At 43.4% G+C, this 65741-nt stretch overlaps 1 protein-coding gene across 7 annotated transcripts; it reads left to right on the top strand.

Annotated features, from left to right (window-relative positions):
• Positions 1-8665: 8665 nt before the first annotated feature.
• On the top strand, positions 8666-51951 carry LOC111957882 (transducin-like enhancer protein 1). 7 transcript variants are annotated; one of them, XM_070437076.1, is made up of 21 exons: positions 8666-8761; positions 9494-9749; positions 10112-10212; positions 10736-10799; positions 11186-11230; positions 28112-28174; positions 28331-28435; positions 30017-30203; positions 30457-30473; positions 37072-37188; positions 37278-37331; positions 38163-38315; positions 38540-38678; positions 38999-39204; positions 39417-39493; positions 39639-39888; positions 41586-41833; positions 42567-42714; positions 45311-45461; positions 46405-46481; positions 46645-51951. In XM_070437076.1, the coding sequence occupies exons 2-21, from the start codon at positions 9726-9728 to the stop codon at positions 46750-46752; spliced, it is 2334 nt and encodes a 777-aa protein (XP_070293177.1). In that variant the 5' UTR covers positions 8666-8761; positions 9494-9725; the 3' UTR covers positions 46753-51951. The 7 variants fall into 7 exon arrangements, with proteins under 7 accessions (XP_070293177.1, XP_023834716.1, XP_070293178.1 ...); XM_023978948.3 differs by lacking the exon at positions 8666-8761 and having other exon boundaries at positions 8783-9749; positions 46645-46761; positions 51405-51951; XM_070437077.1 differs by lacking the exon at positions 8666-8761 and having other exon boundaries at positions 8783-9749; positions 46645-46761; positions 48200-51951.
• Positions 51952-65741: the final 13790 nt, after the last annotated feature.

Raw genomic sequence — 65741 nt, 5'->3', positions numbered from 1 at the left:
GCTCTAAGACTTGGAAGTAGGCGTTCCCTTGCTCTGGCATGAGGTAACGCTGCTTTTCGAGGGTGGGCTTGTGGCGGATGTGTTCGTCGTTGTGCGTGAGTCCAGTAGGAGCTAAGGCACGAAAGGACGGTGAAGCTATAATCATTCTAGCATCCAACTTTTTCGGCCTCCGTTAAACTATCAGATAGCATTGCATTTCCTCTCTAATCTAATACTGTAAGAACTTATTTCTTATGATTCAAAAAGGCGTGTTATGTATCCATAGCTATACCCTATGTGTGGATGCAGTGGTCACAATATAGTGGCTATTAATACCGAGGAGAAAAGAGCAAAGTTCCAAAGCATCTCCGGTGACTAATTATTTTATAACCGATCATAACAAAAGATTTTGCTATAATAACTACAACCTAAAACTTCTTACCTGGGAATATTGGAACAACTCGAAGTTTTAAAAGAGGATATCCCTAGCTAGCTGATTCATTATGTTCGATGGTTACTGAAAGAAGAACTTAAACGTTAGGTGCTTTCTTACAATGGGCACATATTCGGCACTTTTACTTTCTTTCCTGACACTAGCTCGTATCTTTAGTTGTTTGGCGAGCATCCAGAATCACGTTTTGAACCATGACACTTCATGGATTTATGTAAGGTGTGTATAACCTATTGCTAATTATTGATTATCACTGCATTCTGTTTATATTAATAATTTAAGGCTTAAATGAGTTTTGATGTATGTATATTAGTTGAAAATAATGTGTTCATTCAGGTATTGTTGTCGAGTATTGTTCATAGGAGCCTGTTATAATATAGCTCACCCAATGGAGTTGTATGCATAGAAATTTATATAATTAACCCCGGTGTTGATTTATTATTTTATAAAAATTAAATCGGCTCCCCGATTAATCGGTATCGGCTTTTTTTGGTCCACCAAAATCGTATATCGGCGTTGAAAATCATAATCGGGTAATATCGACCTTCTAATACAGACTATCGGAAATATTACACAATACATGTATGTTTTGTTCGGTAAAGTTCATATTTATATCCAAAAATCTGAGTTTAGGTGGGACGCTACTGTCTCACTTGGCAAAAAAACAGAGAAAATGCAGAGCGCCAAATTCTAATTAATTACTATGAAAATTACTCTAAAAATCAAACTTTCATTAAATCACACATGAAAGTTACCAAATTAAAGCTACACTGGTTGTGAATCCAGCCAACATGTCAGAATTCAAATAGGCTTTTCGGCGAAAGCAAACAATGCTATTATCTGAGGATAGCACAATAGTAAACAAAGACAGAGAAGCATATTTCAACCCTGCAGGCGCGACACAAAACACAGAAATAAAGATATAATTCATGCCTTACCGTTGACGAGCTTCTGTTGATGGCACTCCAATATGTCCCATAAACATCACAAATGGTCCTTTTGTTCGATTAATTCCGTCGATATATATCCAAAATGTCCATTTATTTGGCGCGTTTGATCCAGAAAAACACCGGTTCCAAATTGTGAAACGTGACTACAAAATATCTCAAAGGTTACCTGTAAACTTTGCCAAAAAATGTCAAACTACTTTTGTAATACAACATTAGGTATTTTTTAACGTTAATAATCGATAAAATTGAAGACGGGATGATCTGTGTTCAATACAGGATTAAAACCAACTATAGCCAGCTTTCTGGTAACGCACTTCTATCTAACAGGACACTTAATGTGACTCTCGTTCAAGATGGCCGTACTTCTTCATTACACAAAGGAATAACCTCAACCAATTTCTCAAGACTGTTGACATCCAGTGGAAGCGGTAGGAACTGCAAGCAGGTCCCTTAGAAATCTGGTTTCCCAATGAAAACTCATTGAAAAGAGAGTGACCTCAAAAAAAAAATTCTGAAAGGTTTGTCCTCAGGGTTTCGCCTGATAAATAAGTTCTGTTATACTCACAGACATGATTCAAACAGTTTTAGAAACGTCAGAGTATACAAATATACTAACAATATGCATATCTTATCTTCTGGGGATGAGTAGCTGGCAGTTGAATTTGGGTATGCTTTTCATCCAAACGTGAAAATGCTGCCCCCTATCCTAGAGAAGTTTTAAGGTGACATGAATAGAGTGAGAAAAACAGAGGGATTTAGACCAGCTTAAAGAGAGAGAGAGAGAGCGAGAGGGAGAGAGAGCAAGAGAGAGAGAAAGAAAGAAAGAGGGAGGGTAGGTCAGTAAAGCATGCACAAGCAATTGAAAAGCGAGGTTTGGATACAGGAGGCTGAGAGGTTGTAAGGCATATGTTTTTCCTGATGCTGCTTCTTACTTTATCCCATTTCTCAGTGTGTGTTTTAGTTTAGTTTAATTGTACTAGAGGTTACTCATAGGGCTGAGAGTCTCAGTGTCTAAGCCTGCCTACTGGATTAGCAAGTCAGCTGAGGAGATTTCACACACATAAACACACACCATCCGCACTCACCACGTTCAAATTATACACACACAAATGCAGACATGCAAAGTCTACAAACATATGAACCTCCCACAAACAAACAAGAATATACAAATAATATGCTGTATGCGCACACACACACACATGCATGCACACACAGACACACAGGGCAATTAGTGTGAGTATAGGCCCATATAGGGGCACATGACCACAGCAAGTTGCCATTATTAGCCTGAGTTAGGGTATTTCCCAAAGTGTGTTTTCATTAGTGTTAAACAAATGCTGTTTATCCAACTATGCAGCCATCTTTGTTCCCCTTGAGCTTTACAGTAACCCATGTCACTCAGATCGCTGGTTCATTATAACTGAGCTCTCTGTAAAAAACACAAAGTGAATGCCTTTTACAGAGAAACGTTTCAATGTACAGAGACGCATCAAAAGTTGATTGAGCTAAATAATTTTTTTTCTTTTACAGACATAAAATAATCTTATGCTGTTGAATGAATTGACAAGTACAGCCCAGAAAAAATACTGCTTTCTTTGTTATGTCGTCAGAAAGAGAATGTTTCAAAGAGAATGGGGAGATCAAGCAGAATGCCCTAACATACATTAGCACTGTCATGGTGTTTGCTTGAAAGAAAATGTACTTCTCGTGTGTGTGTGTGTGTGTGTTTGTGTGTGTGCACACTTAACCCCCAACCCTCTGTAGGGAAAACATGACCAGTGCAGTTCAAACATAGCCAAACCACAACAAGTCAAAATTTAAAAAAAGTACAATACAAACACACACTGGTGCTGGTGTAACGGATGTGAAATGGCTAGCTAGTTAGCGGGTACGCGCTACTAGCGTTTCAATCAGTTACGCCACTTGCTCTGAAAACCTAAAGTAGTGTTGCCCCTTGCTCTGCAAGGGCCGCGGTTTTGTGGAGCGATGGGTAACGACGCTTCGTGGGTGTCAGTTGTTGATGTGTGCAGAGGGTCCCTGGTTCGCGCCCGTGTCGGGCGAGGGGACGGTCTAAAGTTAAACTGTTACATTGATGCTGTTGACCCGGATCACTGGTTGCTGCGGAAAAAGGAGGGTTGAAAGGGGGTGAGTGTAACGGATGTGAAATGGCTAGCTAGTTAGCAGGTACGCGCTACTAGCGTTTCAATCAGTTACGTCACTTGCTCTGAAACCTAGAAGTAGTGTTGCCCCTTGCCTGCAAGGGCCGCGGCCTTTGTGGAGCGATGGGTAACGATGCTTCGTGGGCGACCGTTGTTGATGTGTGCAGAGGGTCCCTGGTTCGCGCCCGGGTCGGGCGAGGGACGCCATAAAGTTATACTGTTACATTGGTACTCTGTCCTAACTGCACATAAGTACTTTCATGTTTCATTGATGAAATGAAGCATCTATCTTTATGCGTTTGATAAACGTCATGCCCTCCACCGGTTAGAGAGCTGTGAGCAGGACAGGGTTGCAGTATGGCCTGTGTGTTGTTGGTGTGTTAAGCATTTCTAATCAGAGGGCAAAGCCCATCTCTTCACAGAGAGTTTATGAGCCACTCAGGCGTTGGACACCTGATTTGCATTATGAGTTCCACAGCTACACGTGTAAGGAAACACAGACAGAGCAACCACCACCCCCTCCTTCTCATCACATACACAAGCATGCATGCACGCAACCATGTCACGCACACGCGCGCGCGCACAACACACACACACACACACACACACACACACACACACACACACACACACACACACACACACACACACACACACACACACACACAGTGTTATATTCACAAATACCCTACTGAAAGTATCTAATCTGTGCGGGACACCCATCAGAACGGCTGTCGCCCATCTGGGCCCAATATCCCGGTCGGAACCAAAGCAGCTCCACATGTTGCCTTTGAAGTGGCTCTGAGCCCAGCTGAGGCTAATAAACCAGGGGGTTTATTTTGGTTCAGAGGTCGGCCTGGAGGGGGGAGGGAGTGGGGAGGTGGGGGTGCACAGCGTGTCATTTACATATTCTCTGGTATTCGCCCCCCACATGTTTTCCTTCTTTTTTTTTCAGCCCTCCTGTGAAATCTCATAGCGTTTCTTGGGATGGGGCTGCTGTGGCTGCTATGCCACTGTGTGATCATGGGGTCCGTCTGCTAGTGTCTCTGGTGGATTCACTCACCCCTCTGTGCTGTTCCTAAGTCAGTGCTAGACAAACACACAGACAGAGTTTATTTCTGTCAAATTATGCCCTTGGATATTAAGACAAGACAGACAGGAATTTTGCCCCCTTTTTCTTTTCAGTTTCAACGCAATCAAACACAATGCATTCAGGGGCTATAAGAGAAATTAGTGCAATATAATGTGGTACCATCTATCAAAAATAAATATCTTACTTAGTCTTCACAATTGAATAACACCATCGTGTGGAACGTCCACCGCTATGCCTGAATTACTGCACCATGAAGCCGAGTGAAACAAATGACTGGCTTCATAGAACAGCTCAACTGAAAACCTCAAGAAAATGTCCATTGCTGACACACCTCAGGACCATGAATCCTGCGTAGCAGCCCTCTCCTCTTCTATTGTGGTGAGTGACTAGAGTGGGATCACTCCATTTAGCCTCCCACATGAAGTTGCTTGTTCAGCCATTATCTTTGAGAGTTTCTCATCACTACAGCAGGACTGACACGGTCACTGCTGAAATAGCCACTTCTCCTGGCTGTCTCTCTTGTTCTTTATAAAAGCACAGTAATTTGTTTAGCCACCAAATCAGAAATGAATGAACATTTGCAAACCAAATAGAGGCTTGTATGCTGGTTATATCTGTCCTTCAAAGCAGGTGATAATGGTGTGCGTCTCCACTCTAAACAAATGTAGGTGGGGGGAACAGAGAAATAGGCCAAAGAGTGGTTTGCGAGGAAAATGAAGTGACAATGATCATGTCATGATCATGTCATGTCAATATCTACCCTGTCTGTCAAAATACAAAAAGACAAAACGTTGTTGAAAATGTCAGGCAGCGTTCTACCTTTGGGGTTTGCCTGGAATACACCTTCTTGTTTACTCTAAACTGGATAGCACAGATGGAATCAACATATAGGATTGGATTGTAGGGTTAGTAAGTCATGCACTTACATCACTTACTAATTTCGACAAGCATAAGTACTTAGATGTCTCTACGGATAAGGTGTACGTATCTAGACGTATATGTGTGGCAGAAAGCGCCATCTAGTATACTTAACAGCTTGTTAAAGTCTACCCAGAACTCCCAATCCCCTTATCTACTCACTCAATACTATAGTTTCCAAATCTTGCCACAGGACAAACATCAATGAGAAAACCATCACATATTCTAAGGTTGAATACATATTGTGAGGCTTATCCCACCTGTTTTATGACAAGTCCCGCATTGGGTAAAGACACGCAAGATTCAATCATAATGTCTATCTATTATCTATACATGTCTATTATGGTTGGGAGAGGCTATACGGACACGCCTGCTGCCCAAATTGATGACGTTTGAGAGTCGAGTGGATACGAACTAATTCGCAGTTCAGGCAGTGGCTACACTATCTAGCTACTTCCCTCTCCTTACTGCGGCAAGTGGGAGCGAAGGACACTGTGCCCGGTGTTGTTGTGTTGTAGACTTGCAGCGCAAACTCTCCCCATTGAGCAGTGTAGACTGTTTCCCTGTGGCATCAGATAGTTAGTATCAATATTACAAGTTATTAGTCATGTAGGCTGCTATCCTACTCCAAATAAAAAGAGGGATGGAACAAATTGGAGATGGTGACCAAATCCAAATGGTGACCAATATTACACATCAAAATAGACATCACTTTACTTGACAGGTTTTAATTAGCGCCATGCTGCTGTTGTTGCCATCTAGCCAGCATAAACTAGCAAGCTGCGATGGGCTTATCAGGACAACCGACTGAACCAAATCCAGTTGTCGCCACACTCAACTGTTGTCATGTGTTGTATTGTTGTGTTAGGTTTCTCTTTATGTAGTGTTGTGGTGTCTTTCTTGTCGTGATGTGTGTTTTGTCCTACTTTTTTATTTATCCCAGCCCCGTCCCCACAGGATGCCTTTACCTCTTGGTAGGCTGTCATTGTAAATAAGAATTTGTTCTTAATTGACTTGCCTGGTTAAATAAAGATTAAATAAATAAAACTTTTAATTCTGCTTCTTCTTCTTTGGTATTATGGCGGTCCACAAACAAATGTTATAGGTGCATGCCGCCACCTACTGTATTGGTTGTGTATCAGCCTACTATTCTGTAGTATGAATTCATTACACTTTGTGAGAAAAAAAATTTGCCCTACCAACTAACCCTACACCCATTAAAACCTCACCCCTATTCCTTTACATTGTCCCGATCTAATCCTACAGAAGGCCAGCAGACTGGGAGGACAAGACATTATCGTTCAAAACACCTTGTAACTCTTCTGCAGTAAAATCTCGTACACCCAAGTACTTACCTGCTGCTGCCACCGCAACATCTAACATCTGTGATTTATGTTCCTTTCCTGATGTACAGTTGACAACCATTATTCCTATCACTCTCTATTGGCCTCGGCCAACTCACAGGGATCCTCTTAGGATCTCTCACCCTGGACCCATCTTCCTCTACTACTCTCTTCACTGCCTCAGCATACACCTTCTGCACTACTTTGGTACTATTCTGATCCTGGCAACCTCAAACTGCCTTTCTCTCACCGGCCTCCTCTGATCTCCATCACCATGGGTATCCCTACAGTTTACACATACACATTCTTCCACCGATACTTACTACACATTCCTTTGTCTCATGTCCTCCTGCACACTTCTCACATCTAGGAATCTCCCTCCTACACACTACTGCCACATGACCATCAGCTTGACACCTAAGACACTGTAATGGTTTTGGGACAAATCTCTCACGGGATAACTGACACATTCTAACTTGACTTTATCTGGTAAAGTCTCTGCATCAAACCTCAGTAGTACCAGACAGTGTCTTCTCTGTTTCACCACTCTCTCCACTGGGTCTGCGTTGCACCAAACGGCGGGCGTCACAGACACCGGGAATCTTCAACTTCAGTTGACTCTCCTGAACATTTAACGCCACTCCAGTACTGACTCTTTTCAACGGCGCCCTGAGAGGAACGCTAGTCACAGTTCTTGTCCCCAGTTGCGCGGGGCAACGCACAAGCTCCCCTCTGGATGACAGACACCCAACAAAATCTACACAATTCCACTTCGAGTCACTTTCACCGACCCAACATTCCCCGACCTCTTCTCCACCCAACCTGACACCACACATGGATCAGCCAGAAGGCAAGGATCCATTCTTCAAAAATCTTACTCCAACTGGGCTCAAACTCGGCGGTCTTCACCGCACCTGCCAGAGCAGTTAATTCATCCTCACTCTCGTCGTGTTCAATTTCCTTCTGCAGCACTCTATATTTACTCTTAATATGTTCCCCTTTCTTCCCTTTTTCTCTTCCAGCCTTCTTACCAACCTCTATGGGTTCCTCTGACTCCGTTCGGGCGTACTTGCCATCTTCCCTCTTCCTCAAGACCGCTGAGAAAACTTGAGACGACAACTTGTTCTTCTATACTATTGTTGTTTTTATCCCCACCAAGTAAATTATGTTTATTTTCACCTCCCTCATGGAACCCAGCCCTGTCAACGAATTCACGTTGTCAACCGGGCTACAGGAAGGGGGTCATCACTGGTTACCACCCAGCTCCAAACAAGACTCTCAGCTGCGTGACATACGTCATTCATTTGGGAACCAGGCGTGTCTGTTTAACCTCCCATTATGGCTACAGTATATTCACCCGGTGAAGACACAACTACAAATTTCAAATAGCAGGGCGTTCAAAGAATTGGTCTGATGGGGGATTCGTGATATCATCGCGCATTTAAGGACCTTTAACGGCACCACGTTACTTTGATTGACAGCTGAGATCTGTCACTCTTCAGTAGCTAGCTGTTTTGTGCGCCATTCCTCGCTAAACCTATCTGTCATTCGGGATTGGCTAGTGTCTGTGTTGCTCAAACTAATCGCCAGGCTTGAATACATGTATAGAACATCTATTGGAGGATTCTACCACTCGCATCATTTTGCCACGTGAAAAGACCTGTGGCTATTGGCCTGTGCAATTTTCGGGGGCGGTTCATTTTTTGGTTAGCTGGGTGGAGGCGTTCGATTATCTGGCACTGGCTTTCCCATGAGGGGAGCATGAACCTGGTTGAAAAGGGATTGCATTCGTTATGGAACTGGGTTACCTCCGGGCGTGTGCCAGGTTCCCCATCCAAAGCCCACGGCTAAATAGGTTCAAAACAAAAGTGAAGTAGCCTAGGCTAGATTAAGCACTTGTAGTAAAGAGTATGATTCTGTGTTCTGACATGCAAAAGTGATTGCTTATTTGCTTGATCAAAACGCTTTATCTACCTTCCTAATGAAAATTCGTTGAAAAAAAAATCGAACATATATTTTATGGAAAATAGATTTTTATGGACGATGGTTCTATGCTGACAAATTGACCAAGCGGTGCAGATTGGTGTTCGATTTGAGTAGGGCGCTCCTCGCTGCTTTTGCCCGTTCACCATAGAGCGGTGCACCGCGGCTCAGGTTAATAGAACTCCCTCCGTCTGAAACCGCGTGAGAAAGTTGCTTTTGAGGCAAGCTAACGTTATATTTTGTTGTGCTGGTAGTTATCAAAACAACAAAAACATTTACGAAACCTTTCTTGCACTACAGCCCCCCCCCCCCATTTATTCGAATACAGGTTATTCTTCGGTTAACGAATATTAATTTATACCGAGCATTCACCACAAGCAATTGCGGCAACTCAAATTACAATTAACTTCTGTCGATTTGTTTTAGTAGCCTACGCTTCTCATGACCGCGTTGTGGGTTTGGCTTGTTGACTAACTGGAGTTTCGGGCTATTTGGATATCGCTGCGTGGACAGGATTACAGTCTACATGAATAGGAAGACTAGTAGGATACTTTTTTTTGTCCTCACCTGTTTTTTTCTCCCTTCTATGGTTGATACATGATCGTATGCTGGAGTAGCCTACAGCGAGAGAAAAGGAGATTCTTACACGCATCATTCACCGGAGCACCGCTGATAAAGAGTTGACGGGAGATCTATGAGGACAAATGGTCGGACGTGTTTGTGTCATTTAACGGACAGTTTCGGAAGGAGCTAGGATGAATTTATCGTAATCTGGAGCATCCCCGCGCCTGTCCCTATTTTGTTAGCAGACGGGTTTATCAGGAACCGGGCATCTGCCGAGGTAGAACGATGTATCCCCAGGGTCGACACCCGGTAAGGTTGGCCAGTGAAACGCATTCCTCATCCGCAGATTCTCTGCACTCATTTGTCATGTTGAACCATTTTAGCATTTGTATAGCTCTGTATGCCCACGATGGCGGGTCGGTCGAAGTTCCTTTGTTTGTCATTGCCTTAGCGGCTGTCGGCCTGTAACATTTCTGTAATGAGTTTATCATGATTCACTCCCAGTAATTAGGGCAAGGCGTATATCGCACATGGCAGCGAATGCCGTATTGCTTTTTGTGTAATTCACTACTAATTAGCCTACAGCTGAAGTATTTGAAATGCTTCATCAGATGCAGAAACACCGGTTTTGAATGATGTGTTTTCTTTTTAAAAATGTCTTATTTTTACAGACACCCCACCAGGCCCCAGGCCAACCTTTCAAATTCACCATCCCAGAGTCACTGGACCGCATCAAAGAGGAGTTCCAGTTTCTCCAAGCTCAGTACCACAGGTGAGTGTCTGTTCAACACACACACACACACACACACACACACACACACACACACACACACACACACACACACACACACACACACACACACACACACACACAAATACTCTGAGGCCAAGATGTCACAGTTTTTGTGCTCAGACAGTATAGGTCTAAGACATGCAGATGTGCTTGAGCCAGAGGGGTGGCGTCTGAGGTCAGATTATTATAAATCCCCTCTTATTCCCCATGTGTGCAACTGCATGTTGCTGTATTTGGGACTAGTGAGAGGTAAAGCAGTGAGCTGGAATGCCCTGCATTCACAGTAGCAGGCAGTAGGCTATATTGCTGCTGCTATAGCCCTAGACCTATAACTTCTGTTACTGGAAAAAGGTAAACAAATATGGCTCTTCCATGATTCCAAGAGGTTTTCCTGACCATGTTTATCTGAACTGAATTTTGAATGTTTTCTGGTTGTGTTCAGGATTGGTGATGGTATCTGAGGCCTCTTGCTTTGTTTTGATTGTGTCCCTGTCTTCGGCAGTTTGAAATTGGAGTGTGAGAAGCTGGCCAGTGAGAAGACAGAGATGCAGAGGCACTATGTTATGGTGAGTCCAATCAGCACAATCTATGTTCAACTCTCAACCAATCAACTCGTAGATGTTAACACTGTCAATGTGTGGCTAGATATTATTGCCACATTGTACGTGCAAGCTTACTGTTATCTCTTATTGTTGCTCACACACACACACGAACAGGACTACACGCACACTCATCATTCACAAACACACATTGTCTCTCACATTCTGTGCTCAATGATCTCCAGTACATTATTGAGTTGGAGTGAATGTCACATTTTGAGGTTGTTTTGTCCTTTTCAAACACCAGTAGTATTATTCACATATCTCTCTTATGGCCAAGAAGCAGTCTACATTGAGATGTAGGAAATTGGAATTTACTGTAATCCTAGTAACTCCAACTCTGTCATCCACAGTACTATGAAATGTCTTACGGGCTGAACATTGAAATGCACAAACAGGTAAGCCTCACACATTCTTCTCTATCTCTCTTCCATAGTGTGTGTGGGTTCACCCAGGGAATGAGCTTTTAGCCTGCCAGGGAACTGGAGTGTGTTTTATCAGAGTTTATCAATGATAGATGGTGCTCTGTTTCTCTCTAGTTAGACCCGGTGGTACGAGCCCATAGGCAGGATGAATTACTCTGATTGATTGGTATTGTCTGGGGGAGTAGCCTGTTTTATTGCATTGAAGAGGCTGGGCTGGGGAAGGCATAGGAATCAATCACGGAACTCCCTGATCCAGGAAATGCAAAGGAGCACTCCCATATATCTCACACACAAGTTTGCCCCACAGGACCAGAGCACTCTGGCTCACAGCATTTACCAGTAATTACCACAGAAATCGATTGGTCAGGACAGAGGAAATTGGAGGTGGATTGGCCTGGGTGGTTTGCTGAGGAAGGATTTTTGTGGGTTCTATGTCTCTCCCCCTCTCTCTTTCTGATACTAATGCATGCCTCCTATTGTGAGGGAGATGCCGTTTCTGTTCGTTGTCTCCAGAGGGGGGCGTATTGTGAGTGATGTATCCGTACTGCCTCCTCACTGTAGCCTGTTGCTCTGGCCACTCCAGCCCCAGGCTAATGTGGCCTCCCCTTGGAGCAGTGGAAGCTGCTGAGGGGAGGATGGCTCATAATAATGGCCGGAACGGAGCAAATGGAATGGCATCAAACGCATGGAAACTATTTAAACTATGACAATTTTGTCCGATAGCTGATATTTTCCTTGCCCAAAAAAATGATACCGATATTTAGAATTTTAGCGCCTTTTTAAGCATAATAATACAGTTTAAATAGTTAACACACACATGGACGCAGCGGTCTAAGGCACTGCATCTCAGTGCAAGAGGCGTCACTACAGTCCCTGGTTCGAATCCAGGCTGTATCACATCCGGTCGTGATTGGGAGTCCCATAGGGCCGCGCAATTGGCCCAGCGTCATCCAGGTTTGGCCAGGGTAGGCCGTCATTGTATGTCCCCATTACCAGTAAAACATAATCAAAACCTATTTCTTTCACTTACTTGCTGTGCTGTTTCGTTGTTCTGTCGTTTCATTCTGAACCAGGATTTCATCATGCATGTCAAGCAGTGACGTTTCAGCTGTGTCTGTCCATGGCCTCTCTTCCTCGGTGCGCACTGTGTCTGTTTCCATCTTGTCCAGCTGTGTATGTAACATTTCACGTCAACCCATTTTTTTTGTTGTCTGCATTGAAGTAGCGGTCCTTGTACATAGCATTGAGCATGGTGGCGACACAGTAAAGCGAGTGCCACCGAATTGCTTGTTCACAGCCTGTATGCAGTTTTGTTGCGCAGGTGTTTCAATGCCATGACAGTGGGTATCACATCTGCTGCAGGCGCAGTTGATGAGCTTATTTCTCGAGTCAGTTGTTCGAATCGAGCTAGTGAGTGTTCATGTTCTCAAATTCCATTCAAATGGCAGCAGCGGTATGACAACCAGCACATTCATGAGCATGCAATACGACTTTTCTCAGTACGAAATCCTCAGCGACCCGATGTGCTGTCAGACTCCACATGATCATGGGGCTGATATCGCTGGTCCAAATGTCAGTCGTGAAGCTAATAGCAGTGACGCAATTGTATTAAAATGTTTTATTATTTTTTTTGCAGTGATGCTATTACTGTGTAACTCCGGTAGGGCAACATCTGAAAAATAGCGCACTTGGTAGTATGTAAATCAAATCAAATCAAATTTTATTTGTCACATACACATGGTTAGCAGATGTTAATGCGAGTGTAGCGAAATGCTTGTGCTTCTAGTTCCGACAATGCAGTAATAACCAACGAGTAATCTAACCTAACAATTCCACAACTACTACCTTACACACACACAAGTGTAAAGGGATAAAGAATATGTACATAAAGATATATGAATGAGTGATGGTACAGAACGGCATAGGCAAGATGCAGTAGATGGTATAGAGTACAGTATATACATATGAGTAATGTAGGGTATATAAACATAAAGTGGCATAGTTTAAAGTGGCTAGTGGTAAATTTTTACATAATTTCCATCAATTCCCATTATTAAAGTGGCTGGAGTTGAGTCAGTATGTTGGCAGCAGCCACTAAATGTTAGGGGTGGCTGTTTAACAGTCTGATGGCCTTGAGATAGAAGCTGTTTTTCAGTCTCTCGGTCCCTGCTTTGATGCACCTGTACTGACCTCGCCTTCTGGATGATAGCGGGGTGAACAGGCAGTGGCTCGGGTGGTTTGTTTGTCCTTGATGATCTTTATGGCTTCCTGTGACATCGGGTGGTGTAGGTGTCCTGGAGGGCAGGTGTTTCCCCCGGTGATGCGTTGTGCAGACCTCACTACCCTCTGGAGAGCCTTACGGTTGTGGGCGGAGCAGTTGCCGTACCAGGCGGTGATACAGCCCGACAGGATGCTCTCGATTGTGCATCTGTAGAAGTTTGTGAGTGCTTTTGGTGACAAGCGAATTTCTTCAGCCTCCTGAGGTTGAAGAGGCGCTGCTGCGCCTTCTTCACAACGCTGCTGTGTGGGTGGACCAATTCAGTTTGTCGTGATGTGTACCCGAGGAACTTAAAACTTCTCACCTTCTCCACTACTGCCCGTCGATGTGGATAGGGGGTGCTCCCTCTGCTGTTTCCTGAAGTCCACAATCATCTCCTTTGTTTTGTTGACGTTGAGTGTGAGGTTATTTTCCTGACACCACACTCCGAGGGCCCTCACCTCCTCCCTGTAGGCCGTCTCGTCGTTGTTGGTAATCAAGCCTACCACTGTAGTGTCGTCTGCAAACTTGATGATTGAGTTGGAGGCGTGCATGGCCACGCAGTCGTGGGTGAACAGGGAGTACAGGAGAGGGCTCAGAACGCACCCTTGTGGGGCCCCAGTGTTGAGGATCAGCGGGGTGGAGATGTTGTTACCTACCCTCACCAACTGGGGGCGGCCCGTCAGGAAGTCCAGTACCCAGTTGCACAGGGCGGGGTCGAGACCCAGGGTCTCGAGCTTGATGACGAGTTTGGAGTGTACTATGGTGTTAAATGCTGAGCTGTAGTTGATGAACAGCAGTCTCACATAGGTATTCCTCTTGTCCAGATGGGTTAGGGCAGTGTCGTTGCGATTGCGTCGTCTGTGGACCTATTGGGMCGGTAAGCAAATTGGAGTGGGTCTAGGGTGTCCGGTAGGGTGGAGGTGATATGGTCCTTGACTAGTCTCTCAAAGCACTTCATGATGCCGGAAGTGAGTGCTACGGGGCGGTAGTCGTTTAGCTCAGTTACCTTAGCTTTCTTGGGAACAGGAACAATGGTGGCTCTCTTGAAGCATGTGGGAACAGCAGACTGGGATAAGGYTTGATTGAATATGTCCGTAAACACACCAGCCAGCTGGTCTGCGCATGCTCTGAGGACGCGGCTGGGAATGCCGTCTGGGCCGGCAGCCTTGGGAGGGTTAACGTGTTTAAATGTTTTACTCACCTCTGCTGCAGTGAAGGAGAGCCCGCAGTTTTTGGTAGCGGGCCGTGTCAGTGGCACTGTATTGTCCTCAAAGCGAGCAAAAAGGTTATTTAGTCTGTCTGGGAGCAAGACATCCTGGTCCGCGACGGGGCTGGTTTTCTTTTTGTAATCCGGGATTGACTGTAGACCCTGCCACATACCTCTTGTGTCTGAGCTGTTGAATTGCGACTCTACTTTGTCTCTATACTGGCACTTAGCTTGTTTGATTGCCTTGCGGAGGGAATAGCTACACTGTTTGTATTCGGTCATGTTTCCGGTCACCTTGCCCTGGTTAAAAGCAGTGGTTCGCGCTTTCAGTTTCGCGCGAATGCTGCCATCAATCCACGGTTTCTGGTTTGGGAATGTTTTAATCGTTGCTGTGGGTATAACGTCTTCGATGCACTTCCCAATGAACTCGCTCACCGACTCAGCGTATTCGTCAATGTTGTTGTTGGACGCAATGCGGAACATATCCCAATCCACGTGATCGAAGCAGTCTTGAAGCGTGGAATCAGATTGGTCGGACCAGCGTTGAACAGACCTGAGCGCGGGAGCTTCTTGTTTTAGTTTCTGTTTGTAGGCTGGAAGCAACAAAATGGAGTCATGGTCAGCTTTTCCGAAAGGAGGGCGGGGGAGGGCCTTATATGCGTCGCGGAAGTTGGATTAACAATGATCCAGGGTTTTACCAGCCCGGGTAGCGCAATCGATATGCTGATAGAATTTAGGGAGTTTTGTTTTCAGATTAGCCTTGATAAATCTCCTGCTACAATGAATGCAGCCTCGTTATGTGTGGTTTCCAGTTTACATAGTCAGATAAAGTTCGTTCAGGGCCATCGACGTGTCTGCTTGGGGGGTAATATATACGGCTGTGATTATAATCGAAGAGAATTCCCTTGGTAGATAATGCGGTCGACATTTGATTGTGAGGAATTCTGAGTCAGGTGAACAGAATGACTTGAGTTCCTGTATGTTGTTATGATCACACCACGTCTCGTTAATCATAAAGCATACCCCCCCGCCCCTCTTCTTACCAGAAAGATGCTTGTTTCTGTCGGCGCGATGCGTGAAGAAACCAGCTGGCTGCACCGACTCCGTTAGCGTCTCTCGAGTGAGCCATGTTTCTGTGAAGCAAAGAACGTTACAGTCTCTGCTGTCTCTCCGGATTGCTACCCTTGCTCGGATTTCATCAACCTTGTTGTCAAGAGACTGGACATTGGCGAGTAGTATGCTAGGGAGTGGAGCGCGATGTGCCCGTCTCCGAAGCCTGACCAGAAGACCGCTTCGTTTGCCCCTTTTACGGCGTCGTTGTTTAGTGTCGCCGGCTGGGATCAGATCCATTGTATTCGGTGGAAGGCAAAACACAGGATCCGCTTCGGGAGAGTCATATTCCTGGTCGTAATGATGGTGAGTTGATGTTGCTCTTATATTCAGTAGTTCCTCCCGACTGTATGTAATGAAACCTAAGATTACCTGGGGTACCATTGTAAGAAATAACACGTAAAAAAACCAAAATACTGCATAGTTTCCTAGGAACGCGAAGCGAGGCGGCCATCTGTCGGTGCCGGAAGTAGTCCGGACTTAAACCCGATTGAACATCTCTGAAGAGACCTGAAAATAGCTGTGCAGCGACGCTCCCCATCCAAACTGACAGAGCTTGAGAGGATCTGGTGCTCGACCAGTCGGCAAAAGCCAGCATCACCCACGACAGAGAACGGTTGATTGTCAAGGGCAATGAATTCCATTATCTTGGCATTTTAATGGATTTTGCTTTTGAGTTGTCTAGATGAAATTTTCTTACTCTTTCAAATGACTGCTCAACTTGTTGACTGCTCGATCCACACAGCAGATATTGTGGGCTAGGTTAGGAATGCTGTGTTGCACGTGTAGCGCTAAATTTTACATTGCGTCATTACGTCATGTACCTACATTATATAGGTATGCACATCAGCTTTGATATCGGTTTTGTACATCGGCATTAAACCAGACATCGGGCTGATGCCGACGTTGGCATTTTTAGCTAATATCGGCTGATTCCGATAAGTTCACCGATATATTGTGCATCCCTAATGGAAACCATGATGTATTTGATACCATTCCAACTATTCCGCGCCAGCCATTACCACAAGTCCGTCCTCCCCAATGAAGCTGCTACCAACCTCCTGTGAATTGGAGCTCCTGTCTCTGCTGCCTGGGTGTATTGAGTTTTAGGAGAATGGAGAGCAGCCCCGTTCTCCTGCTCAAATAAAGGTATTGGGGCTGAATTCTAAACTCACTCCTAGGGACTTTACGTAGATCCTAACGGAATTGAATGGAGCTCCATTAACTGGTATGGTACTAGGTCTAGCTCCATCTTGCCCTCTGATAGGTTGAAATTTAGCCTATCCAGTCCTCAGGTGAACTACAGAACCAGCAGTACCTGGGAGTTAAAGGGCGACTGCACTTCCTGATTTGGCCTTGTTTTTCATCACTGCTTATTAAGAAATGCTAGCGGCCATGACTGAAGGTAAATGAGAGTTTGATTTGGGAGTCTTTGACATTCAATCACAGAAAACAGTAGCTAGTCAATTTGAGTTAAAACATTATTGAAAGCAAGCTGACAACATGCATCAAACATGTCACCAGGTTTGCTTGATGATGAGCTAGCTAGCTAACATTAGACATGCAAATCTTCCTCTCACATTACACGTTAGGGAGAGGCTATGTAATCTCCTCTCACTGTCAACTCCATTTATTTTCAGCAAACTTAAAATGTGTAAATATTTGTATGAACATAACAAGATTCAACAACTGAGACATAAACTGAACAAGTTCCACAGTCATGTGACACACAGAAATTGAATAATGTGTCGATGAACAAAGGGGGGGAGGGGGGGGTTCAAAATAAAAAGTAACAGTCAGTATCTGGTGTGGCCACCAGCTACATTAAGTACTGCAGTGCATCTCCTCCTCATGGACTGCACCAGATTTGCCAGTTCTTGCTGTGAGATGTTACCTCACTCTTCCACCAAGGCACCTGCAAGTTCCCGGACATTTCTGGGGGGAATGGCCCTAGCCCTCACCCTCCGATCCAACAGGTCCCAGACGTGCTCAATGGGAATGAGATCCGGGCTCTTCGCTGGCCATGGCAGAACACTGACATTCGTGTCGTGCAGGAAATCACGCACAGAACGAGCAGTATGGCCGGTGGCATTGTCATGCTAGAGGGTCATGTCAGGATGAGCCTGCAGGAAGGGTACCACATGAGGGAGGATGTCTTCCCTGTAACGCACAGCATTGCGATTGCCTGCAATGACAACAAGCTCAGTCCGATGATGCTGTGACACACCGCCCCAGACCATGACGGACCCTCCACCTCCAAATCGATCCTGCTCCAGAGTACAGGCCTCAGTTTACTGCTCATTCCTTCGACGATAAACGCGAATCCGACCATCACCCCTGGTGAGACAAAACCGAAACTCCGGCACTTTTTGCCAGTCCTGTCTGGTCCAGTGATGGTGGGTTTGTGTCCATAGGCGACGTTGTTGCCGGTGATGTCTGGTGAGGACCTGCCTTACAACGGGCCTACAATCCCTCAATGAGCATTGATGGAGGGATTGTGCGTTCCTGGTGTAACTCGGGCAGTTGTTGTTGCCATCCTGTACCTGTCCCGCAGGTGTGATGTACCGATCCTGTGCAGGTGATGTTACATGTGGTCTGCCACTGCGAGGACGATCAGCTGTCCGTCCTGTCTCCCTGTAGCGCTGTCTTAGTTGCAATTCATTGCCCTGGCCACACCTGCAGTCCTCAAGCTTCCTTGCAGCATGCCTAAGGCACATTCACACAGATGAGAAGGGACCCTGGGCATCTTTCCTTTGGTGTTTTTCAGAGTCAGTAGAAAGGCCGCTGAAGTGTCCTAAGTTTTCATAACTGTGACCTTAATTGCCTACCGTCTGTAAGCTATTAGTGTCTTTACAACCGTTCCATGGGTGCATGTTCATTAATTGTTTATGGTTCATTGAACAAGCATGGGAAACAGTGTTTAAACCCTTTACAATGAAGATCTGTGAAGTTATTTGGATTTTTACGATTTATCTTTGAAAGGCAGGGTCCTGAAAAAGGGACATTTTCTTTTTTTGCTAAGTTTATTTGGCTAGTTACATCACGGGTATCGTTGCTTAGTATCATAGCGGCATAGCCTATTAAATAATGAGCTGTAGCTGTTAATGAATAATCAACAAATCTTAGCTACTTACCAACACACCAGTCTCAGGTTTGACAGTTGACAGCCCAAGTAGAAACTAGTCGGATGTAATCCATATCCTGGCCATATGCCCATGATTGTTGAACAACTTTATGGAATCCCATTTTCTATAGAGTAGCTATTTCCTGAGAAAGGGCAAGTATTAACCACACGTTTTGTCTGGTGAAGAGGTTAGTTTTGCGTGACCGGGTGCCCTTGGTGAGCAGGACTTGCTCATTTTCAACCATTCCATATGTCCTTCACCCACACAGGGCACCAGGCCATGTAAAGGCAGCTCGCCCAGTCTTTTCACAGAAAACACTGGGTCACAATAGGCAAAAGGGGGAATTAATTGTTGACGTACAGTGCATTCAGAAAGTATTCAGACCCCTTCACTTTTGACTTTTTGTTACATTACAGCCTTATTCTAAAATTGATTAAATTGTTTCCCCCCCTCAATCTCACACCCTATAATGACAAAGCAAAAACAGGATTTTTGTTTTCTCAAATGTGTGTATGTATGTTTTACATAAGTATTCAGACATTTTACTAAGTACTTTGTTGAAGCACCTTTGGCAGCGATCATAGCCTCGAGTCTTCTTTGGTATGACCCTACAAGCTTGGCACACCTGTATTTAGGGAGTTTCTCCCATTCTTCTCTGCAGATCCTCTCAAGCTCTGTCAGGTTGGATGGGGAGCGTCGCTGCACAGCTATTTTCAGGTCTCTCCAGAGATGTTCAATCGGGTTTAAGTCCGGACTACTCAAGGACATTCAGACACTTGTCCCGAATCCACTCCTGCGTTGTCTTGGCTGTGTGCTTAGGGTCGTTGTCCTGTTGGAAGGTGAACCTTCGCCCCAGTCTGAGGTTCTGAGTGCTCTGGAGCAGGTTTTCATCATGTATCTCTCTACTTTGGCTCCGTTCATATTTCCCTCGATCCTAACTAGTCTCCCGGTCTCTGCCGCTGAAAAACTTCCCCATGCTGCCCCCATGTTTCACCGTAGGGATGGTTCCAGGTTTTCTCCAGATGTGATGCTTGACATTCAGGCCAAAGAGTTTGATCTTGGTTTTACTAGACCAGAGAATCTCCTTTTTAGGTGCCTTTTAGCAAACTCCAAGTGTGCTGTCATGTGCCTTTTTACTGAGGAGTGGCTTCTGTCTGGCCACTCTACCATGAAGGCCTGATTTGAGGGAGTGCTGCAGAGATGGTTGTCCTTTTAGAAGGTTCTCCCATCTCTACAGAGGAGCTCTGACAGATTGACCATCGGGTTCTTGTATAGACAGGTGTGTGCCTTTTCTAAATCATGTCCAATCAATTGAATTTACCACAGGTGGACTCCAATCAAGTTGTAGAAACATCTCAAGGATGATCAATGGAAACAACAGGATGCACCGGAGCTGAATTTCGAGTCTCATAGCAAAGAGTCTGAATACTTATGTAAATAAGGTATTTCTGTTTTTAAATTTTTAATAAATGTGCACAGATTTCTAAGCCCGTTTTCACTTTGAAAAGATGGGTAATTGTGTGTAGATTGATGACGAACATTTTTTTATTTAATCCATTTTAGAATAAAGCTGTAACGAAATGTGGAAAAAGTCGAGGGGTCTGAATACTTCCTGAATGCACTCAAGTAAGCCAAACCAAACCCTCAAGTGATGACACAGTCACTTACCAAACTCTGTTTATGACCCATATTATCCTATTTACACATTTTAGTCAATTTTGACACTGGAATTCATGTTTCTGACCCGTATCGATGCCACAGGCCATTTCAAACCAGAGAAGTTGGTTATAAAGGGCAGTTGATCTTTAAGAGAGTGGGGTAGTTCTGAAATTCAACATATGTTCTCCTAGTCCCTGTAGGGCTCACTTTCTCTGCCACCTGGCAGGCCCTGCTGCTCAGGTCACACCCTCTGTCCTATGACCTGAAGGCCCCCATTCACTGATATCCTAGGTGATGACTTGAGAACTCATCATGATTGGGACGTGTGGTTTGTTTTGTCACCTACTACCCTAGCTGAACGCACTTATCGTCTTATGCTCTGCGTAAGAGCGTCAGTCTACTCAATGACGACAGGCGATCCTTTCAATGTAACCCTCTGGCATGTGTGATAACCACCATACTGTCTGACTTTTGGAGTGTGGTTGGGTAAGACACAGGCAGGTAAATCACACTTACCCACTTTGGCCCAAAGCTCTGGGTCACATGATTATTTCCTTAACCACCCCTTAATTAATCCCGTTAGCTCCCTCTAGTGATGTTACGTTTGATGCCAGGGCTCTGAGGCATGCATTGAAATCACTAAGCAGTTTACTTCGAAGCCGTGGGCAGATGCTTGTCACTTTATCAGATGCGCGTAATCACTGACAATTGAAGCGTTGTTTTGTCGAACAGCCACCTGATTGGTTTGGTAGAAGGCAAAAAGGCTACCCTGGTGCGACATCATCTATAATAATTTGGCTGCTCTAAATGATTTTGACCAGCAGGTGCAACTACTGTACACTGTGTTGATCAAAGCCTCAAGTAATGAACCTACTTTTTGACACAATTGACTGGAAATGCTCAATGCTTCAGGAAGCTTAGTTTCCCTGTAACTAGCTCCCTCCCGTGGGTTTAGCTTAGCGGTAGTGTACTGGACACAGCCTATTACTGGCCTGCAGTACCTATCTGCTGGCTAAGAATGCCCCTCAGACATTCTGGGAAAGCACAGTGGGAGAGGCAGGTATTTTATTGCCCTAGCGAGGTATTATAGGTTATCTGCTGTGTTTCTAGGAGCTAGCCTGCGTGTGTGCTAATGATAAGCCCGTCAGGCCGAGGCTTCTGAGGGCGTGTCACATGAGGACAGGGCCTATAGCTGGGCTGCTAGAAGACTGGCTGGAGGAACTCAATTTATCAAATGTATTTTTATAAAGCCCTTTTTACATCAACAGTTGTCACAGTGCTTTACAGAAGCACAGTGGCTAGAAAAAACTCCCTAGACGGCAGGAACCTAGGAAGAAACCGATAGGAACCAGGCTCAGAGGGATGGCAAGTCCTCTTCTGGCGCAGCCGTGTTTTTATGTTATGGAGATTTGAGGCCGTATGTATCAAGCGTCCCAGAGAAGGAATGCTGATTTTAGGCCCAGTTTAGCCTTTTAGATCACAATGAATACGATTACATGGACAGGGGGGACCTGATCCTAGGTCGTCACTTCTGCGATGAGAAACTTGATACATATGGCCCCTGAGCCCGCACTCCAGTTTTCTCACCAGCTTTTCAAAGGCAAATGGGCTGTGTCGTGAGTGTGAGTGTCTGTGCGTGTGACTGTCTGTGCGAGTGTGTGCATGTGTCTGAGTAATATCCCATTACTGCATTCGGAGGCTCCTCTAGTTCCCCCTGTACCCTGGCCCGCCTCGTATCAATTTGTTTGGCCGATATGTAATTTCAGCTGGATCATCTGATTTGCCGCCTCCGTGGGGATATAGGGTATCCAGGCAATCGCAGTCACCTCCGGGGGCCGGATGCCCGGCCATGGTTATGAGAGTGGGACCAAATTAAATTAGGAGTGATGAGATTATTTTAAGCGCCGATGGGAGTGGAAGAATAGAAGAGTGAGACACGGTGAAACCTAATCTAAGGCTGACATGATAGCAAGGCTGGGGCCTGTCTTTGATTCACTGCTTTGTGTGTGTGTGTGTCTGCACCAGAGTATGTGAGCAAAGCTGGAGTGGCGCTAGGAGCAGAGCGTGTCCATTTTAAATAGAGCGCGGAGCGAGTTCCCCAATGGCTGGAGCATCGTCCTTCTCGCCTGCTCCAGTAGAGCTCAGGGCATACCCGTCCCAGCATGCATTTGTAGGTTACTTGTGTGCTGCTATAGCCCCTAGCTTTAGCTACTGTCATGGAATTCACAAAATATTTTCATAAGGAAACTGATTAAACACCTGGGTGCAAAATCATGGTGACTTACAAAGATGAGGAAGAGTGGGAGTGCAGTGATGTAGTGTTCACAACAAAAGACTCATTGTGAATCTGAAAATACATGGTGTACTTACGTGCACTTGCTAACAGAAAGGAATGAGGTGGGTAGCTAGTGTGTATTAATTAGTAAAAAATCTGTTCTTTTAAAAGTTGATTTAATTTTCGTTCTATTATCTATTCATTAGGCTATCGCTGATTTTGGCCCAATAGTTCTGACATATATTACCTCTTTCAAGGAGCATTCTGTTTTAATAGGGTTATTTTGCCTAAAAACCTTTAAGCCTACCTAATAGAAGGGAAAAAAAGGCATCCCTGCCGAGCCTGGCAAGAATGTTCTGAAGGGTGTTTAGCATCCCTAGTGGCTCTGCAAGAGCGGCGGGTGTGTTCTCCGCTGCCGGCCTGCTTTGCAGGCACCATTGCAAGAGCCTGAAGCTTGATGTTCATGCCAACCTAGTATGTCAACACACGCAAATGCTTCACAATTGTATTTATTTGTAGGCTACAGCCTTGAAATAATTGAAATAGGCTAATCATAATATAGCCTAAATAAACTGAAATATAAATGCAACAATTTCAATGATTTTGCTGCGTTACAGTTCATATAAGCTGTCTGGGTGGCTGGTCTCAGACGTTCCCGCAAGTGAATAAGCAGGATGTGGAGGTCCTGGGCTGGCGTGGTTACACATGGTCTGCGGGTGTGGGGTCAGTTGGGACGTACTGCCAAATTCTCTAAAACAACGTTTGAGGTGGCTTATGTTATAAAAATGAACATTAAGTGCTCTGGCAACAGCGCTGGTGCACATTGCTGCAGTCAGCATGTCAATTGCACGTTCCCTCAACTTGACATCTGTGGCATTATGTTGTGTGACAAAACTGCACCATTTAGAGTGGCCTTTTATTGTCTCAAGTAGTGTTGCCCATTTTGGGGAATATTCAGAGGCAGAAACTTTCCGTGGGGATATATGGGAATTAACGGAAATATATGCAAATGAATACCATTTTAAATGTAGATGTCTTTTGCATTGGATATATTTACCATATCATATGGATACAGAAACATAAACCATTTACCTTATAATAAGTAGAAATTGCAAATGATTAAATCTCTCCAATAGAAATAAAAAAAACAATTTAGTTATGAATTGAACTTTAATTAAATGAGTTGACTCTTCACATGGGATGATTTCACCGAACAACAAAAGAAAGAGAATATTGAATGATCCCCAATGATCCATCGCATCTCCCTAAAATGTTTTCAACATATGTATGTAAAATGATAGTGTAGACACTAAAGCTTTGGTTGTCTTCCTCTCAGGCTTCCAGGTCTTCTCCCTGGACCTCCTCAATGTCCACCTCTTGAACATCAGACTCTGAGGCCTCATCTTCACTGTCACTTTCCAACATTGTTGAGGATTGCATGTTGTCAGGCTCAAAATGCCTCAAATTTGGCCGGATAGCCACCAATTCCTCAACCCTTGTATTGGTCAGCCTGTTGCGTGCTTTGGTGTGTGTGTGTTCCCAAACAAGGACCAATTGCACTCTGAGGCGGCTGATGTTGGTGGGATTTGGAGGATGATGGAGGCAACAGGGGAAAGTGCCTCAGATCCACAAAGTCCCTTCCACCAGGTGGCTGATGAGATGTTGGCATGACTGCCATATTGCATCTCCATCCCAAAGCCCTTGCTTGGAAGTGTACTTCGCCAGACTGCCGAGAACCTTGCCCTCATCCAGGCCAAGGTGGCGAGACACGGTAGTGATGACAACATAGGCCTTGTTGATCTCTGCACCAGACTGGATGCTCTTGCCAGCATACTTGGGGTCCAACATGTACGCTGCTGTGTGTATCGGCTTCAAGCAGAAGTCTTCACGCTTTTTGATGTATTTCAGAACTGCAGTTTCCTCTGCTTGGAGCACAGTGAAATGGGCAGGGCAGTACGGATTTCTTCTCTTACATCGGCAAGCAGAGTCTGAACATCAGACAGGGTGGCATTGTCTCCCTCAATCCGTGCAATGGCTACTGCTATAGGTTTCAGGCTGCTTACCACTCTCTCCCAAAATACATAATCCAGGAGGATCCTCTTGATGGGGCTGTCCATATCGGCAGACTGTGATATGGCCATTTCTTGGAGAGACTCCTTCCCCTCCAGGAGACTGTCAAACATGATGACAATTCCACCCCAACGGTTGTTGCTGGGCATCGTCAATGTGGTGCTCTTATTCTTTTCACTTTGCTTGGTGAGGTAGATTGCTGCAATTACTTGATGAACCTTCACATACCTAACCATTTCATTGTCTCTCTTGTAGAGTGTATCCCTTGTTTTAGGTGCCAGGAAGTCCTTGCGGAGCAGATTCAATGCATGAGCAGCACAGCCAATGGGTGTGATGTGAGGGTAGGACTCCTCCACTTTAGGCCAAGCAGCCTTCATGTTCACAGCATTGTCTGTCACCAGTGCAAATACCTTCTGTGGTCCAAGGTCATTGATGACTGCCTTCAGCTCATCTGCAATGTAGAGACCGGTGTGTCTGTTGTCCCTTGTGTCTGTGCTCTTGTAGAATACTGGTTGAGGGGTGGAGATGTAGTTAATTATTCCTTGCCCACAGACATTCGACCACCCATCAGAGATGATTGCAATACAGTCTGTTTTCTCTATGATTTGCTTGAACTCTGTTGAACTCTGCATCCAGCAATTGAGTAGATAAAGCATGTCTGGTTCGAGGGGTGTATGTTGGGTGAAGAACGTTCAGAAATCTCTTCCAATACACATTGCCTGTGGGCATCAGAGGTGAACCAGTTGCATACACAGCTCGAGCAAGACATTCATCAGCATTTCTCTGAAGACGTTCCTCCATTGAGTCAAAAAAATTCTGAATCGAGGAGGACCATGAGATGTTGCTATCGATAAGGTTCCATAAGATTTCGATAAGATTTCATAATTTTCACCTTGAATAGAAGTAGAGGGACTTTTGTCAGAGGTTGTTTGTTGTGAGCGCTGAGGGAACGTTATGCACTTGGCCAGACGGTTCTGCATCTTTGTTGCATTCTTTGCATATGATTTGGCACAGTATTCGCAAATGTACACAGCATTTCCTTCTACATTAGCTGCAGTGAAATGTCGCCACACATCAGATGGCATTTTCCCTTAAAGATTACAAAAAACGAGAGTAGGAAAAAACAAATACAATTCCATGTGCAGATTAATAGTTAAGCAGTTAGATTAAACAACTCCTTGGAAAAGATAAATGTTTTAAAATGAAACATGTATGGAAACAGGTGAATTAACACTCAGTTAGCAGGCTCAAGCAAGCTAAAACCCACATGATAGCAAAAACTAACTAGCAGAAATTGTTAACAAGTTAGAAATGATTTAAACACACTTAGCTGTAGGCTACTATTTACTAATTAACAAAAAAATCATATATTTGTTAAATCCCAAATTGTTTGCATAGTCAACTTACACACAGCTCTGACACACGCTTATCCCACCAGACATGCCACCAGGGGTCTTTTCATAGTCCCCAAATCCAGAACAAATTCAAGAAAATGTACAGTATTATATAGAACCCTTATTGCATGGAACTTCCTATCAAATATTGCTCAAATAAACAGCAAACCTGATTTAAAAAAAAAACAGATATAGCAGCACCTCGTTGCACAACGCCTATTTGATCTAGATAGTTTGTGTGTATGCATTGATATGTAGGCTGTGTGCCTTTTTAAAAATGTATGTAGTTTTGTCCTTGAGCTGTTCTTGTCTAATGATGTTCTGTATTATGTAATTATGTTCATGTTTTGTGTGGACCCCAGGAAGAGTAGCTGCTGCTTTTGTAACAGCTAATGGGGATCCTAATAAAATACCAAAAATCTCATTAGTGTGCAAGATCTTGAAAATCAGCTGTACATGTGATGGAAGATGCAGAGTTGCAATATGTTAAGACCTAGAATTGCCTTATGTGTATCCCACAAAAAAAGGTTCACTGTTATAAGCTAACTTTTATTGATGAATTTTAAGCAAAATTCCTCAAATTCCAGGGCTTAACTTCCCATGGAAAATTTCAGGAAAGTTTCCAACCCTAGTCCCCAGCACAAAGTGTGCCTGTGTAATGATCATGCTGTTTAATCGTGTGGATGGATTATCTTGGTCAATGGAGAATTTCTCACTAATAGGGATGTAAACAAATTTGTGTACAACATTATAGAGAAATAAGCTTTTTGTGCGTATGGAACATTTCTGGGATCTTTTATTTCAGCTCGTGAAACATGGGACCAACACTTGACATGTTGCGTTTAGATTTTTATTCAGTATAATTCATTTTCGTTAGGCTGCTTGCCTGGCTCTTGACCTATTTCAAGTTTTTATATGCTGTTTAATATGACATGTAGCCTATTTGAAATGATGAGCCCTTCTTACTGTCACCGTTTCATTTTTATAAAAGTACTTTTCGTTCAAATCATATGGTTTTGTTTCAATACTTCAAAACCATATGGTAGGTCTAAGTAGTCACAAAAATAGTTGGTTAAATTGTGATTTTTAATGAATGGAGTGAATTTGGAGTTGCAGCTTTTCCTCACTGCTCGGATTTCCAACAGAGAAACTCCACTCACATACTCTGGTTTGCACACGTATGTGTGTGACTGCCCGCGTATGCCTGTGGTGCACTCAAACATGTGCGCACAACTGCATGTGTTTTCTGTCAACTGTGGCAGCAAGCTGTTCACTAGCCCCCCCCCCCCCCCCCCCCCCCCCCCCCCCCCCCAAGTTAATTGTGTGTATGGAGTCATTCATACCCATATTGACTAATATGTGTCGTGACCGATAGCAGCAGTTGCTCCTATGAGCAGTTAGATGTCTGCCTATCCTTCAGTAACTCTCCAGCATCACACATACATGGGGATATCAGGTGGAGTTGACCTATGCTGTACTTGGACGCAAACAGGCCGAAACGGGGAGGGACATGCCTGAACTTGTCTAATAAGAAACTCTCTAATTTTCAATGCAAAACCTTTTCTCGTTGCAAAAAGTTTTGCTATCGCGTGCACTAATGCATACACCCCAGGTGGAGTTGACCTGAACATACTAGCTGTGAATACAATCGGGAATCCCTTTGGATCTCAGTGCACGGCTGAATGTAGTTGTGCGGCTATTCCAGGTGTTGTTGACATTGCCCATACTTATCCATCCTCTACTCTATCCAACAGACCGAGATTGCCAAGAGGCTCAATACCATCTGTGCACAAGTCATCCCCTTCCTCTCACAGGAGGTAAGTGTGTGTGTGTGTGTGTGTGTGTGTTCACAGTACTATGAAAGGTCTTACGGGCTGAACATTGAAAGGCACAAACGGATAAGCCTCTTGCAATCTTATTTCGCTCCCCTGTATTGTGCGTGTGTGTGTGTGTGTGTGTGCGCGCCCATGCAGCACCAACAGCAGGTGATCCAGGCAGTGGAGAGGGCCAAGCAGGTCACCATGGGCGAACTCAATTCTGTCATCGGGGTACGTGGCCTTCCCGGTCTACCACCCACAGTAAATGCACTCTCTACTACAACTTCCTGTGTTTGTGTGTACTCTGACGGTGTGTTTGTGACATTTTCTTTACTGAAATATTACTGCGTTATTTACCCAAGGATATGATACTACTGTGTTTGGCAACCATAAGATCTGCTGTGTGTAGGCTGCTGTTTTGGATTTTCTCAACGGTTCTGGGAAGCTTTGGAGGGGGTGGGGGCTTTGCTCGATGGCTGTGGCAGGGGGTGGCAGTTGCCATTTGTGTCTTAATTGCAGGATTCTAGTGTGCGTGTATAAAGGGAGTTTGAGCGTCTGGTCCTCTCACCAAGCTGTCAGTCACCCTGTTTATGTGTGTTAAATGAGTGTAATGAAGCGTGGCCACCCTCTCACCTCTCCCCCTGCGGCTTACCCTAAAGGCGTCAGCATTCTTCAGTTCGGCTGGCACATACTCCCTTAAGACCTTTGCTTGAAAAACAAGGAAAAAAATGGCAAGGGTGTACTGTCTCTATTTGGAGACGTTGTAGAATTAATCTAAGATGACTAAATTTCACATCTATGTAAGATGTTTTGTGCAGTATTTCTCAATTTAAAAAAATAATAATATGAAAACGGTTCGTCTCTCATTGAAGAATCCCTACTGTTAACCAATCACCGATGAAGGGGCGTAGATAATATATGCACAAACTCTTCCCGAACTGTTTCAGCTGGGAAGCATGTGGACACCTTAACACCCCCTAACACACAGGGCTCCCCTTGCCTCCACCAATACCTCCCCTCCATTGACTCTCACCGTGTGTGTGAGAGCGTCCTTTGCTGTGCTGTTTTGGCACAGCGAACAAGGGCTTGGATGGTGCGTGTGTGTTTTGGAGGGCAAGCCCAGGGATTAGCGCTGTGAAAGAGTAGGCATGGAGATGGGGATAGAGTGCTCTGGCGTCTCTCCTGTGGTTCTCTGAAGGGGGGGGGAATCTTAGTCAATTAGGTGAGATAAAGAGGGTTGACCTTCACCACTGCCCCTCCCCCCACTCTACTGCTGAAATCTCCCTCCCCCCGTGGCAAACCTCAGGGGTTTGATTCCCGTGGCTACTGTCTGAAGACGCAATAATTTATGTTTTGGAACACAAAAGTATTTCACGCTCAGACGAGCACCTGATTTGGTGTGAAAGACACCAAGACCTGACAGCTATACGACCCCAATCCACCAGAGCCCCCACCCTCCCTGGCCTACAGGCAGCAGCTGTAGCTCTCTAACCCCCTCCTCTCGTATCCTCCCTCCATCCTCAGGCTCTGGGCTGTGATCCCAGCTGTCACTATTGTTTATTGTTTGACCCCAGAGGGAGGTGTGTGTGTGTGTGTGTGTGTGTGTGTGTGTTAAAGGGGAGGTTTACTGCCTCTGACATTATTTGTAAGCATGCCACGTCGTTGAAAGCTGCTCTTGATGGAAAAACTGAAGGGTCATGAATTCCTCTATATATTTTCACATTGATCACTCGGCTCCATTTGTATATTAATGGCTTGTCGTAGTGATTGACACACTTTCCAGTGGTAGGCCATATTGATTATGGATTAGTAATTGATTGCTTCTCCCTCTCTCTCCTGTAGCATCAGCATCTGTCCCACGCGCACGGCCCCCATGTCCCCCTCACCCCCCACCCGGCTGGGCTCAACCCAGCCCACTTGGGGGGAGGGGCCAGCCTGCTCGCCCTGTCCAGTGCCCTGGGGGCGCCACCGCACCACCTGGTGGGCAAAGAGGACAAGAAACACCCGGCGGAGGCCGAGCAGCTGAGAGGTGAGCAGCAGCCACACCCACTGTTACTGGACCTGCATCTAAGGAGGAGTCTGTCTGGCCCGCACAGATAGACAAACTGAACTGACAAGACTGTATCATCATTGGGTTTGTTTTTAATAAATATACTGAAAACCACAAGTGCAGGACTCAGGATTAGAATTTCTCTCTTTTTGTGTGTTTTGTCTTGCCTCCCTCGTGTGCGCCCTGATGACCTTATCACCGTGATGCTGTGTCGTCGTTGCTATGGGAACAGAGCAAGAGCCGGGCACAGTAAGTACTTCCTGTTACCTCTGGCTGCATCCTCCTCCTCATTCCCTTCCCTACTCATTCCAACGTTCACACCTGTGTGCGTGTGTTAAATACCTTGAAACAAGCATTGTAGTTTTAATAAGAAAAGGATGAAACTAGAGAAGCAACTAGTCCCCGGTGCTTGGGGACCTGATGATACTTTACAACACTATACACAACGCCCTAGAACTTTTGAACTTAACCCCTGCTAATCATTTCTTAAACCCTCACTATCTTTCTAGCACGCACCACTCTGTACAAAACACCATCATTGCTTTGATTCACCTCCATTTTCCCTCATTCTCACAACCACCTGGGCTTCATTTACACATGCATCCATGGCTTTTGAGTGTGTGTGTGTGCCTCTTAGGTAAACATCATGGCTGGTGGGAGGGGAGGGAATGACGCTGGAGAGAATAGTAGACATTTTACGGGCTCCTGACCAATTGTGATATTTTGTTTATTTTGCGCTCATCTTAACTTTTGTACATCAATCAATCAATTTTAMTTTATATAGCCCTTCGTACATCAGCTAATATCTCGAAGTGCTGTACAGACACCCAGCCTAAAACCCCAAACAGCTAGTAATGCAGGTGTAGAAGCACGGTGGCTAGGAAAAACTCCCTAGAAAGGCCAAAACCTAGGAAGAAACCTAGAGAGGAACCAGGCTATGAGGGGTGGCCAGTCCTCTTCTGGCTGTGCCGGGTGGAGATTATAACAGAACTATGCCAAGATGTTCAAAAATGTTCATAAGTGACAAGCATGGTCAAATAATAATCAGGAATAAATCTCAGTTGGCTTTTCATAGCCGATCATTAAGAGTTGAAAACAGCAGGTCTGGGACAGGTAGGGGTTCCGTAACCACAGGCAGAACAGTTGAAACTGGAATAGCAGCAAGGCCAGGCGGACTGGGGACAGCAAGGTGTCATCATGCCCGGTAGTCCTGACGTATGGTCCTAGGGCTCAGGTTCTCAGAGAGAAAGAGAGAACGAGAGAATTAGAGAGAGCATACTTAAAATTCACACAGGACACTGGATAAGACAGGAGAAGTACTCCAGGTAACCAACTGACCCTAGCCCCCCGACACAAACTACTGCAGCATAAATACTGGAGGCTGAGACAGGAGCGGTCAGGAGACACTGTGGCCCCATCCGAAGAAACCCCCGGACAGGGCCAAATAGGAAGGATATAATGTTTCCACCATTTCTTATGACTGAAAAAAGCTTCTGGACATCAGAACAGCGATCGCTAACCTCAATTTGGATGATGATTTCTACTTCAATGAGTCCGAGGGAATGGACATATTGCTCATCCCGGACCAGGCCCAAATCCCTGACACTCGAAAAAAGGAAGAGTCTACGTTGAAGGGGTGGATAAACCGCAGCTACCCTCTGTTGGCGAACTTGCAATCTTTGGAAAATAAACTGGACGAGCTCCGTTCGAGACTATCCTATCAACGTGATCTGAAGAACTGTAATATCCTATGTATCTCAGTCGTGCTGAACAAGGACATGGAAAAACTTAATCTAGCTGTTTTTCCTTTACGGTCGCAAGACAGAACGGCAGCGTCGGGTAAGCTCTCTTAACAACAGCTGGTGCGCAATCGCTAATATTACCGAAATCTACTCGCCTGAGGTAGAATACCTTATGATAAGCTGTAGACCAGCTTATATATAGGTAGGTAGGTGTACAGTTGAAGTCGGAAGTTTACATACACCTTAGCCAAATACAGTTAAACTCAGTCTTTCACAATTCCTGACATTTAATCCTAGAAAGAATTCCCTGTTTTAGGTCAGTTAGGATCACCACTTTATTATAAGAATGTGAAATGTCAGAATAATAGTAGAGAATTATTTATTTCAGCTATTATTTCTTTCATCACCTTCACAGTGGGTCAGAAGTTTACATACTCTCAATTAGTATTTGGTAGCATTGCCTTTTTAAATTGTTTAACTTGGGTCAAACGTTTCGGGTAGCCTTCTACAAGCTTCCCACAATAAGTTGGGTGAATTTTGGCCCATTCCTCCCGACAGAGCTGGTGTAACTGAGTCAAGTTTGTATGCCTCCTTGCTCGCACACGCTTCTTCAGTTCTGCCCACATATTTTCTATAGGATTGAGGTCAGGGCTTTGTGATGGCCACTCCAAAAACATTTCCTTTGTTGTACTTAAGCCATTTTGCCACAACTTTGGAAGTATGCTTGGGGTCATTGTCCATTTGGAAGAGCCATTTGCGATCAAGCGTTAACTTCCTGACTGATGTCTTGAGATGTTGCTTCAATATATCCACATAATTTTCCTACCTCATGATGCCATCTATTTTGTGAAGTGCACCAGTCCTTCCTGCAGCTAAGTACCCCCACAACATGCTGCTGCCACCCTCGTGCTTCACGGTTGGGATGGTGTTCTTGGGATTGCAGGCCTCCCCCTTTTTCCTCCAAACATAACGATTGTCATTATGGCCAAACAGTTCTATTTGTGTTTCATCAGACCAGAGGACATTCCTCCAAAAAGTACGATCTTTGTCCCCATGTGCAGTTGCAAACCATAGTCTGGCTTTTTTATGGCGGTTTTGGAGCAGTGGCTTCTTCCTTGCTGGGCGGCCTTTCAGGTTATGTCGATATAGGACTCGTTTTACTGTGGATATAGATACTTTTGTACCTGTTTCTTCCAGCATCTTCACGTGTTCTGGGATTGATTTGCACTTTTCGCACAAAAGTACGTTCATCTCTAGGAGACAGAACGCGTCTCCTTCCTGAGCGGTATGACGGCTGCGTTGTCCCATGGTGTTTATACTACTATTGTTTGTACAGATGAACGTGGTACTTTCAGGCATTTGGCAATTGCTCCCAAGGATGAACCAGACTTGTGGAGGTCTACCATTTTTTTTCTGAGGTCTTGACTGATTTCTTTTGATTTTCCCATGATTTCAAGTAAAGAGGCACTGAGTTTGAAGATAGGCCTTGAAATACATCCACAGGTACTGCTCCCATTGACTCGGACAATTGACATCATATATCAGAAGCTTCTAAAGCCATGACATCGTTTTCTCCAATTTTCCAAACTGTTTAAAGGCACAGTCAACTTAGTGTATGTAAACTTCTGACCCACTTGAATTGTAATACAGTGAATTATAAATGAAATGGTCTGTTTGTAAACAATTGTTGGAAAAATTACTTGTGTCATGCACAAAGTAGATGTCCTAACTGACTTGTCAAAACTATAGTTTGTTCACAAGAAATTTGTGGAGTGGTTTAAAAACGAGTTTTAATGACTCCAACCTAAGTGTATGTAAACTTCTGACTTCTTCAACTGTGTGTATGTGTGTGTGTGTGTATATATATATATATATATATATATATATATATATATACTGCTCAAAAAAATAAAGGGAACACTTAAACAACACAATGTAACTCCAAGTCAATCACACTTCTGTGAAATCAAACCGTCCACTTAGGAAGCAACACTGATTGACAATAAACTTATCACATGTCTGTTCTAGCAGTAGACCTCAACATTGGGAACTTCAACGAGACGAAAAAGGTGGAATTATAGGCAATTAGCAAGACACCCCAATAAAGGAGTGGTTCTGGCAGGTGGTGACCACAGACCACTTCTCAGTTCCTATGCTTCCTGGCTGATGTTTTGGTCGAGCTTTTGAATGCTGGCGGTGCTTTCACTCTAGTGGTAGCATGAGACGGAGTCTACAACCACACAAGTGGCTCAGGTAGTGCAGCTCATCCAGGATGGCACATCAATGCGAGCTGTGGCAAGAAAGATTTGCTGTGTCTGTCAGCGTAGTGTCAGAGCATGGAGGCGCTACCAGAAGACAGGCCAGTACATCAGGAGACGTGGAGGAGGCCGTAGGAGGGCAACAACCCAGCAGCAGGACCGCTACCTCCGCCTTTGTGCAAGGAGGAGCACTGCCAGAGCCCTGCAAAATGACCTCCAGCAGGCAACAAATGTGCATGTGTCAGCATATGGTCTCACAAGGGGTCTGAGGATCTCATCCTCGGTACCTGATGGCAGTCAGGCTACCTCTGGCGAGCACATGGAGGGCTGTGCGGCCCACAAAAGAAAGCCCACCCCACACCATGACTGACCCACCGCCAAACCGGTCATGCTGGAGGATGTTGCAGGCAACAGAACGTTCTCCACGGCGTATCCAGACTCTGTACGTCTGTCACATGTGCTCAGTGTGAACCTGCTTTCATCTGTGAAGAACACAGGCGCCAGTGGCGAATTTGCCAATCTTGGTGTTCTCTGGCAAAATGCCAAAAGTCTGCACGGTGTTGGCTGTAAGCACAACCCCCACCTGTGACGTCGAGCCCTCATGGAGTCTGTTTCTGACCGTTTGAGCAGACACATGCACATTTGTGGCCTGCTGGAGGTCATTTTGCAGGGCTCTGGCAGTGCTCCTCCTTGCACAAAAGGCGGAGGTAGCGGTCCTGCTGCTGGGTTGTTGCCCTCCTCCACGTCTCCTCCACGTCTCCTGATGTACTGGCCCTGTCTCCTGGTAGCGCCTCCATGCTCTGGACACTACGCTGACAGACACAGCAAACTTCTTGCCACAGCTCGCATTGATGTGCCATCCTGGATGAGCTGCACTACCTGAGCCACTTGTGTGGGTTGTAGACTCCGTCTCACATGCTACCACTAGAGTGAAAGCACCGCCAGCATTCAAAGTGACCAAAACATCAGCCAGGAAGCATAGGAACTGGAAGTGGTCTGTGGTCACCACCTGCAGAACCACTCCTGTTATTGGGGGTGTCTTGCTAATTGCCTATAATTTCCACCTTTTGTCTATTCCATTTGCACAACAGCATGTGAAATTTATTGTCAATCAGTGTTGCTTCCTAAGTGGACGGTTTGATTTCACAGAAATGTGATTGACTTGGAGTTACATTGTGTTGTTTAAGTGTTCCCTTTATTTTTTTGAGCAGTGTATATATAATCTCACACACACCAGTCAAAAGTTTGGACACCTGCTCTTTCAAAGGTTTTTCTTTATTTTTAGTATTTTCTACGTTGTAGAATAATAGTGAAGACATCAAAACTATGAAATAACACACATGGAATCATGTAGTAACCAAAAAAGTGTTAAACAGATCAAAATATATTTGGGATTCTTCATAGTAGACACCCTTTGCCTTGATGACCGCTTTGCCAACTCTTGGCATTCTCTCTACTAGCTTCAACTGAAATGCTTTTAAAACAGTCTTGAAGGGTTTCCGAGATATGCTGATTACTTGTTGGTATTCAATTGCCATACGAAGCGGTGATGCAGCCAGTCAAGATGCTCTCTGACCTTGTAGGCTGTGTCATTGTCGATCAAGATTACCACAGTGATGTGGTCTTCAAACATAATGATGGTGTTGGAGTCATGCGCAGCCACGCAGTCGTGGGTGAACAGTGAGTACAGGAGGGGACTAAGCACGCCATGACCAGCCCTTCAAAGCACTCGCATAGATACACTTCCACACACTTCACATATGCTGCTGCTACTCTGTTTGTCTATCCTGATTGCTTAGTCACTTTCATCCCTACCTACATGTACATATTACCTCAACTACCTCGTGCCCCTGCACATTCACATAGTACCGGTACTCCTTGTACATTATATTTCCTCATTATTTTGTGTGACTATATCCCTATTTTTTTCACATTTTTCAAGTCTGCATTGTTGGGAAACGGCTCGTAAGAAATAATTTCACTAAAGTCTACACCTGTTGATTTTGGCGCATGTGACAAATAACATTTGAGGGGGCTGGGGTGTTGGGCTGTATCTCTGATCTGGATCGGCTTCTCTCGGTGGGTGGGTGGGGGCTCTCCCTTCACTGCCCCTGCATTGTGAGCAGATTGCTCCTCCCACTCTCCTAATCCCACGCTTAAAGGGTCTCATTGTGTTTAATACAGCTACTGACAGGGGGGAGCATTGTATGACCTGAGAGAACGGCGGGAAATTGCTTGTGTTTTGTGGGTCAGCAATCTGCTTTCTAAAGCCTTTAAATAATGTTCCCCCTGAGAGGGAGGGTGTGAAGGAGCCTTTGGCTGGGGACAAGGAGAGGGGATGCATGGGGAGAAAGAGGGGGGGCCTCTCTCCCCCACGGCCTGTCGGTTGGGGCTGTGTGTATGTCTCTGCTGCTCCTGGAGGCACATTTTCAATGACAGACTTAGGCCTAAATGGACTCCAACATGATGGGCTAATCCACAGAGTCAGGGGAGCTGGGGGAGGGGATGGTGGAAGTGAATCACACACACACACAAAGTACACACTGCCCTTTAGCTGCCGCTGTAAAAGCTGGACAGGGCTAGGAGAGGGAGGACTGATAGAGCGGCAGAACAACTCACACTAATCAGGGCCTTCTCGCTGTATGGTTGTGTTGCTCCCATGTGCCCGAAATGAATATGTATGTGTAACCCCACCACTATCCAAATGGTGTAGTTGTGGGGACTGCATGACACAAGGGCTTTGACTGGCAGACAACCCCACCTTCCCTTGGCCTATAGCACATATCTGCTATTTCCTTATTTCTTTCCACCTTGCTTCTTCTCATCCTCTCTTCCTGTCTTTGGCAGAGTAATACCCTGCCGGTTGCTGACAGTTTGAGGAACTCAGACAAGCGACGCAACGGACCTGAACTCCCCAACGACACCAAGAAGAGGAAAGTAGAGGACAAGGACTCTAGTCATTATGTAAGCAGCAGCAGTGAGGGTGATAGCTGTGTGTGTGTGTGTGTGTGTGTGAACGGTGAATGACATTGACACACCTTTTGTCCCCACAGGATAGTGATGGAGAGAAGAGTGATGACAACCTGGTGGTGGATGTATCCAATGAGGTACGTGTGTGTGTAAGTGTGTCAAATAAAATTAAATTGTATTTGGCACATTTATTTAGATGTTATTGCAGGTGTAGTGAAATGCTTGTGTTCCTAGCTCCAACAGTGCAGTAGTATCTAACAATACACACATCTCAAAGCAAAAGAATGGAATTAAGAAAGGTGTTAATATTAGGACGAGCAATGTCGGAGTGGTATTGACTCAAATACAGTACATTACAATATATACATATGAAATGAGTAAAACGGTATGTAAACATTATTAAAGTCACCAGTGTTCTATTATTGAAGTGACCACTGATTCCATGTCTATGTACATAGGGCAGCAGCCTCTAAGGTGCGGGGTTGAGTAACCAGGTGGAGGCCGGTTATTGATGGCTATGCAGTCTGATGGCCTTGAGATAGAAGCTGGTTTTCAGTCTCTCTGTCCCAGCTTTGATGCACCTGTACTGACCTCGCCTTCTGGATGATAGCGGGGTGAACAGGCCGTGACTCGGGAGGTTGATGTCCTTTGGACATCCTGTGACTCTTTCTGACGTATACATGCCGGTCTTTTAGGGAAAGGAAAGGGAGGAGACCTAGTCAGTTGCACAACTGAATGCATTCAACTGAAATGTGTCTTCCAGATTTAACCCAACCCCTCTGAATCAGGCCTCGCTAGATGGCTCAAAGCAACTCTATGGATGCCGTATGGGCCCTGGTCAAAAGTAGTGCACTATATAAGAAATAGAGTGCCATTTGGGACGCATTTAATCATTTCACATCAGGGGAAGTAGGGCGCTGAGTGTGAGTCAGTGTGTGTGTGTGTGACACCCCCCCCCCCCTCTCCAGGATCCTGCCTCCCCTCATGGTACGCCCCTGCCCTCCCCCAGAGAGAATGGGCTGGACAAGACACGCCTCCTGAAGAAGGACCCATCCTGTAGCCCCGCCTCCACAGCCTCCTCTGCAAGCTCCTCCTCCCTCAAGTCCAAAGAGATGGGAATGGTGGGTGTGGCCAAAGCTCTCCATACACTGATACTTTTCGCTGTCTGAAGAAGTCTTTAATCCTGGGTCACAGAAACACACACTTATTAATGGACCTTCCCATTTCCCTCTAAAGAGTGGTGGAATGTCTTATCTCTTACCACCTTCCTCAATCCATCCCTTGATTTCTCTCTCTTTAATGGTGTGATATCTGGGTAACGACAGCCTATATGTTTCCATGGCAGCGTGACAAGCCGGGTACGCCTCAACCGAAGTCGAGCACTCCCACTCACCGAGGAGACTCCACCCCCGGACCCAGTGCCACACCCACTCTCCGCCCCAGCCTATCCAAGCCCCCCTCCATGGAGCTACCTCACCCACCTAGTAAGAGAAACTTCACCCCATTTGAATTGACCTCAGTACCTTTTCCAATCATACTTAACAGCCTATAGTATAGGCTACCTACTAATATGTATTTGTTTAGTTTAATTAAAGGCGTACTCCACTCAAACTAATATTTTAATATTAGTATCACTGTTAATACAATCCCAAAAATGTTTTGCATGTCAGCAGTCAAGTTTTGAAGATGGAGCACTTTCTGTAAAGAGTTCAAACTTGCCTTTAGGATGCGTTTTGCGTCATATGGTTATGAATATGCTGCACTCTGACTGCACCGCAGATACATTAAACCCATCTGAAAACAGCTCTTGTCTACTCCCTAGCCGCTGGTCTGCGGACTCCGCTGGCGGTGTCAGGGCCGTACCCCGGGCCTTTTGGCATGCTGCCTCACGCCGCCATGAATGGGGAGCTGGCAAGTGCCGGCGCAGGCTACGCCGGCCTCCACAACATGTCCCCTCAGATGAGCGCTGCGGCGGCTGCCGCTCTGGCTGCCTACGGACGCTCCCCTATGGTGGGTGTGTGTGCTCGTGTGTCTCTTATTCCATATTGTGCGATCATTGCGTGTCTAAACAGCTAAATGTCGGTATGTTTGTGTAGGATCCGTTGCGGTATCTACTGACCTAATTTCTCTGGTGTGTGTGCGTGCCTGTGGCTGTTTGAGTATGTACTCCTTATCATCACTCTGTGTGTACTCATCATCCATCTGTGTGTGTTCTCCCTCAGGCCGGCTTTGACCCTCATCCTCACATGAGAGTCCCTGGAATGACCCCGAGCTTATCAGGCATCCCTGGAGGCAAACCGTGAGTTGCGTGTGTTCCGTATATAAACTGTAGGAGAGTGTCTTTTATAGCACTATGTTCTCTGTAGTAGCAAGACAAATATCCCCAAATGTGTTTCATGCGTCAATTCCACCTGTCCCCCTCTTACTCGACCTTCTCCTCTCAGAGCCTACTCCTTCCATGTTAGCGCCGATGGACAGATGCAGCCGGTACCGTTCCCTCCAGATGCCCTGGTGGGCCCTGGCATCCCGCGCCATGCACGCCAGATCAACACGCTGAACCACGGTGAGGTGGTCTGTGCTGTCACCATCAGCAACCCCACGCGCCATGTCTACACAGGCGGCAAGGGCTGCGTCAAGGTCTGGGACATCAGTCACCCTGGCAACAAGAGTCCTGTGTCCCAACTGGACTGCCTGGTGAGTGCTAGACCTAATATACACACTGTTATCCAAAATCACTGTTAATACAGTTAAAGCACGTATTCGGTAGCATTGTTCTTCAACCAACATCACAGGATGTGTGTTTGTGGGCAGGGTACATGCTTTAAATATACACCTACAGTACCAGTCAAGTTTGGACAAACCTACATTTTTCTTTATTTGTAATATTTTCTACTATGTAGAATAACAGTTAAGACATTAAAACTATGAAATAACACATATGGAATCATGTGTTAAACAATTCTAAATATATATTGGCATTCTCTCAACCAGCTTCATGAGGTACATTAGTCACCCGGAATACATTTCAATTAACAGGTGTGCCTTGGTAAGTTAATTTATGGAATTTCTTTCCTCCTTAATGCGTTTGAGCAAATCAGTTGTGTTGTGACATGGTAGGGGTGTTATACAGAAGATAGCCCTATTTGGTAAAAGACCAAGTCCATATGGCACAGAACAGCTCAAATAAGCAAAGATAAACTACAGTCTATTATTTTAAGAGATGAAGGTCAGTCAATGCAGAAAATTACGAATTTTGAAAGTTTCTTTGTGCAGTCGTAAAAACCATCAAGCGCTATGATGTAACTGTCTCTCATGAGGACCGCCACAGGAAAGGAAGACCCAGAGTTACCTCCGCTGCAGAGGATAAGTTCATTAGAGTTACCAGCCTCAGAAATTGCAGCCCAAAAAATTGCTTCACAGAGTTCAAGTAACAAACACATCTCAACATCAACTGTTCAGAGGAGACTATGTGAATCAGGCCTTCATGGTTGAATTGCTGCAAAGAAACCATTACTATAGGACACCGATAAGAAGAAGAGACTTGCTTGGGCCTAGAAACACGAGCAATGGACATTAGACCGGTGGAAATCTGTCCTTTGGTCTGATGAGTCCAAATTTGACTCAAATTTGCGGTTCGAACCGCCGTGTCTTTGTGAGACGCAGAGTAGGTGAACGGATGATCTCTGCATGTGTGGTTCCCACCGTGAAGCATGGAGGAGGTGGTGTGGGGGTGTGCTTTGCTGGTGAAACTGTTGGTGAATTATTTAGAATTCAAAGCACACTTAACCAGCATGGCTACCTCAGCATTCTGCAGCGATACGCCATCCCATGTGGTTTGCGCTTAGTGGGACTATCATCCTGTTTTCCACAGGACAATGACCCAACACACCTCCAGGCTGTGTAAGGGCTATTTGACCAAGAAGGAGAGTGATGGAGTGCTGCATCAGATTATCTGGCCTCCACAATCACCTGACCTCTACCCAATTGGTTTGGGATGAGTTGGACCACAGAGTGAAGGAAAAGCAGCCAACAAGTGTTCAGCATATGTAGGAACTCCTTCAAGACTGTTGGAAAAGCATTCCAGGTGAAGTTGGTTGAGAGCATGCCAAGAGTGTGCAAAGCTGTCAAGGCAAAGGGTGGATACTGTGACGAATCTCAAATATAATATATATTTTGATTTGTTTAACACTTTTTTGGTTACTACATGATTCCATATGTGTTATTTCATAGTTTTGATGTCTTCACTATTATTCTACAATGTAGAAAATAGTAAAAATAAAGAAAAACCTTTGAGTAGGTGTCCAAACTTTTGACTGGTACTGTACGTACCATTTTGTGTGCATAGTTTGTGTATTAGAGACAAAAAATAACTTTGTGCACGCGCTTGTCAGAACCGAGACAACTATATCCGCTCGTGCCGGCTGCTCCCCGACGGCCGGACGCTCATCGTGGGGGGCGAGGCCAGCACATTGTCAATCTGGGACCTAGCCACGCCCACTCCGCGCATCAAGGCGGAGCTGACCTCCTCAGCCCCGGCCTGCTATGCCCTGGCCATCTCCCCTGACTCCAAGGTGTGCTTCTCCTGCTGCAGCGATGGGAACATCGCCGTCTGGGACCTGCACAACCAGACCCTGGTCAGGTAAGGACCACATGGGAGAATACATTGCCAATAGGTAGCAGGTAGAAATTAGTAGCCTCTAACGGTTAGAGGCTACTAATTTCTACCTGCCAGTGTCTTTTATTTCGTTGTGTAATAATATGTTTTGAATGTTGAAAGTGATTCCATTTTTCAATAAATGTTGATTTCTTTAACTTTGCACCTTCGATTGAAACTTATTAAAAACAGACGCAATCTTGATAAATCACWGTGCGTATGTTATTTTAATCTATTTACATTTCCTCATCCCGGTATCTGCGAAATAGTATGTAAATGCCATATCTTGCATATTCCTTGAGACAAATGTATTAACTGATAAGGGCTATTTTTCACATTTGAAAGACAGTTAATAAATTGGGTTGTAGTGTTCTTACTGTGCTATGAGGTTTGCACACACTACATTTAATGCTTTAGTATATCCGGCCCAAACACTCCCTCCAAATGCTCCTGGCCCGGCCCCTCTGTCAAATTTTAGAACCCATTGTGGCCCGCGAGTCAAAAAGTTTGCCCACCCCTGCTCTAACCACTAGTCCAGTGTCAGATATTGTTTCATCCCCCTAATGGTTAGTCATGTGTGCATACTGTTTCATATGGGTGGCTCCATATGAATTGAACCCACAGCCCTTGGCATTGCAAGCCAAGCCAACCAACTGAGCCACACAGGACCACGTATTTTTGATAACATCTGTTAATTGTGTTTGTGTGTTTATCACAGACAGTTCCAGGGCCACACAGACGGAGCCAGCTGTATTGACATCTCCAACGATGGGACCAAGCTGTGGACTGGTGGGCTGGACAACACCGTACGCTCCTGGGACCTAAGAGAGGGACGCCAGCTGCAGCAGCACGACTTCACCTCACAGGTACATGCACGCACACACGCACTCCTGAAAGACACAGAACAGCTCCAGCAGCACGACTTGAACCAGAGGTTCACACACACCCTGCAAACACATAGGCAGGGCTCTAAAGTGTGACCAATTTGGGCGCGTATACAACTAAATATTTAGCTGTGTGACCAGGGTTTTTATTTTGGGAGCACGGTGCGACTATGATAAAAGTATCCCAGATAATAATTGTTGCAATGATAAGGCTTTGCTGTACCGTTGTTTTTGAGTGCCCTGAAGGGTAAAAGCGAGTGCAAATTCGTTAGCGTCATGGTTGCACCATTACTACAGCGAAAACGGCTTGCTTCTAGCCCTACCAGGTCAAAAGATCTAACTTATTAGACATAAGTAATGGACATTATCAAACAAAACAACGATTTATTGTGGAACTAGGATTCCTGGCAGTGCATTCTGATGAACATAATCAAAGGTAAGGGAATATTTATGATTTAATTTCGTTTCTGTTGACTCCAACATGGCGGAGAAATGTTGTTAATTCTGAGCGCTGTCTCAGATTATTGCATGGTGTGCTTTTTACGTAAAGTTTTTTTCAAATCTGACACAGCGGTTGCATTAAGAACAAGTGTATCTTTAATTCTGTGTAAAACATGTATCTTTCATCAAAGTTTATGATGAGTATTTCTGTTATTTGACGTGGCTCTCCGCAATTACTCAAGATATTTTAGAGGCATTTCTGAACATGTCGCCAATGTAAACCGAGATTTGTGGATATAAATATGCACATTATCGAACAAAACATAAATGTATTGTGTACCATGATGTCCTATGAGTGTCATCTGATGAAGATCAAAGGTTAGTGATTAGTTTTCTCTCTCTTTCTGCTTTTTGTGACCATCTTTTGCTGGGAAAATGGCTGTGTTTTTCTGTGGCTATGTACTGAGCTAACATAATTGTTTGGTGTGCTTTCCCCGTAAATCCTTTTTGAAATCAGACATGTTGGCTGGATTCACAACATGTGTAGCTTTAATTTGGTGTCTTTCATGTGTGATTTCATGAAAGATAGATTTTTATAGTAATATATTTGAATTTGGCGTGCTACATTTTTTCTGGATTTTGGCCAAGTGGGACGCTACCGTCCCACCTATCCCAGAGAAGTTAATGGTGTTGTAGTAGTGCTTGGTCATGCAGTTGTGGGTGAACATGGTGTACAGGAGGGGGCTAAGCACGCACCCGAGGGGTCCACGTGTTGAAGATCAGCATGGCAGATGTGTTGTTACCCTTACCACCTGGGGGCAGCCAGTGAGAATTCTCACTCCCTGTTTGGATTTTTTCTCAGGTTTTTGCCTTCCATATAAGTTCTGTTATACTCACAGACATCATTCAAACAGTTTTAGAAACTTCAGAGTGTTTTCTATCCAATTGTAATACTAATATGCATATATTAGCATCTGGGACAGAGTAGGAGGCAGTTCACTATGGGCACGCAATTCATCCAAAAGGGAATATGCTGCCCCCTATATAAAAGAAGTTAAGGGCTTGTAAGTAAGCATTTCACGGTAAGGTTGTTGTTTTCGGTGCAAATAAGATTTTTTTTTACACGTTTAGCCTTCTAGCAGGATGCTATTAGCTTAACACCTAAGGAGTGAATTGTAAAGAGGAGAAAGGCAGGGTTGTTTGTTGTGGCAGCTGTGTCTGTCTCTGTGTCGATTTCTCACGCCCCTGAACACACGCATACACTGATTAGAGACCGGTTTCCCAATAGCGATGGAACTTAAATTTCTTTCCTACAATGGCCGAAGATGCAACATGCGTTTCCCCCAAATACCACGCAGAGAGAGAGGTTGCTAAGAGTATATGTCGATACTGATAGGATCGAAAGAAACGAAGCGCTGCTCTCGGATCAGCTTTCTCCATTCACATTTTTCCTTAACATTAGAATTATTTCACAATTCTGACGAGGGATCAGCTCATAGAGAGATTTCCACCTACGGCTGCAAATATTGAGGCAGCTTATTCTGTTTACCCAATAAAAATGCACAAATTCAACATGTTAGGCTACACATCATTAAATGTATTGAGACAAATTAGACAGCCTACAAGTAGCGAAATGGAGCTCAATTGATTGAACGTTAAATTCATTTCAATTGGATTGAAATAGGCCTGTAGCCTACAGTTTTATGTTTTAATGCAGTCAACTAATTTTTCATTTTAAGCGTATTTATTTTATACGTCGCTTGTTTGTATCAATTGCAAACAGATTGGTAAGTTTGTATTTGTAGTGATCTTTGTTCTGAAGTTATCGGCGGTCACAAGGAGACTGATAAATCATATGATTTATCAATGTTCTTCTCTGTATAAAGTGACACGGGAGGGCAAAAAAAGTATCTAATGACACACTTAGCTGTTCTACAAGTGGTCTGAGGCAGGTGTTTAGTTTACGAGCGTTTTCAAGTGCAACGTTAATAACGATGCTTTTGGGAAACCGGGCCCTGGTTGTCCCCTGCCCTTTCTCTAAATCTTCTCTCTGGGATACTACTGTATGTATCTGTCTATCTCTCACGCACATGACCACACACACATGGACCATGTTGTCCCTCTGCCCCCTCTCCAGATCTTTTCTCTGGGGTACTGTCCGACGGGAGAGTGGCTGGCGGTGGGGATGGAGAGTAGTAATGTGGAGGTGCTCCATGTCACCAAGCCAGACAAGTACCAGCTCCACCTCCACGAGAGCTGTGTGCTCTCTCTCCAGTTTGCTTCCTGTGGTAAGGCCATGTCACCAGAGCTCTGGGGCTGACGTGCTCAAGATTTGTGTGTGTTTGCGTCTCAAATGGCACCCTATTCGCTATGTAGTGCACTACTTTTGACCATGCTCAATAGAGCTCTATATAGCATTGGGGGCCATTTGGGACACATACTATGTCTTTGTTAGCTGTGTACTGTAACTTGATGTACAGTATCAGTCAAAAGTTTGGACACCTACCCATTCAAGGGTTCTTCTTTATTTTTACTTTTTTCTACATTGTAGAATAATAGTGAAGACATCAAAACTATGAAATAGCACATGGAATCATGTAGTAACCAAGAGTGTGCAAAGCTGTCATCAAGGCAAAGGATGGCTACTTTGAAGATTCTTTATGTTCGATGCATCTGAACACCGATGTTACTGGTGTTTGTCTCCATGTATACTGAGGTTATGTTGGCAATTTCTAACTGATGGAACTGGCCCCCAAATGAGTCGCCTTTCCCTGGTTCATTTTCCACTTTGAACCGAGATGTATTAAACTCCCTGTTTAATACAGGTATGCAGTTCAACTATTTTTGTTGACCTAGTAGACAGCCTTATATTCGGTTTTCATTGGAGAATCTCAATTGTATTTCGTTGACTCCTCGTGTCCTCTCTCCTCCTCAAAATCCATTGGAGGAGAAGGTCAGAGGGGAGGGACTTCTGACTTTATCATCCAGTGGGTTTTGAGGAGGAGAAAGGAGGTGAGGAGTCAAGGAAATGCAATTGTCTCTCTCCTTGTTTCCTCATATACAGTAGCTCTAATCCTAACTTGATGTGATTGATTGCTTTTTTAATTCATTTTATTTATACTCTGGGTTCTCTGGGATTTGGCCCCTGCATCCACAGTAGTATCTGTCCTAGCTCTACTTTATGTCTATGTGATTCCTAAAGCTCTGTCTCCTATTTCTCTGCCTGCCCAGGTAAATGGTTTGTGAGCACAGGGAAGGATAACCTGCTGAARGCGTGGAGGACACCGTACGGAGCCAGTATATTCCAGGTACACACACACACACCTGACCACTTGGACAACTGTCTGTCCACTCCGACGGCCTACCTACCAACATGTTTTATTTATCTTGTATCAAGGCTGGGTGTTGATCTTGCACTAATCTTTCCCTCAATCTTTCTCGCTCTCTTGCTCTCTCTCTCTCTAACTCTAGTCGAAGGAGTCTTCGTCAGTGCTAAGCTGTGACATCTCAGTGGATGATAAGTACATAGTTACAGGTTCTGGAGATAAGAAGGCCACTGTCTATGAAGTCATCTACTAGACTGCACTGGTGAGCACTATGATCAGCAACTGACAACCCAAAGTAGCTTTCACTGTCCTAAAACCAACCCTGGGTCAGGGGATACTGCAGAAAATTCTACACCCTTTGACTTTTTCCACATTTTGTTGTGTTACAGCCTGAATTTAGATTTCTTTTTGGTCACTGGCCTACACAAAATACCCCATAATGTCAAATGGGTTTTGAGTCAATAAGTATTCAACCCCTTTGTTATGGCAAGCCTAAATAGGAGTAAAAATGTGCTTAACAAGTCACACAATACGTTGCATGGACTCTGTGTGCAATAATAGTGTTTAACATGATTTTTGAATGACTACCTCATCTCTGCACCCCACACAGACAGTGCAATTATCTGTAAGGTCCCTCAGTCGAGCAGTGAATTTCAAACACCAATTCAACAACAAAATACCAGGGAGGTTTTCCAATGCTTCGAAAGATGTGCACCTATTGGTAGATGGGTGAAAAAGCAGACATTGAATATCCCTTTTTAAATAACTTCCCATAGTGGTTAAACTTCGGATGGTGTATCAATACACCCAGTCACTACAAAGATACAGGCATCCTTGCTAACTCAGTTGCCGGGGAGGAAGAAAACCACTCAGGGATTTCACCATGATGCCAATGGTGACTTTAAAATAGTTTAATGGCTGTGTTAGGAGAAATCTGATGATGGATAGCATTGTAGTTACTCCACAATGCTAACCCAATTGACAGCGTGAAAAGAAGAAAGCCTGTACAGAATACAAATATTCCAAAACATCCATCCTGTTTGCAACAAGGCACTAAAGTAATACTTCAAAAAATGTGGCAAAGCAATTAACATTTTGTCCTGATGTTTGGGACAAATCCAATACAACACATTACTGAGTACCACTCTCCATATGTTCAAACATAGTGATGGCTGCATCATGTTATCGGTATGCTATTAATTGTTAAGGACTGGGCATAAAAAAAAATACAAATAAGGAATGGAGCTAAGCACAGGCAAAATCCTAAAGGATAACCTGGTTCAGTCTGCTTTCTGCTAGACACTGGGAGATTACTTCACCTTCAGCAGGACAATAGCCTAAAACACTAGGCCACTGGAGTTGCTTACCAAGAAGACAGTGAATGTTCCTGAGTGGCCTAGTTACATTTTTCACTTAATTCTATGAAGAGACTTAAAAATGGTTGTCTAGCAATGACCATAACCAATTTGACAGAGCTTGAATCATTTTGAAAAGAATAATGGGCAAATGTTGCCCAATCCAGGTGTGGAATGTTCTTAGAGATTTACCCATAAAGACTCACAGCTGTAGTCCCTGCCAAAGGTGCTTCTACAAAGTATTGACTCAGGGGTGTGAATACTTATGTAAATGAGATACCTGTATTTTATTTTCAAGAAATTAGCAAACCTTTCTAAAAACATGTTTTTACTTTGTCATTATAGGATGTTGGGTGGGTGCCTTTAAACAGTTTGGAAAATTCCAGAAAATGTCATGGCTTTAGAAGATTCTGATAGGCTAATTGACATCATTTTAGTCAATTGGAGGTGTTCCTGTGGATGTATTTCAAGGCCTCCCTTCGAACTCAGTGCCTCTTTGCTTGATATCATGGGAAAATCAAAATAAATCAGCCAAGACCTCCAGAAAAAAAATTGTAGACCTCCACAAGTGTGGTTCATCCTTGGGAGCAATTTCCAAATGCCTGAAGGTACCACGTTCATCTGTACAAACAATAGTAACCAAGTATAAACACCATGGGACCACGCAACCATCATACTGCTCAGGAAGGAGACGCGTTCTGTCTCCTAGAGATGAACATACTTTGGTGCGAAAAGTGCAAATCAATCCCAGAACAACAGCAAAGGACCTTGTGAAGATGCTGGAGGAAACGGGTACAAAAGTATCTATTAGAGGTCGACCGATTTATGATTTTTCAATGCCGATACCGATTTATTGGTGGACCAAATAAAGCTGAAACCGATTAATCTGCCGATTTTTATACATATATTTGTAATAATGACAATTACAACAATACTGAATGAACACTTATTTTAACTTAATATAATACATCAATAAAATAGTTTTAGTCTTAAATAAATAACGAAACATGTTCAATTTGGTTTAAATAATGCAAAAACAAAGTGTTGGAGAAGAAAGTAAAAGTACAATATGTGCCATGTAAGAAAGCTAACGTTTAAGTTCCTTGCTCAGAACATGAGAACATATGAAAGCTGGTGGTTCCTTTTAACATGAGTCTTCAATATTTCCAGGTAAGAAGTTTTATGTTGTAGTTATTATAGGACTATTTCTCTCTATACCATTTGTATTACATATACCTTTGACTATTGGATGTTCTAATAGGCACTTTAGTATTGCCAGCCTAATCTCGGGAGTTGATATGCTTCAAGCATTGCGAAAAGCTGCTGCCAAATGCAGGAAAGTGTGTTTGTATGAATGCTTACGAGCCTGCTGCTGCCTACCACCGCTCAGACTGCTCTATCAAATCATAGACTTAATTATAACATAATAACACACAGAAATACGAGCCTTAGGTCATTAATATGGTCAAATCCGGAAACTATAATTTCAAAAACAAAACGTTTATTCTCTCAGTGAAATACGGAACCGTTCCGTATTTGATCTAACGGGTGGCATCCATAAGTCTAAATATTGCTTTCACATTGCACAACCTTCAATGTTATGTCATAATTACGAAAAAAACTGTAAAATTAGTTCGCAACGAGCCAGGCGGCCCAAACTGTTGCATATACCCTGACTCTGCGTGCAATGAACGCAAGAGAAGTGACACAATTTCCCTAGTTTAATATTGCCTGCTAACATGAATTTCTTAACTAAATATGCAGGTTTCAAAAAATATACTTCTGTGTATTGATTTTAAGAAAGGCATTGATGTTTATGGTTAGGTACATTCGTGCAACAATTGTGTTTTTTATCGCAAATCCGCTTTTGTTAAATCATCCCCCGTTTGGCGAAGTTGACTGTCTTTGTTAGGAAGAAATGGTCTTCACACAGTTCGCAACGAGCCAGGCGGCCCAAACTGCTGCATATACCCTGACTCTGTTGCACAGAATGCAAGAGAAGTGAAACAATTATTTCAAATAAATTCATGTTAGCAGGCAATATTAACTAAATATGCAGGTTTAAAAATATATACTTGTGTATTGATTTTAAGAAAAGCGTTAATGTTTATGGTTAGGTACACATTGGTGCTACGACAGCGCTTTTTTTCGCGAATGTGCTTGTTAAATCACCCGTTTGGCAAAGTAGGCTGTGATTCAATGATAATTTAACAGGCACCGCATCGATTTATATGCAACGCAGGACAAGCTAGATAAACTAGTAATATCATCAACCATTAACTAGTGATTATGTTAAGATTGATTGTTTTTTTATAAGATACGTTTAATGCTAGCTAGCTCCTTACCTTGGCTCCTTGCTGCTCTCGCATAACAGGTAGTCAGCCTGCCACGCAGTCTCCTCGTGGAGTGCAATGTAATCGGCCATGATCAGTGTCCAAAAATGCCTATTACCGATTGTTATGAAAACTTGTAATCAGCCATTCCGATTAATCGGTTGACCTCTAGTATCTATATCCACAGTAAAACGAGTCCTATATCTACATAACCTGAAAGGCCGCTCAGCAAGGAAGAACGGTTTCCAACTGCACATGGGGACAAAGATCGAACTTTTTGGAGAAATGTCCTCTGGTCTGATGAAACAAAAATAGAATTGTTTGGCAATATTGACCATCGTTATTTTTGGAGGAAAAAGGGGGACGCTTGCTAGCCGAAGAACACCATCCCAACCATGAAGCACAGGGGTGGCAGCATCATGTTATGTGGGTGCTTTGCTACAGGAGGGATTGGTGCGCTTCACAAAATAGATGGCATCTTGATGTAAGAAAATTATGTGGATATATTGAAGCAACATCTCAAGACATCAGGAAGTTAAAGCTTGGTCGCAAATGGATCTTCCAAATGGACAATGACCCCAAGCATACTTCCAAAGTTGTGGCAAAATGGCTTAAGGACAACGATGTCAAGGTAATGGAGTGGCGATCACAAAGCCCTGACCTCAATCATATAGAAAGTTTGTGGGCAGAACAGAAAAAGTATGTGCTAACAAGGAGGCCTACAAACCTGACTCTGTTGCACCATATCTGTCAGGAGGAATGGGACAAAATTCACCCAACTTATTGTGGAAGGCTACCCGAAACGTTTGACCCAAGTGAAACAATTCAAAGGCAATGCTACCCAATACTAATTGAGTGTATGTAAACTTCTGACCCACTGGGAATGTGATGAAAGAAATAAAAGCTGAAATAAATAATTCTCTCTCCTATTATTCTGACATTTCACATTCTAAAAATAACGTGGTGATCCTAGCTGACCTAAAACAGGAGTTTTACTAGGATTAAATGTCAGGAATTGTGAAAAACTGAGTTTAAATGTATTTGACTAAGGTGTATGTAAACTTCCGACTTCAACTTTATATTTAATCCAATTTTGAATTCAGTCTGTAACGCAACAAAATGTGAAATAAGTCAAGGGGTATGAAAACTCTCTGAAGGCACTGTATATACGTGACCTTTGAACTGTACAACTGACCCTGGGTCATGGGATCCTACAGAACATTCTCTATACATGACCATTCATGGGCAGAGCTTCCAGAACAATTGATGATGGACAGACGGGCGGATGTATGCATGGATATAGAGAGATGGACCGAAACCTCATTATAGACAGATGGACAGAAAGGCGGACCGAAACCTCAGAGGTGCCGAATTAATGGCATTGTAGTTTATTTTTACAGACAAAGAATGTGAATGGCCAGGTGACCTCTACCATTTGTGACCTCTGACCTCAGCTTGCTCTTCTTTCAGACATGACTTTCCACTCAGACCTTTCACACCCTAGTACTGTGTCCTTTCCTACATGTCTGCTATTGCTATTGTGTAATTATTTTTCTTTTCTTTGTATTTTATCGGTCGAGTACTTGTAAAAAGTGTATATATTTGTTTTCTTACAGTAATTGCTTTAGAAATAACAAATGTTTGGTATGTCTTTTACATGGAAAATATCTAACCAGGAAAAAACACTAAATGGTCTTAATGCTAGCTAATATAAATCAATTGAAATGTCTAGACAATAAATGTTCTTTTTGTTCTAACAAATGTCTTTTCTCTGGCTTCCAAAGTGAACTGTGACATTCTTGTTCTTGGGCATGGTCTTTCATCCAACAAGGCCTATATTCAATGACTACATGGGTTAACTCGTATGTAGAGACTGATCAGATATGGGTGAGAATGTCAAATGGCACTCATTGCTATAGTCATAATCTCGATTTTCATCTTTAAGCTCATCAATGGCAGACGTGTTGAGGTTAACGTTGAGAACATAGACGTCTGAATGGTTCCTCTGGGAGGTTCATTAGCTGAACACAGCAGAGCACGCAGTTACAGGTGTTGAGCAGGTCCATTCACACAGTAGTGATAGCATTAACCCACAAACGCAATTATCATTGACGTGCGGTGTGGAGGTTAATTTGCAGACTAATGACCATTTGAGGAGGGCGTCCAGGGGGAAGTGGATGAGGTGCTACTGAATAATGAGCTGGTCTTCAGAGAGCAATGAAACTGGCTACATCTGCAATTGGAGACTGTGTGCAGTTGCGTCAACATTTATTTGTCATCTGCACAGGATACAGCAAAGTGTACACAGGACAATTAAATGCTTGTGTGTGTGTGCATGTTTGTGCGTGCAGGCCTGTGGAGCACTGCTTAGTGCTCTTGACTCTGGGCCTTTGTGCTAGTGTTGCATGGTATACTGACCTTTTTAGATCAAAAAACAAAAAACACTTTGGTATAATTTTTTTATACGTTCGTTAGGCTACTTCTGTCAAATGTGTCTCACATGATTGAGAAGATCAACTCTATCAGTGCAGCGCCTTTTATAGTGACGAGCAAAGTGCCAGGTCCACTTATTTTGGGGGCGGCAAGTAGCCTTGTGGTTAGAGCGTTGGGCCAGTAACCGAAAGGTTGGTGGATCGAATCCCTGAGCTGATAAGGTAAAAATGTGTCGTTCTGCCCCTGAACAAGGCACTGTTCCCCGGGTAGGCATTTTGTAAATAATAATTTGTTCTTAACTTCCCTAGGGTAGGGGGCACTATTTTCACCTCTGGATGAAAGCGTGCCCAAAGTAAACTGCCTGCTACTCAGGCCCAGAAGCTAGGATATGCATATAATTGGTAGATGTGGATAAAAAAAAACACTCTAAAGTTTCCAAAACTGTTAAAATAATGTCTGAGTATAACATAACTGATTTGGCAGGCGAAAACCTGAGAGAAATCCATCCAGAAAGTAGGATTTTTTAAATTTTTGTCGTTTTCTATTCAATGCCATTACAGTATCCATTGATTTAGGACTCAAATTGCAGTTCCTATGCCTTCCACTAGATATCAACCGTCTTTAGAAATTGTACACTTTACAATGGTGGACGATATCATTTACATTTAAGTCATTTAGCAGACGCTCTTATCCAGAGCGACTTACAAATTGGATATCGGTAACGTTCCTTGAATTCACTACTTTTGTTTGTGATAATATGCACATTGTAATGCATAATATGCTGATTTCAAAGCAGATTGTGACTAACTTTATTAATTCACTTCGTCTCCCTCGCCACCAAAAATTCATTCACTTCCTCGCCTCCCACTAGATACCTTAGCACTAGATACCTTAGCCACATCAAACTGCTTCTCCAATAGAAATCCCCGATCACACTATCTTTTTATAATATTCATTGCATTTGAATAATGTTAAGTACTAACTAACAATGGAATGTTCCTCAATACAGTTGAATAAGATGGTACTTTAAACGGGTGTCCCAACTCTGTGGTCACTGAAGAGCCCATGGCACTTAACTTCTCTAGGGTAGGGGGCATCATTTGGAATTTTGGATGAAATGCATGCCCAAATTAAACTGCCTCCTTCTCGGGCCCAGAATATATGCATATAACTGGTAGATTTGGATAGAAAACACTCTAACGTTTCCAAAACTGTTAAAATAGTGTCTGAGTATAACAGAACTGATTTGGCAGGCGCAAACCTGAGAGAAATCCATTTAGGATTTTTTATTTTATTTGTAGTTTTCTATTCAATGCCATTACAGTATCCATTGACTTAGGACTCAAATTGCAGTTTCTATGCCTTCCACTAGATGTCAACAGTCTTTAGAAATTGTTTCAGGCTTGTATCCTGACAAATGAGGAAGTAAGAGCAGTCTGAATGAGTGGACCCTAAAGTGTCACAGAGCTTTTTCATGCGTGAGACGGAGAGAGTGCGTTTCTTGTTTACCTTTTAAATTGACGACGTTATTGCCCGGTTGAAATATTATCGATTATTTAGGCTAAAAACAACCTGAGGTTTGAATATAAACATCGTTTGACATGTTTCTATGAAATTTACGGATACAATTTTTTTGTCTTCCTGTTTTGACTGCGTTTGAGCCTGTGGATCACTGAAGAAAACGCGCGAACAAAATTGAGGTTTTTGGATATTAAGAGACTTTATCGAACAAAAGGAACATTTATTGAGTAAATGAATGTCTGCTGAGTACAACCATATGAAAATCATCAAAGGTAAGGGATTCATTTTCTCTATTTCTGACTTGTGTAACTGTTCTACTTGGCTGGTTACTATTTGTAATGATTTGTCTAGTGGGCTGTGTTCTCAAATAATCGTAAGGTATACTTTCGCCGTAAAGCATTTTTAAAATTATGACACTGTGGTTGGATTCACAAGAAGTTCATCTTTAAACCTATGAAAAATATGTTTTGTTTTCTGAATTTTTATAATGAGTATTTCTGTATTTGAATTTGGCGCCCAGCAGTTTCACTGGCTGTTGAAGAGGTGGGACGCTAACGTCTCACGTTCCCAAGAGAGGTTAAGCCGCGTTCAAAACAACTGCGAACTCGGAAATCTCTGACTTCAGTGGATTCAAGACAACTGGGAACTCTGGGGGAAAAAATAAGCTCCAGCTAGGAAAAATCATTTGGAATGGTCATCCAAGTCGGAATTCCAAGTCAGAAACTCTGGCATCTTTCTAGAGCTCTGACTTTCCGACCTGAAGATCACTGACGTCATGATTTGACCGGAAATGGTTCCAATCGTTTTTCCACCATTTTAAATTGTAGGTTTAGAAACTCTTTGGCCACGTTCTGCCTCACCAATGACGTCATTATATTCTTAGAGACAATGCACAGTTTTATAAAAGAAGCGATTTGCTTCTTTTATGAAAATGTTGTTCAGTACAATAAAATACGCTCTCATAGCAGTTGCCAATAAAATAAGTCTGAAATGGAAGGGATTGTTTGTCATCTGTAGCCCTGTGAAGTCAGCTAAAACAAGCTCAATAACTCAATGCATGCACACACTCCTATTGAATAATATGCATTCACCTGTATTGTGAGTAGACTGGCTACATCTTGATTTACCCAGTTTGTCAGTAGAGATTTACCATTTACATAAATGATTGAGTAGCAGCAGCAGTCAATCGCTCATCGATTATCACATTGCGTGCGAGGGGGGAGATGAAGTTGCACGTACTGTTAGTTTTAACACAGTTCAAAAACCACACGGAATCTGGGAATAATGTGTACATCACTGGTTAGAGGACAATTTGTTAGTGCTGAGTGATTCGTGTTTTTTGAGGTCGTTTCAGTTTGATTATTAAAAAAGAATCACGGATTTTGGTTTTGATCTATGCTTTTTTTTTTTCTTGAAATGCGTTATGAAATAATGACGTTACAATGATTTTAGAGCTTTGTAATGGAAATTCCAAAGCCAAAAATAGTGAACATTCAATTGCCAAAACCATTGATAATATTGTCTCTATCAGGTCCACATTGGGTAGACATCAATAGAAAAATAGGAAATGACTATAAAATATTTCAGCTGTGTATTACTTAGACAAATAAAATGTATTTTTCATTCCTTAAAGTCTCTACTCAGGAAGTAGCAGTCATGCAGCCAGGCCATATAACATTATGTGCTCCCCATATTGTACAGTCATCATATTTAGCTAGCCTGCTGCAGAGCTGTCTGAAATCCTTTTTACTAGTTCTTCAAAGTAGATAAGTCAAATTTCACGAACTGTCTCTGTCCCTCTAGTTATTGTGCTGTGTACATTCCTCTCTCATGTAGTCTATGCAGTCTGTGTGTATTTAACCTAACATAGCATAAAAGTGTATCTGTACAGAGATCTGTATATAATGATGAGATGCTCATGCCTACGCCCTAATAATGGGAGTCATTGTCCCAAAGGCGGGAAGGCAGGTGACAAGCTTAGGTCCCAAATAAGCCCATAGAAATGTATTGGACAGATTTTGGCAAAAGTTAAACTTCCCGCTTCGCCTCTTCCTCTCTGATCCATCGGCTGCGGTAAAAAAAGAATTGCAATGAATTACGGTCATTGTGCTTAATTATAGTGTTTCTGCTCTGAACTAGGTTGAATATTTGCTTAATGAAAACTACAACTCCCACATAGTTGTTGACTTGATTTCTCTTGTGAATGTATTTACGTCGCACTATATTGGATTATTCCAATATGGTATCCTTCCGCTCTGCAGGATACATTCCAAGTAAGAATTAGTAGTGCTGCGGCTGACCCTGTTAAATAGCTGCCGCCGCACTACTCCCACTTCTTTTTTTTTCTCGGCTCGTTCCAGAGAGGATTCGCTTGGTAAAAGCTCTATATTATAAGCACATAAGTATACTTGCATCTATTCAATAACTTGGAGCAGCTAGCTAGCTAGCTTCGCCACCTGAGTGCTCTGCTGTCCCCCAACTCAGTTTGGCTTGTGCCATCTCGTTTGGTCCAGTATTGCGGCGCTGAGGGCTTAGTTGTCTTGTCTGTCCACCGGAACCCTCCCGGTTAGCCTTCGGGCTCGGGGATGGTTGAAAAACATCCCCGTATATTGTTTTTGATAAAGTCAAGGGGTCTGAATACTTCCCGAATGCACTGTATTTCTCACTAGTTTAATCATTTAGAGATAATTTAAAAAATGCTCCTAAGCACAATTTAACCGGGTGCTCTAGAAAGAGCTCCCCGTAGTGACTGCAGAAGCCCACTAATTTGACTTTGCTAGATGGAGTACCACAGAATTCTATGGCACGTTATTTAAGTGTCAGCCGTTGTTGCCATTAATGCTAGTTAGTGCTAGTTTGACCACGAGGGCATCTTTGAGAAGCATTTTACTTTTTTTATATTGGCTGTACTAGAGCATTTAAGTAAGAACATAGTATATGGGATTGATTTTAAGAAATTTAGCTTAATTTGATTAAAATTATTTATTTTATTTTACCTTTATTTAACTAGGCAAGTCAGTTAAGAACAAATTATTATTTTCAATGACGGCCTAGGAACAGTGGGTTAACTGCCTTGTTCAGGGGCAGAACGACAGATTTTTACCTTGTCAGCTCGGGGATTTGATCTTGCAACCTTTCGGTTACTAGTCCAACGCTCTAACCACTAGGCTACATGCCGCCCCTATTATGGTGTTTCTATTCCAAGAAAAACGAAACACGAAACCCTCAGGGTTTCCGTTAGGAAAATATGGCGCTGTACGACGTGACCGGTCGGGAGTAGGCTAAGAGCAGTCCACATGCTTGTCTCAGAGCAGCGCGAAACCGTGCTGAAATAGTTGACCACACACAGGTAGGCTATCGCTTCAACTCCTACTGCTTCTATCTTTAAATGCCACAATGTCACAAATAATTGAACACACACAATTCTTAAAACTCTGAGAAGGGTAATATGAGCTGATCTGCACTGCATATTAAACTGACATTCTTATTGCTATATCCCACACGTTACTGTGTCTTTCGGTCCTCTCTCTCTCACCCTCACACTCTCACACACGCTGTCTTGACCTCTGAATGCTCAGCTATGACAAGCCAACTGGCATTTACTCTTAAGGTGCTGACCAGTTGCACCCTCTATAACCACTGTTTATATTATTTGACCCTGCTGGGTTTGAACAGCTTAAAAAATGATCTAGCCTTTATCGCCATGTACTCTTAAATCCGAACAGGTTGGAGATTATAAGATTAACTTTAGTATGACTGACACCTTTAGAGAGAGGTCTAATACTTTAATAATTTCTGCCCTCCGAAATAGGCCGAACCGCAACATTGTCGGCTAAAACTATTTAATTCATGAATGCATTTGAAAGTTTTTAATATTATGATAGTGATCTGTTATCCAAAGATTATTATTATTATTATTATTAATCCTGCATTTTAATTATATAAAAGCCCTTTAGATATTCTGCTGGAGGCATTTTGTTTTTCCTCAAGCGTAGCAGCCTGTGAATTCTGCAAACAAGCCAACCTAACTAAGAAATACATTTTGTTGGTTGCCATGGTGAATAATCCATTCTTACTCATTTGCTAGAGAACCAGTTAGGATTTAAGTATAACTATTGTATGACTGATGCCTTTAGTGAGAGGTCTAATACTTTAATATTTAATCATTTCTGCCCTCCGAATTCCTATTCATTATAGAAATAGGCCCATGTGCACCTTGATATTGGAGACGGAGGCGGGAAGACCTGGTTCACCAGCAACCCAAATCCCCTTCGGAAAGGGGGGATGGAACCGGTCGGGCGCAACCCAGGCGACATGTAGATGCAAGGAACCGAGCTTGGGCGAGAGACGAATTCCGCACCGAGGGACGGGAGAAGCGGAGAGCGTGGGCCCCCGTCCCAGTCCTCAGTCACAGAAACTCCCGCCGTTTACCCGTGCTTCATTGGTCTGTTTCACTTGATGGCCCTCCGATCTGCACTCGTTAGATGGCCCTCCGACCTGCAACTGTTTTCTACGGTTATATAAACTCAGCAAAAAAAGAAACGTTCCTTTTTCAGGACCCTGTCTTTCAAAGATAATTCGTAAAAATCCAAATAACTTCACAGATCTTCATTGTAAAGGGTTTAAACACTGTTTCCCAAGCTTGTTCAATGAACCATAAGCAATTAATGAACATGCACCTGTTGTGGAACGGTTAAGACACTAACAGTTTGCAGACGATAGGCAATGAAGGTCACAGTTATGAAAACTTAGGACACTAAAGAGGTCTTTCTACTGCGTGAATGTACCTTAGGCATGCTGCAAGGAGGCATGAGGACTGCAGATGTGGCCAGGGCAATAAATTGCAATGTCCGTACTGTGAGACGCCTAAGACAGCGCTAAAGGGAGACAAGATGGACAGCTGATTGTCCTCGCAGTGGTGACCACGTGTAACAACACTTGCACAGGATCTGAACATCCGAACATCACACCTGCGGGACAGGTACAGGAAGGCGGCAACAACTGCCCGAGTTACACCAGGAATGCACAATCCCTCCATCAGTGCTCAGACTGTCCACAATAGGCTGAGAGAGGCTGGACTGAGGGCTAGTAGGCCTGTTGTAAGGCAGGTCCTCACCAAACATCACTGGCAACAACGTCGCCTATGGGCCACAAACCCACTGTCGCTTGACCAGACAAGACTGGTAAAAAATGCTCTTCACCATCGAGTCTCAGTTTTGTCTCACCAGTGGTGATGGTCGGATTCGCGTTTATCGTCGAAGGAATGAGCGTGACACCGAGGCCTGTACTCTGGAGCGGGATCGAGATGGAGGGTCCGTCATGGTCTGGGCGGTGCGTCACAGCATCATCGGACTGAGCTTGTCATTGCAGGCAGGCAATCTCAAGGCTGTGCGTTAGTGAAGACATCCTCCTCCCTCATGTGGTACCCTTCCTGCAGGCTCATCCTGACATGACCCTCCAGCATGACAATGCCACCAGCCATACTGCTCATTCTGTGCGTGATTTCCTGCACGACACGAATGTCAGTGTTCTGTATGGCCAGCAAAGAGCCTGGATCTCAATCCCATTAACCATGTCTGGGACCTGTTGGATCGGAGGGTGAGGGCTAGGGCCATTCCTCCCAGAAATGTCTGGGATCGTGCAGGTGCCTTGGTGGATGAGTGGGGTAACATCTCACAGCAAGAACTGGAAAATCTGATGCAGTCCATGAGGAGGAGATGCACTGCAGTACTTAATGCAGCTGGTGGCCACACCAGATAATGTTACTTTTGATTTTGACCCCCCCCCCCTTTGTTCAAGGACACATTATTCAATTTCTGTTAGTCACATGTCTGTGGAACTTGTTCAGTTTGTCTGTTGAATCTTAGGTTCATACAAATATTTACACATGTTACGTTTGCTGAAAATAAACGCAGTTGTCTCCAATGTATCGTCCATGTAAAAAACCTGTCTGATCAGGATGAACAATACCTGGTAAAACCCTTTTTTAATTCTGAGTGCTATGCATTTTGCTAGTATTTTTCATCACAACATTGAAGTGTAAGGGGCCTCCAGGTTTTTGATAGACTGGGTCTTTATATTTGCCATCTGGGCATTGTTTTAATAATAGAGAAATCAGACCTTCCTGCTGAGTACCTGACAGACTACCATTTCTATAGGAGTAGTTAAAACAATCTAACAATGGAGCTTTTAGTATATCAAAAAATACTTGATATACCTCTACCGGTATGCCATCAAGCCCTGGGGTTTTTCCAGACAAAGGATTTAATAGCCTCAAAGTTCTTCCTCTGTAATTGGGCCTTCGCACTGATCTTTCTGTACATTTGTTAATTTTCAATTTTTTATATTTGGAAAGAATTCCTTACCATAATCTTCATTCAGTGGGAAAGGATGAGACGGAAAAGAGAACATCTGCCTAAAATAATTGGCTTCCTCTTTTAAAATATCATTCGGAGAATCGAAGAAGACTCCGTCTTCAGTAACGAGTTTCTGCAAATTCTTTTTGTTAGCGTTCCTGTATTGGAGATTCAGGAAGAATTTTGTGCATTTTTCTCTATTCCATCCAGTTTGCTTTATTTTTGTAATAGATTACATTAAATCGTTCTTGAATAAGTTCAATTATTTTTGTTTTTCCTCTAACTTATTTTGTATCTCTGTAGTATTGTTTTTATTGCTATCTACCTGTGCTATTAGTTCATGGATTTCCCTTTGTTAGTCTTGTCACTTTTGACAAACTGCTTTTTTATTATTGATGAATATTGAATTGAATGACCCCTGAAGGTACATTTTAAAGGAATCCCAAACAATAAGGGGATTTGCTGAACCGATTATTATACTGGTAAAATTCAGTTATGAATTATTTTATTTTTACAGGGACAGTGCACATTAATCAACATTTCAGTAAAAGTGCCGGTTTTAGCCAACTGGCTAATTTTCAACCACAGTCCCTGGGCAGATTATTTTGTTTTAGTTAAAAATAAGTTGTCCTCCAGTAAACTTTGATTACATTTTCAATATCCCCGTCCACGTGGAAAATCTATAAGAGTTATGTGAATGCCAATTAGATGATGACCCGATTGCATTCTGTCTCCTATTAAAACTTTTTAACCTTTGATGCAAGAGACAAAGTAGTCAAGACGACTAGCTTAAGTCTCCTCCATGTATATCTCACTAGGTCAGGGGGTTTTTGTCTCCAAATAACCATTATTTCTAATGTGTCCATAATATTTGTGATTTCCTTAAGGGCACAGTGATGATAGTTTGTATAGTGATTACCTTTACGGTCCATTGAGGTACTTAACACTGTGTAATAGTCTCCTACCATAATGATTAGACCATTTGTTGCCTGTAAGTTCAATAAATTGGTATAAATGTTTTCGAAGAAGTGTGGATCATCCCGATTTGGACCATATAGATTTATGAGCCAAATCTCCTTTTCGTCAACCTTCATATTCAAAAGGAACCACCTTCCTTGCGAATCATAACTGACTATTTGCACATTCAGATACTTTTTTTGTTGTTGTTATGAACTTGTAGACAAATGCATAAAGATAGACAAACCATAAACACATTCAATTATAAAACAGTTCTTGACAATAGAGAGGGAGAGAAGAGAAAAGAGTGAGAGAAAGGTGTATGTGTAAGCAAGCATGTAATTGAGTACGTGTGTGTTCATATCCGCTTCATGATGTTCAGATATTTTTAAAGTTCCCATACTTTCTTTTTTTCGTAACCTGAAGTCCCTGTAGAATTTAGTACTAAGTGTAATATGTGCCATGTAAAAAACGTTTTAAGTTCCTTGCTCAGAACATGAGAACATATGAAAGCTGGTGGTTCCTTTTAACATGAGTCTTCAATATTCCCAGGTAAGAAGTTTTATGTTGTAGTTATTATAGGAATTATAGGGCTATTTCTCTATACCATTTGTATTTCATATACCTTTGACTATTGGATGTTCTTATAGGCACTTTAGTATTGCCAGTGTAACAGTATAGCTTCCGTCCCTCTCCTCGCCCCTATCGAACCAGGAACACATCGACAACAGTCACCCTCGAAGCATCGTTACCCATCGCTCCACAAAAGCCGCGGACCTTGCAGAGCAAGGGGAACAACTACTCCAAGTCTCAGAGCGAGCGACGTCACCGATTTAAATGCTATTAACGCGCACCCCGCTAACTAGCTAGCCATTTCACATCGGTTACACCAGCCTAATCTCGGGAGTTGATAGGCTTGAAGTCATAAACAGGTCAATGCTTGAAGCATTGCGAAGAGCTGCTGGCAAAACGRACGAAAGTGCTGTTTGAATGAATGCGTACGAGCCTGCTGCTGCCTACCATCGCTCAGTCAGACTGCTCTATCAAATATCAAATCATAGACTTAATTATAACATAATAACATACAGAAATACGAGCCTTTGGTCATTAATGTGGTCGAATCCGAAAACTATCGTTTCGAAGAGAAGAAAAATAGTTTATTCTTTCAGTGAAATACGGAACCGTTTCGTATTTTATCTAACGGGTGGCATCCCTAAGTCTAAATATTGCTGTTACATTGTACAACCTTCAATGTTATGTCATAAATATGTACAATTCTGTCAAACTATTTACGGTCTTTGTTAAGAATAAATGGACTTCACACAGTTCGCAACGAGCCAGGCTGCACAAACTGCTGCATATACCCTAGTTATATAAAGGTGTAAAAGAAATTGGCCAAATCGGTGTCCAAAAATACCGATTTCCGATTGTTATGAAAACTTGAAATCGGCCCAAATAAATCGGCCATTCCGATTAATCGGTCGACCTCTAGTTGGTAGTGTTCAAATTTTGCGATGATTGGTCTTGTCGCTCCAAGTCTGTGTACTTGGTGAAAAGCCACCTTGTTTACAGTCTAGATAGGAAGTTTCAATGCGGATTGCATGAATTCTCTGATTATTAGATGCGTCCTCAGGAATCCCAGAAAAAAAAAGATTTTTCACGCATGCTACGACTTTGTATGTCTAGAAACGACTCCATCACCCTGTTTTCCCTGAGTAGACAATCCATGTTGGAATCGTGGATTTTTACCTTGGCTGTGAGTGTCTTGTTTTCTCTTTGGAGCGTGAGAATTTCACTCTGGCTGAACTCCAAACTCCCCCTCTGCCCTGCTACCTCCTCACACAACTTTTCCAGTGTTGCATGGATTCCGTCCAGAGTACTAGCCTCTAACTCAATGGTAAGTAAATCGTCCATGTCTGTATATGAATCTGTTTTGCTTTTTTGTTGTGTTAAAGTTATTTTGAGGTGGTCGGATCTTTCCATGATGGAGTATGATGTTCCTCCATAGCGTAAAGCTGTTGGTACTCGTCGATTTCCCTCAGGATCTCCTTAGTATCCAGATTGGCTCTTTACTGCAACCAGTTGTTTTATGAAAAGATTACAATGAGTCTTTCCCATGACAACGACAGGTGTCTGTAGTACAGCCAGCTAGCACTCGTGGAATCCACGCAAAAAAAGGAACACATAACTTGCAGTCTCAGCTGTAAAGGCTAACTGCGTCGTGGCATTCTTAACAACAAAACTTTAGTTTGGATTAAAATCGATTTAATGGAAATGTTTTAATATAAACAACAAACCAAGTGTAGACGGTACAATGTTCTGTTGCGCGCTCTGATGACGTATCTGATGACCTACCAAAGGTTAGCTACGCTGCCAGGTACCAAAGGTATTAATTAATAATTTACCATTCTCGGACTGGAAACGTTGTTTGCAGAGTTCACAATCTCATTTTGTTTAAAAAACAATGATATTTTGGAGATTTCGTTTTCAAATAACCAAAAGTGAGCGGTTGTAATCTGAATAAAGGGAACAAGGCCATTATTGAACATTGGGTGCGACAATAGGCCCTTTTTTGTCTGGCTTGCCATTCCAAATAAAATGACATATTTTTTGCTCAAATAATTTAAACAGGTTGTTTAAATTATCTCTCTAAAAGCTGGCAGCGTAGCTAACCCTTGGTTACGAAAGGAAAATGGCATGCGCAAGAGACGGTGGTAATATTTCTAATTTTAGAGGCTATAATACATGGCATCCAGGTCAGGGTAACCAATAATATACACACATCACTAACCCTGACTCGTTTTTTTAAAGTGTTCATAGGTCTAAGTCTATATATTCCTGGTGTTTTCTTTTAACAAACGTTGCTTATTTTGGTTAAACGCTCTTCACAGACCGTGCTTATTTGAGACCAAAACTAGCCATCTGTAATCGTGACTTTTTATAATCACTTCTATTTGCAATTTTTCACTTCTAGACTATCAGAAAGAATGTTGGTACTTATTTATTTTGATCCAAAGCCATGAATGAGTGAGTCACTCGGCTTATGTAGGTGCCGAGGCTATATGACTGCGCCATCAACTTGATTATTTAGCAAACGTCACTTGCTGCTTATATTCAGTCAACACATATTTTAAGAATATTATGGAATATATATATATATGTTTTATTGTGACGCAGTGACGCAGGGTACTAAACCACAAATTACCTCTAAATCTTTCGGCATAATCTCAAAACTTTTCTCAGTGAGGACCCACTGTAGGTGCAATAAAATGTAACAATCTGTGTAAATGGAATCGGTGTTAAATGGAGACAAATCTGCTGCTAAATAGTTACAACCACTGCAACTAGACTAAATCAGCACAGTATAGTATTTGGTCAATATCTGACAATTCCATTGATTCTCAGAGTAAAAATAGAAAATGTCAAGCCTAAATTCCATCCAGCTGTACTCTGAGAGAGAGCATTCTCTTTTGATCTGCACCAAGGCTGCCCCTCTAATATCTGGAAGGATTATTCTCTAAATCTCTCTCAAATCCGTAATCCCATTTATCCCGACTGCACACCAAAGGTGTTCTCACTGTGTGTTTGTATGTGTCCGTGTCAGTCTCCGGCTCCTTGTGTCCAATGTATGTCTCAAACAGTAGCACAGTATTTGATGGGGCTCAGCATAATTTTCACAATATTCTAGGATCATGTTCTCCTAGATATTATATCTTCGATGCTACCCTAAACGGACAGAACAGAACCCATTAAACATCTAGATGGAGGATAGTGATGCTCTGAGCTGCTGTGCTGTGCTGTTCTCTCCTCACCTTCCCTCTCTCTACTCTCGTCTTTCCCAGGCATATGTACGGCCCTCTCTGCTGTGGTGTTCAGTCAGTAGCACTGTGACAGTGTGTGTGTGTTAGCAGGCTAATGAGTTTGCCTCTGTCTCCCAACCTGAGGCGCTGAGCCATACTTCGCCTGATCAGCGCTGTTTGAGCTGCAGGTATCTGACAGAAACACCTGCCTGGGTCTGTACACCTCTGTCTTCCATCCCCTCCACCTCCTCCCTCCATTCCTGTCGCCACACCTCCCCACACTGCACATGGCAGATGGCACAACTCAGTCCTGTCAACACACAGGATAATCAGCAGCAGGGATTCTGCGTAATAATCCCTCACATGGAAAATGGAAAGCATCAGAGTTATTCAATGGGATAGAGATTAAGGTGGAAAAACGACTGTGTGGTATGTATGTGTGTGTGTGTTACCGTCTGGCTGCTGGCTGTGAAGGGAGAGTGTGTGT

The sequence above is a fragment of the Salvelinus sp. IW2-2015 genome, linkage group LG33, assembly GCF_002910315.2.
Source record: "Salvelinus sp. IW2-2015 linkage group LG33, ASM291031v2, whole genome shotgun sequence".
NCBI lineage: Eukaryota > Metazoa > Chordata > Actinopteri > Salmoniformes > Salmonidae > Salvelinus > Salvelinus sp. IW2-2015.
Note: the sequence above shows the minus strand (reverse complement) of the source record. Positions and strands in the feature narration are given on the sequence as shown.